Genomic DNA, 72,089 nt, shown 5'->3' on the forward strand with positions numbered 1-72,089 from the left:
ATTGTGGCGACGCTAGCTTTTCTGAAACTCGTCGAGTCTTTAGTTTCAAATACACTGCTGTAGACCATTCTTGCCTATATAAATTACCTAGGCCTTAGCAGAACCCGTCACAAAATCCGTCTTGTCCCGGCGAGCTGGTGCGGCAACTTCAAGGTGGCGTCGCCGCCTCTCTTTCCACCTTGTCTCTTTCCTCAAGAGGGACCCTTCGACAATAGCCCCTTCAAGCGTTCTTTCAGAGTGGCTTTGTTCCTGTACGCTGCCATATCCATCGCGTCCCGCGTACGTCGGGCTAACACGAAGTTTGCAAATTTCGAAAATCCGACTCCCTACATTCGAAAATGGAGTGCTCGGACGGTATGCGGTTCGAATAAGCAACGATTATTTGATCTAGCGCCGTACTTGTGTAACGATTCTTTTCGTTCCAATTCTACTGACTTCTTATCATCCGTCCCACTGAGTGGCCGATCTCGGCGATAGTTGCGGACAAAAAAAAAACTGAATTAAAAAATTGAAATAGTCCTTAGTAAATGTGGGTCATGCCATTCAATATGTTCGACATCTTCGTGCTCCTAGTGCAGCGTTATTAACCTCTTATTACTTTCCCGACGTAGTGTCGGAAACCGGTGAAGATGCCGATATCGATTTCGGAGGAGGAGTTGGCGGCGGAGGAGGAGGCGGCGGAGGTGGAGGTGGTGGCGGAGGAAGTGGAGGTGGAGGCAGTGGCGGCGGAACAAGCGGAGGGGGACCTAGCGGAGGGGCGCCAAGTGGAAGTGGACCAAGCGGCAGTGGACCAAGTGGAAAAGCGCCGAGCAGAGGAGGCGGTACCGGTGGAGGCGGTACCGGTGGACGCGGTACCGGTGGTACAGGAACCGGCGGAGGCGGCTCTCCTCCTCGACCCCCCGGCCGTGTTCCCCCTCCCGCTCCCGCCCCTGGTCCCATTCTCGCTCCTCCTCCGATCTCCGTCGTTATGATGACGCCGAGAGCGAAGTGTGAGTCATGTCCACAGTTTCGTATTCCGTCCATAGCGCTTGTGCTGATTACTATTGACGACGTGCTTTTTTTACCGCACTGCAGTGAGAATACGCGAAACTACTGCCTACCAGCTGTGTTTAACTAGCTCGATGGTAACTAGCGTTATATTGAGGGAAAATATTACTCAGATTCAATGCGCTGGGGAAATCGGTATACGTGAAACTTTCATGAGCCAGCAAGGCGAAGTGGCGCATTACGACAAGAGAGACACTGCAGGTTTTAATGGTGAACGCGTCTCTCAACCACCATGGATGGACCTTGTAGAAGAATCGGAATTTTTATTCAGTGCTAAAACGTGTTGGTTCACACGACACGACGTGCTCGACCTTGTAGAAAGGCGGCATAGTGCTACAGTACGGTGAAAGACGCGCAGCGACTTTCAGCGGCCAACGCGTTCCCATATTTTCCATCTTCATTGTCAGCTATACAAGATACACGCGCTCACTTGTACAGGAACACTGAAGGCAAATATCAGGTCAAGCTAAAGGGATAGATTAATACTCGAGAACGTGTAAGTTGTCGATATTGTTGCAAACAGAGCTTTAGTAATCGAGAAATTGAGGTAAATGTAGGATGCGATTTGAGACTCACCTGGGACATTCAAGTACTAGCCCGGTGACGTAAGCACTCTTCATTATAATTCTGTCACTAGTACTCCAACCACACGTAATGAAAAGATCATTGCATTGCATTATAAGATGGCAGAAAATTCCACTTGACCACTTCGATTCAATTCAAAGGAAAAAGAACTCATTTCAGGTCGAGTCCAGTGACTTCATTATTTGAAGCTTTTAAAACGAGCGTAGAATTTCCATAACACAAACATTTATCTTTACAGAAATCAATTTCACGAGCTTAACAAACACATTTCGCTCATGTCTAGGGAAATCTAGGAAACCTTTTCATCGTAGTTAAGGGTAAACTGGATTCCGAGGTTTGCAGCACTGCTATCACGTTTCAGTTGTTTCGTTATCACGTAGCGCATCGCTGGTGTTGATGGCTCGCGAAATTCGCACAAACTGCTAGTAGCAGGAATTGCCACGTCCATGTGATGTCACGGGATGCCCGAACGGTCCACGCCACTTAACCAAGAGCAGATGCAGCGGCGTATCCAACACTCTGTCTTGGCTCGTTTCTCCATGGCCGTCTTTAGGGCGCCGTTTCACTCACCGATGACACTAAAGGGTGTTCCAGAAATGCCTGGGCGTTCCAGTTACTTTCTTAATAAAACGTCCTTTTATACATTGAAGCAAAAAAAGTAACTGGAACGCCAATGCATTTTTCTGCAAAGTTCGGGAATTAGTTAGAAACTTAATTAGTGAATTTTTGTTAATTTCTTCAATATGCATTTCATTTTTTTGGTGCAAGCATCGTCCGCCTCTTCGTGCAGACCAGCTCATGAACTAGAATTGGCTATCTACCACAGGCAACCTTTAAAAATTTTTGAACGTGTTCGCTGAAACTTGTACCAACGCTGGTAGTGAGGTCTCGTGTTGCCTTAAACCACAACACGCTAGAAAAGATTTTTGCGCTTCACGGGTCTTCATTCTGAAGGGGAAAAAAGCCATGTTGATGATTATGTCGCTGTCAGATGCTTTACGCTGACATTTAAGCCTTTCCGTGTCACGACGTATACCCGGACGTTCTCCACTCCCTAGTGAGGACCATACTAAGAGTGGATTTGCCAGTACGTTCTTCATCGTTTTTCTTTCGAATAACCGAAAATAAACCGTTGTGTTTGTTTTATAATATCTGAGAAAGAAACCCAACACTGAGGGAGCGTCCGCTTCTAAAACACCCGACACCGGAAGGGTTAAGTCGACAATATCGTTCATCGCTGTAATAACAGCTCTGTGCCCGCTATAGTTTAAACTCTGCGCCATAAGAGTGCGCCACCAACGCTGCTGCTCACGTCATCGTCACCGATAACTCGCTATTCTGTGACGCGCAATAGGACAAATTGAAACTCTGTAATGTTTTGCGCGTCTGAAAAATTTGCCTGAAAGTCCGAATCGCACTGTGAAGCCCCGTTTGATTTCTTGGTTTATTCGGCTTAAACTAAGCAAACACACACATTCATACCGTACGTTGCGCGCAAAACACGCGGATAGATCGGAGGGAACGGGCGACATGACCGCAAACTGGCAACGGGTGTGTTTATCGAAGGAACGGTAATTTATACGAGAAAACAACTCTTCCGAGGACCACCGGGTTGCGAAAGCAACAAGACAACAAGCAAAGAATTACCTAAACTATATGCGAACTGGGAAGTAGCGCTTGCCCATCTGAGTCAGGAATTATCAAACTCAAAGTGGTGCCAATCAGTAGTTGTAAGGCAATTTAACGCTTGTTCGGATATGGCATCCCGTCGTTCGACACGTACGAGGGGCGTTCAATGAAGATTTCCCTTGACCCACTTCCTGCGAACAGAGAGCAACCTAACTTTGCAGATTCATTAGTCCTTCTCTACATAGGTGCCACCCAGGGACACACACTTCTCCAACATTTTTATGCAACTAAACACCTCGCTTGTAGAAGTCGACAGGTTGCTCGAAAAGCCATGTTGTGCCCTTCAAATATGACTTCATTGTTGGAAAGAGGTGGAAGTCCGATGATGCGAGGTCTGGGTGAATAAGGGGGATGCGGTAGAACTTGAAAGCCGCAGCAGCGTGCTTCCATCTGGGCAACATGTGTGTTTTGAACTGGGGCATTGTCTTGCAGAAGGCGGACACCTTTGGTGAGCGTGCCACGTCTCTTGCTTTTGATGGCCTCCCGCAATTTCCGCAGCAGAGAAGCATAGTATACCCCAGTAATCGTGGCACCCTTTGCTAGGAAATCCATCAAGACTACTCCGTGCTGGTCCTAAAAGACTGTGAGCATGACCTTGCCCGCCGAGGGCTGGGCGCGTGCCTTCTTTGGAGGCGGCGAGTCCAAGGCCTTCCATTGCATCGACCGGACTTTATTTAGTCTCCGGATCATAGCGATGGACCCAGCTTTCGTCCTGTGTAATCAGTCTGTCGAAAAAGTCCTCCTGGTTTCCATGGCACATGGTCAAAATAGTCTGGGAGCATTCGACTCGTTCCTGCTTTTGGAAAGATGTGAGCAGCGGGGGAACCCAGCGAGCGGATACCTTACGCATATGAAGATGGTCCTGAATGATTTTTTTCCACAGACGCCACACTAATCTTGACATTTTGGGCTAGGTCTCGAACCGTTACGCGGCGATTTTCCAAAATGGCGGCCTCCACTTGCTGGATGGTGTGTTCATCGATAGCGGAGTGTGGTCGCCCTGCAATCGGAGCCGTTTCCACCGGAAGTCCGACCGCATTTTAATTGACGATGCCAGTTCTTCACTAAATCATACGATGGGGAATCCTCCTCATAAACCTCTTTTATCTCATCGAACGTCTCCCTTGGAGTGCGGCCTTTCAAGTACAGGAACTTGATGACTGCCCTGTATTCCACTGCATCCATTATCACACCTCACACCACTTCAGCACTTGTAAAAGAAATAGCGTTATTAGTTCAGAGTTGCACATTGGCATGTGACCTATAGTGACTTATGTCATTACACATGCGCAGTTTCAGCATCCTGCAATAAATAGAAGTGAGTCAGGGGAAATCTTATCGAACGCCCTTCGGTGTGATCCAGAAATGGCGAGAAGAGACTCGAGCACCGAGAGAGCGAGGGATATCTAACGCCATTGGCCACGGTGGAACGTGTGCGTCTCCATAAGGGAGGGCAAATGCAGGTGCCGCAACCATATATGAGTGCGGTGGGCTCGAACGGCACAGAGCCATCTTGGGCGCCACCAGTAGGGAGGTGATTTCTTTACATCATCATCAGCCTGTACTTATGTCGCGGCGGCTCAATAAAAACAAAAAACAAAGGTGCGGCCTGCCGCGTGCATCGAAAACGGTGTCATCCGCCGCGGCGCACCAGCCGGGGACACAAAAAAGAAGCATAAAAAAGCCGGGAATCGGCACAGAAAATTCGTCAGGAACGCGCTCGGACCGCCGTCGCGCATGGAAGCTCACGCGTCCCAACCCCGTCAGCTAGCGCCGTTCGGCAAAGCCAAGCGGCCGAGTATTCAACTACGGCCGAGACATTCTATCCCATTGGAGCTTTTCGACCATAGTACTGACGCCATTGCAGCCCACTGACGCGGCAGGCCAAACTTTTTTTTTTCTTTTATCGAGCGGCCGAGCTTATGTCCACTGCAGGACGAAGGCCTCTCCCTGCGATCTCCAATTACCCCTGTCTTGCGCTAGCTGATTCCAACTTGCGCCTGCAAGTTTTCCAACTTCATCAGCTGACCTAGTTTCTTTACACTAGCGTTCAAACACCCTTTGCAACACAAACGGGCCGACTACGAATTGGGAGCAAGCACGATTGCAAAATTGGACATTCCGTCAGACATGTAAGCTTTCTAATGCGTGAATAAATGAATGCTCATAGAATAAATAATGTGCTCATAGACCGTCTGCTGCATGCGGCTACGTTTTTCTTTTCTTTCCTTTTTTTCTTTTTTTGTGTGTGACACGCCTCTATGATCTCCGAATTGGGAGCGTTCCGAGTTAGACTGGTACATATCGTGTTCGCTTTGGCCGATGTACAACTTGCCGCAGGTCTAGGTCACCTGGTACACTACAGCGGTTTTGTAGGAAGTGTAGCGCTCCCTGTGTTTTCTTAGACAACCACCCTGCTGCGCATAACAAAGGCTCGATGTGAATGCCAACCCAGCTTTCAGTTCTTCGAAAACACACGCACACATGCAACGCACACAATTGGATGCGTGTGTTTTTTTTTTAAATTAATTTAAAGGAATTCTGAAGGAAAAGGCCCGCAATACCACAAAGGCCAACGCATCATTTTGGATGCGCCGAAGCTGATGCCTACAGAAACTGATTTAAGCACTGGATACCCAATGTAAAGCCCATACCAGTGTTTTTGATATGCTGGATGGAGTTTCCAGTTGTGGATAGTTCAGCAAATCAAATATCAGTTAATTTATTACCGTACTCCCTAGCTTTAGTTAAATTATTTCACTGTTTTCTTCGTACGAATATACTCTCCGGGGCCAGTCAAACAAGTTGTTTCATTCGGGCGTTGTGGTGTTCTCGCGTGCACTTATATATAACTGCCAGCAAGGTGAGCGTGCCGCGTGTTTTCTGCATTCCATCGGCCGCCACGCTGCAGCTCGACCCGCCGAGTTGATCTGCACGGTGGGCAGCTTCGCGGTCTTCGACAACATGTACCCGCCGGACGATCTCTGCAACTTGGTGTTCTACACCGACGTCGTGGTGATCAACGGCTCGCTGTCGGGCCTCCAGGTGGACGCCAGTTGGCTGCAGTTCAAGAAGCACATGAGCAGCTACTCCGTGACGGAAGGCGGGATTAGCTTCGACGCCCGGTCAGTGAACATTAGTTTGCCCCGTTCTACTCCCGATTCCCTCTATGCTTATCAGTAACTGTTCTTCGTGTATAAAAGGGGGTACGCGCTGACGTCATGACAGTTGCCGTATTGCGGCTAGAGCCAGCATGGTGGAAAGCTGCGCGTTACTTAGATCCGCTTATCTCCAGCAGCTACGGTAAAAGCTGTGAATAGGACTACAAGATGGCGTACGTGACGTCATGTGGATACGCTTTATATATGGTACAATGAAGTTTGCTTCCGGTCGGTTCCATTCCGTTCTTATCACCCAGCGTTCACAACCTGCCTGTGATAAAGGATAGGTGGAGCACAACTCGAATTATTGACGAACCGCTAACAGTGACAGCCTTGCAATTAATATTTACATTAACCCTGCCCTTTATGATGAACATAGAAGTGTAGCAGTAATTGCTTGGGGATAGATGTCACTGAAGTCCATTTTCTTGCCACTGTTGGTAGGCAGAGGACTTCAGCAAGGGTTGCTTGTAGAATGTCTAAACTATATTTTATAAGATCATGATAGCAATGGCTCAATACAGACTCTTATGGTGCTGTAGAGTTTATTCTCGTCGCGTATCGCTTTTTATTTTCAGCGGGTATTTTCATTCTCTGCGTTTCATGATTTATTGCGATTATAACATAACAATACTTTTAATACTATTATTATAGTTAATAGCACCTTTCACGTTAATCATCAGGATTCTAGTGTCAGGCAATAGGCTAACACTTTTAGTTATCGTTAAAATGGCCAGCTTCGTGACCTGACGGTCGTCATGCCGTCAGTGTCAAGCCTTCTGCGTCGACCCAGGGACCCAAGTTATCCCAAATTCGACCCACTAGGTAGGCGCTTGTGGGCGGGATGCCGTCGTAGCCGTTTCTTCGTCGTCATTCCAGTTTCGTTATCCGACCCTCGTCACGCCATCGTCATCACATCATCGACGACATACAGTCGTCCGACTGTCGCTGTCATGCATCCGTTCGTACCATCGTCGTATAACGCAGTTGTCGTGATATACACTTGTGGTCATCCCATTGTCCTCACGCTGTCGTAGTCCCCCCCCCCTGACGTCATCAGTTAAGAATTGTCATTTGATTGTCGTCGCGTCATGGTCGTCATACCGCCGTCGTTCCAACTGACGTCATTCGTTCTTCGTCTTTCTATCGTCGTCATTTGCGTCGCCGTCGAATGGCCGTCGCCATGCCGTCATGCTCATGCGCGGCCTTGGCACGCGAGTGCCATAGCAAAGCGGGTCGATACTGGAGACAGTGTTCGTCAAGTGTAGTTCAGGTAACGGAAGTGTCAGAATGTCCAATACAGATTTTAAGCAATACATTGTGTTGCTATACATAGCCTAAATGCCAATCGGATTGTTGTAGACAGTCATCATTGGATGGGTTCTGCCGTAACATTTGTTTGTTTGTTTGTTTGTTTGTTTGTTTGTTTGTTTGTTTGTTTGTTTGTTTGTTTGTTTGTTTCTCTCTTTCTTTGTATGTTTGCTTGAAATTATCCCGCAGCAATTGTCTGTCTACGTTTTAGTAGGCTCTTTCCATCTAGAAAGGTTTATTCTGGCCTATTAAAATCTCTATACACTAATTTAGTACAGATGCATTATTCTCTTAATGTCGGCCTGGTCTGAACCCATTCGGAAATTATTTTTCTCCACCTACTTCGACAGCTCTAATATTATGGCTTGCATTGCCATTCTATTTACGACCGACGTTACGATAACTGATTTATTCAAACTCGTTTTATCCTTATCACTTTTGCCCTTTAGATAAGGTTAATCTCGGAGTCACGCCACCCATTCCGAACCTTCTGTGTTTTAAGCGTTTGCTCGGTGGCGTTAGCCAGCTGTGCCTTGCTCTTTGTGCCCATTTGTTTGATTACCTGCATTGGGATTTCATCGGGTCCTGCTGCCCTGTTGTTATGAACATAGTGTTACGAGGCATTGCGCATGAGCCTGCCCTTAAAGGACCGCTGTGCTACGCGAAGAGGAAGAAGACTGGACATGCCTCGTGAGATGCTGTCAGCCATTATCTGGTAGCAGCAGCCTGTAAATATTGTCTCTCCCGTGTACTTGTGAGTCCCCGTGACAATATTTTTTTTTTCTAGAAAAATGTTCTGTCTTGAATTTGAGTTTACACGCTTCACTATTACTAGATCTGAATTAGTCTGGACTGCGCATTCTATCTTGCCGGAGTTATCACTAATAACTCCACTCATCTACGTCGTCTCCTTCGGAGATGTTAGTCTTTATCTCTTATACACATTTACAAAATTTATTTGGTGCTTAGTGCTCTTACACGGGTTCAGTACTTCGAGGGGGGGGGGGGGGGGGGGGGGGCACTACAGACTAAGAGACAGGAAGAAAGCGGTGTGGACCAGAGAGCAAACGGCCGGACAGCCAATATTCTAGTGGCCATGTAATGCGTAGGGCGGATAACCGGTGGACCATTAGAGTTACAGAATGGATACCAAGAGAAGGCAAGCGCAGTCGAGGACGGCAGAAAACTAGGTGGGGTGATGAAGTTAGGCACGTGCAAGTTGGAATACGCTAGCGCAAGACAGGGGTAATTGGCGATCGCATGTAGAGGCTTTCGTCCTGCAGTGGACATAAATATAGGCTGATAATGATGATGATGACGATGGTGATACTCGTGTTTCCATCCAGATATTTGGACCCGCCGCTGATTGACAACCAGGGTCTGCAACAGGAACTCACCAATCTGGCACTCGCCAATATAAAGCACTACGGCGCGCTCAAAATATTGGGACGAGTTAACGCGCTGGATACATACACGAGTAACGTCATAGTTGCGTTTCACGTGAGTATATATCCACTGTTAAATAATTTACATAAGGGTGCATATCGGTCAATAACTCCCGCCCTTACGCCCTCTTTGGGCATAGGGGTGTCAGTTATAGACCAATTTTACACACGCTTTTTCGCTTTTTCATGGTGCTAATTATTTTACAGAGTACCGGTCATGTTAAGGTCACGTTCGTCTCCAACTGTCCATGTATGCTCCGCAGAGTTGTGCTAACAGAAGCAGTAGTGGGCGTGGAATTGTACTCTGCTCCAGTTCTGAAATGTAAAAAAAGTTTAATGAGTAACAGTCTTTGGTAATGCACTTAGTGCCTCCGTAAGGAAGCCTGCTTACATTAAGATCTCTACCAGCCGCGGTCACGCGTCAACCAGTTTTATAGTCAGGTGGACCAAGTACAGCTGTGACGCAACACTCACACGCCGAGAAAAGGAGTTAGCTAATCGTACGTGCGCGTTTCATTGTCGACTGTTATACGTGTTACGAATATCTCATAACATACGTTTTACCTTAACATATTACATATTTTATGAGAATGTCACCCGCCTGATACCGATATGCGAGTTACATGTTACAAACACGTATTAAATGCAACTATTCTGCGCGCTTAGTTTGTCGATCAGTACGGCATGCAGAATTGATTGTGGGAACAAGTAGTACAGAAGTATAGCACAGCAACGCAATGCACTCGCGCAACAATTAAGATCTGAACGTAATTAGCATTCGGGATGAAACTTTCTTTTCAGTGTCAGCTCTTTCCCGTACTGGAGCGTCCAGATTTCAATTTAGTGGAGTGTGTGCATTTTTTTATTCGAATCGAATGCATTTGTGGAAAATATCTTTTTCTTATAATGCTGTCTCAATTCAGGAGAATCTGAGCAGTCGCGATATGGAAAACCGAAAATTCCGCAAATTGTTTTTGAAAGCCCTCTTGCGCTTTCCCGTATTTTTTTAATTCCTAAATTTGATGGAATGCAGCGTGATTTGCTTAATTTATTTGTTTTAATTTTCTGTATTATTACCTAAGGGGGGGGGGGGGGGCAGACTGGGACATTGCATGAATTGTGGGCGTTTTGACGTCTGATTATGATTGTGATGATTTCTGTGGGTCGGCAAAAAGATATGTGAAAAAATAAAGTTCTGTTAAAGTGGCGATGGAACCGGGAAGAACATTATAGTTTCGCGCACTATGCAGAATAAACAAAAAAAGATAGCTGGTATGCGTAATGGTACGGGCCCATGGTGGGTAGACCATGTTCATGTGGCTGGTTGTGACGGTGCGGCGGGTTGGGATTTTAAAGCCGAAACATTGGTGGTGAACGAGTAACCAAAGACTGTAAATCGTGTGGCTCGGCTGTGGATTGATATCGGGGGCGTACGTTAAGCTATACTGATGAGGGTCGAACACAGAACATGCGTGTTCCAGCTTAGGTCGCACAAGGGTTTCGTAAGCGAGAAATCTTAGATCACGCAGTGATGAGTCTTTGTGTCACGTCGAAAAAGAAAAAAAAACAAGAACACGATTAACGGAATTCACGACGTTAATTATTAGGACAGACCAAGTTAGATCAGGAGAAATGTGTAGACCTAAATAATTAACTGCACGAGTCGGGGAAACTGCCGTATATCGTTAAGAACGTGAGTATTTGGATATATGGTCACGTCGACGGTGAAACGAGATTACTATCATTTTGTTTACGTCAGGTGACATCAGCCGTTGACTGCACCATTCTTGGATTAGCACAAGGTCATGCAGAAAAAATAGAGGCATCATTTGATGTGGTAACGGGGCAGTAAATTACACAGCCGTCGACAAAAAGGCGTGTTTTAGAAAAGGGATTACGGGGAAAGTCATTAATGTGTATTAGGATGAGGAAGGGACCTAATACATTACATTGAGACATACGAGAACGTATACGTAAGAAAAACCGGAAGAGTAAGAGATAGGATAAACGAATCGCTGCTGATTTGTTGTGAACCACTGAATGCAGTGTCGGACCGTCGGATGGAGATATGGTTGTGACTGACACGAAATTGAGCCCCTTGATTGCCCTCATCTCCTCGACCGGAATTATTGAGATTTAATATTTTTTTCTTTGCTTTTTCACTACGTGCTTGCAGAAATTAAAAGGGACTCAGGGCACCGACGGCAGCAGAAGGTTCATAATGGCAGTCGGCTTGTACGATTACGCCGAGCCGAACGCATGGGATCGCTACCGCTCCAAGTTTACCCAACTCATCGAGTAAGTATGTAGCGTCGCTCACGCCGCAGTCAGTATTCCCCTTGTGGCCCATTCTCATTTGATGCCGCAAAAAAAAATTACGCAGATACAGCGCGCGTCTTGGAATCTATGGGAGGCGGAGCTTCCGTTATGGGGTTATTCAAATATTACACCCCAACACGCCACGGGAAGAGATTAAATTTCAAACCAAACGACCGTTAGCCCATCTCCTCGCGGGCGCCGCGCTCCCAGCCGGAAAGCGGGCGTCGATCGCACAAGTGCGCCTACGTACATGGCAGTGATGTGACGTCACTCGCAGTAACACGCGACTTCTAGAAATATTCAAGGCAGCGGCAGTTATTTGTGTAATCTGTTGCTTCAGTAGACGAATTGAAGTTCAGAGAATAATAAAACGTACAAACCGAATGTCTGCGTGTTTTTGCTTTAAGTCGTACCGTAGAAAGAGATATGTACACTTCCGTTTCATCTGCTGGTTCCCACGTCGTGCAGTCGCACGCGCGGAGAACGAAACTATCCCATTTGCTGCCGTGTTTCTGAGCCGCCATCATGCTCTTTCACCCTCTCACGCCTGCCTCAGTGCTCGTGATTGTGGCACTTACTTATACCGCTAATCGGGGATCCTCGTGCAGAGCGCGCAAAATCGTCCGTAGCGTCAAACGAGACGAACGCAGCAGCTCGCCCGCGAGACCGTCACCGGAAATGCGTCACTCAGCAAAAACGCGAGAGAAAGGAATGAAAGAAGGCGGATTCTGTGACGTATTCGTCACGCGATCCTCCTGTTCCGGTATGGGAGAACGCAGGGAAGGAATTTCACTTGCTGAGGCTAGACGGGGCAAGTATAGAGAGATTTTCTATGTCGGCGATGACGCTCGCCTCCTGAAATCATGGGTTCGCGGCACTTCAAATATTTCTATCTGTGCTATTAACGAACTAAATTGAAAATTATTGCGCTAGAACGCTCCAGTAACAACTTCCAGCGTATAACCAAAATTTGCTGTGTGACCTATAAAGTGAAGCTCTCTTCACCTCTTAGACTTTACCGCTGCTGCTGCTGCTGCTGTCTTGCACGTAGTGTCATTGCGTGTATAAAAATGGAAGGGTCGTGTCTGAGAGCAAAGGTGACGCGAGAAACTTTTTTGGACCTTTCCATCGCGCCGCATGTGCACAATGCCTTTTGGAGCTCCCTAGCCGCCCCCACAATACTGTCTTGACAACTGTAATTGTCCGTGACCCCCGCAAGAGCAGTGCAGAAACTGCTGCGCTTGCCTTTCTACTAACGTGCAACAGTCTAGGGGAAAGTAGACGAAATGGTAGAAGGAGGTAGAGAGAGGGGCCAGAGAATGGGTAGAACCAACGCAGCCTTGTCACTCTTCGCTCGCAGTTCGCATACATGGGGGCAGGGCGGGAGAGGGAAAAGGCGACTTGAGGAGGCGTGGAAACGCTACTACTATAGACATGACAGTTGTAGAGGACAAACTGGATAAATTTAATTTAAAGGAACGGTACGGCACGTTTCTGTTATTTCTTAATAAATGAACACCGTGCAAATTTGTCAAGCGGACAACTTAACGCACGGCGTGCTGACGCAAAGCCGAATTAAAGCACCGTGGCGTCTAGGCGACACTACAGAAGCGGTCGCACCTCAAATGGTCACTTTTGTGCCCCGCCGTGGTAGCTTTTGCGGCTGTTGTATTGCTCGAAGTCGTTGGTTCGACCCCGACCATGGCGGCCGCATTTCGATGGGAGCGAAATACATAAACTCACGTATATATTTAGACGCACTTTAAAGAACCCACCCGAGGGGGCCAAAATTAATCCGCAGTCCACCACTACGGCGTGCCTCAAAATCCGATTGTGGTTTTGGCACGTAGAGCCCCATAATTCAATTGAAGTTGAACACTTCCATCACGATGCGATGTGCCATGTGTGGCAATGAAAATGCTAACCTTCTCGGAGGTGATGAACAATGGCGCACAACAACACGTCTCCCATGTTTTCTGTGTACTACGCAGAAAAACAGCAGCTTTGCACACAAGGTAACGTTTAGCATGAGCTTCCCGCTCTCGTATTGCACTAAACGCTGAAGGAATTAAACATTTGCCGTCAAAGTCACCGCTAATTACCGTCAATCAAAGCAAACCGCACAAAAAAGCTTCGCTTACATCGATTCCGCATAACTATTTATTGCTATAGCAATTATACAGACACTCCAAGTGCATTTCTGCCGTAGGCGTCGCCGTCATCGTCGCCGTGAGGTTCCGTATAAAGTCCACCGACGATAAAATCGTCGCCGCGCGCCGTACGACGTGTGTGCGAGTGAAAGCGTACGAGGGTGAACCGGCAATCGCGGCTCAATGTAGCGAACGCGAGGGAGGAAGGCAGGCCGGATGCACGCGGTATTCTTTAGCGCGCGAGGCACGGGGGCGAGGCGACGGAGAGGGAGGGGGGTGCGTTTTGCCCCCGCGGTTGCTGCTCATGGAGCGGCCACGCGGGCGCCATATCTTGAAAGCGACCTGCGATGTGGGCGAAGTGAGCGCCCGTGCCGGCCTCATCTTCAAAGCTATCTGCGATGAGGACAAAGTGCATGCGCTGAGTGCCGGTAACTTCGTGTGCGCTGTCGTCTCGCTTAGCGTGAAGGTCAATCTGTCCACTGCTGCTGGCGCGATTTCTCACTCCGGCGTTTTCACAGCGAGTTTCCGGGTCATCGAGTGAGATGTGTTCATGTTTACCTGTGCGCGCGTGACACCATGCTTGTCTATTTAGTTAGTAAGCGAATGTTTGCAACTTTATACGGCGCATTAAACGACTATCCTTGCTTCGTATAGTTCTCTACTAATTTGCTATCGCAATGGATGATTCACCTTTCGGGCGAAACTGCGACCTTTTGAAGTAATCGCTATTCGTCAGGACAGCAGCACCCAGCAGCCGCGGTCGATCAAGAAATTCCGGGAAGATTCGCAATGACAGCTTCGCTTTAAAGTGCTAGCAACGTAAACAGGGAAAGCATTCGCAAATAGATGGATGTTTTAATCGGTCAAACGTTTCCGAACATATCAAAAGCCTTATCACTAAGCCCCATTTTTCCGCAGGAAAAGCTGAGGAATACAAATCTTCAACGCTGACGAAGAGATGCTCATTGGTCAAAGCGTTGGCTACGGATTGAAGCTTCCCTCGTTCGTCCACTTTTTATCCGCAGTGCATTAACCGAGTTCGTTCTCTCTACGAGGCTTTTCAATCAAGAGCACACAATTCCTGTATTTCCTTGCCGGTTGAAAAGAACAGCCGGCAAATATAGAAGTGAGATAAATTTTGAATGAGTAGGGGTAAAGTGCCGCGCACAGGCTCGCCGACGCTTCGGTAGGTAGATCCATCTGACTTGCGAAACTCTATGCACATACTGTGCATAGTGCTGCTTTGGGTGCCTTTTGCGCCCCTCTGTCGAAGCCCATGTCCTGCACCGGCCCCTCTCTCGTTGGCTGTTTTCAGCGCTGACCGACTGACCCAGCTTCTAAGGTCACAGACGCGAGCTATGTACACCTGTCGGTTTTGTGAAGTTCTCCTAGTCGGTCCGTCCCATATTTTTTTTTCTGTCTGGCTTAACGAGATGCCTGTTGTATCGTGCCTGTCATAAAGTTCTTTATGTACGAGGGTTAGCCACCGTGAAGGAGTTCTATAATTGCAGGCACAATCACGGAAGAATAGCTATTTGCGGCACTGTGATTCTCCTGTATCGACACATGCTTGTTCCTCAATAAACCACGGGTGGGACGCCGGCTAATAGCTTTAAGCATTTTATGTCGTTGCACCTTGAGTGCATTCTCGTACATAGTGTATGCCGTATTAGCTTTAAGGAGTCTCTCGCCATGTTTAGACGTGTGGATACAGACAAACGAGGCGTGTACATAGCGTAGTAACGATCCTGCCTGCAAATTATACTGCACCAATTGCATACGCCACGCAAGCGGCTAAAGAAAATTGCACAAAAGCCCGCATTCCTTTCACTATAAAGGAGTGTCCTTGCCTGCCCGGGAAATTAGGTGAAATCAGGATTGGCAACATTTTTAAGGTGTGCAAAAAGTCACCCGGCGGCGGCTCGGAGAACTGCTTTCAGCAAAAAGTGGCTAAGTGACAGTGATGAAGGTAGCTTGTGTTACGTTTACATCAGCCATTACGAAAGTACAGACAAGTTTCAGATATATATATATATATATATATAGAACGACGTTTATTGGCTCATGCTTATGGGCTCATGGCTCGGGCGAAAAGGGTTGCCGCTAGCAAGCAGCGCTCGGCTTCTAACCGTTTGCGGCACATGTGCACTTCAATGATGCGCTATAAGATACAACTCGCTCGGAAGTTTAAGTGTTTCAATTGTTCCTAGAAGTATTGTTCGAAACTATGTAGTTTCAAGTCACCTACTGCAGGGGCAAGTGAATGGTCAAAATATGGAAAGGCAAAAGAGCCCGCTATTTCCTAAAACTTTACGAGATTTCAAGAATTTGATTTGCTTAGAAAAGCTGATTTGATGAACCCAGATGGCTCACGTAATAAGCACTTTGATATGGCCTTAGAAGTAGTGACAAATGAAGCTGCTTGTAAACATCGGATGAAATTTAGGGCGAAACCCACCGTGGTTGCTTAGTGGTTATGGTGTTGGGCTGCTGAGCACAAGGTCGTGTGATCGAATCCCGGCCACGGCAGCCGCACTTAGACGGGGGTGAAATGCAGAAAGCACCCGCGTACTTAGACTTAGGTGCCCGTTAAAAAACCCAAGTGGTGCAAACTAATCCCCCACTACGGCGTGCCTCATAATCAGTTGGTGGTTTTGGCACGTAAAACCCCATAATTTTTATTTTAACATTAGGGCGAGACGTCGGACTTCGCCATTGTCCTCTGTGTGACGTAGCGTGACACGACCTTTAATACGCCGCGAAGAAGCGGCGGACCGATCACACTCAAGGCACAGATCAGTCTCAAGATGACTCCCCACAAGCGATGAAGACGAAGAAGCCGATATGATGATGAACATGTGCAGCCAACGAAGAAGTGACTGAGAAATGCCCACATTTGAGAAATCATAGCAGGCAATTTACTGGCTATTTAAGTCTCTAACAAAGTCACTAACCAGGTCACCAGTACTCCGAAAAGGCAAAGTTGTCGTTGAATAAGAACTCGTCTAAATTTAGCGACTGCCTCGCTACGGTTACCAACAGTGTGTCAGACCTGAGCCGCTGTTTCAGAGCACGAGTAATCGGCATCAACAAGAACATCTCATTCTAATGAAAGGCATACCGCATACGATAGCCTCTGGAAGTTTGAAGCAGCATTCTTAACTTACGAATCCGTAACTGTCTTTCTTTCGTTTTCTTCTTTTTTTTTTCTTTTTTTTTTTTTGAGAGGCGGAGGCGGGTAGACGTGGTGCACTTTTTTTTGTGTGGCAGAAGTGCGAAAAGAAGAAAAAGTTGACTTAAGTGGCTACAACCTCATTGGACATCCTCGAATTAGACTTAACAAGTCTACCTGAAACCGAGAGATGATTGTGAAACAGAGCCCATGCGGTCAGCTCACAGTCCGGACACAGTGAATGGCTAGAAATGTGGGTGGTTGCTCCAATTATTGCGTCACCTATTAACCAGAACAGTAATTATAAAACGTCACTTTTCCGAACGTCCCAAAGGAAAAAGAAGTAAACTCAGCGCCTGCTTTAAAACGGGATTCGCCATTTGGAACAGTTCATATGTGGCGTCCCAGTGAGGTCACGTTTTCTACTGACCCTCAGTGGTGGCGCGTCAGACGATAGGCTTCCGCGGGTTAAACAACGGAAATTCAAAGCCAGGTTTCGAAACTGGTACGATTCAAGAACACACTTACTCCGCAAAACAGCCCATCAGCTTAGACATTGACTGAACTGAGCGACGAACTTCACCACGAGCGAATTTTTATATGCACTTGCTCAGTGATGAGCATACGCAGGACGTAACCGCAGCGTTAGGTGCATACACACGCATCTCTTGCTTACGTGCGGGCTTCGCTATCATTTTCGGAGCTCTGTCGCGTCTTCCAGTTGCGAGCGAAAGAATCTGAGCGTTTGCGAGGTGGCAAGTGTTAGGGTCGGCGATGCGAACGGGGCGGAAGATGGCTTTGAAGAACACGCTATACCAAAGCAAACCAATTTCTTGAGCGTCCTCCGCTTTAGAGCGCATAGACTTACTCTGACAACAAACTGATTACTTGCACACGAGCGCCGTAGCATCGTATGTACACGCAGCAGATGCGGGCGCTAAGCTAAAACTGTATACGCATGTACTAATTGCATTTGTGCAATGTAGGCCCGTAAATATAGCCTCGTAGCACGGGTGCAGAAAGATGCTCTAATGGCGTTGTCCGCTCTTTGTCAGATAAAACTTAGGTGAATCGCATCGCCATTTTCTCGACCCAGAAACACGGTGGCTGACACGGTCATCGCGATCAGTTCCACGGGCTGGATCGAGAGCGAAGCGACGTGCGCCGCCGCTCCGACCTCGGTGTTGGACAGCAAGAGGCTCAACGATCCGCAGAGGACGACCGCAATGTCTTACCCCGACCTCGTGAGTGCCGCCTCGGTGTATAGCGCAGCTGTGCTGTCGCCCGGGCTGTCGGCGTGTAAGGTTATCTCTTGTGGTCGTAGTCACGCGCCAGAACACGTTCAAAACAAGTGCATAATTGATCAAAACCGGTTCTGAATAAGCTAACACGATTCAGAATAATCTAAAAGACTGGAATAATCAAGCATTAGGCGCATTAATTGGCAGAAAGTCGTGAAAACCTTGTAATGTGATCTCATGTCGTCGTGGTCACGCGCGAAAACAAGTTCTCGAAACAGGGTCCAAACAAATGCAGAATTGATCAAAGCCGGTTCAAAATAAACTAACATGATTCGAAATAATTTACAAGATAGGAATAATCAAGTACTTAAGCGCATTAATTTGCAGAAACTCGTGAAAATCATTTCCAATACGCCAGTCTGGTACCAGCGCAGCTTAAGAGAGGGCGCCACCACCCCACAAGCGCTCGTGACAGCACCCCACAACAGCAAGTAATACCCGTAGTAAAGCAATATAAGTACCTCGGCGTACACATAAATGAAGGAAAGAATTACTCAAGCAACCACCAAGATAATCTGAAAATAAAGGGGAAGCGGAATGCAGCAATAATGAAACACAGAGCACTGTGGGGCCACAATAAGTATGAGGTGGTGCGTGGAATCTGGAAAGGAATAATGGTGCCAGCGCTAACATTCGCAAATGCCATTATATGCTTAAAATCGGATATCTTGTCGGGTTTGGAAGTTAACCAAAGATGAGTAGGCCGGTTGGCTTTGGGAGCCCACGGTAATACCACAAATGAGGCAGTGCAGGGTGACATGGGTTGGGCCTCTTTTGAAGTCAGGGAAGCACAGAGCAAAATTAGTTTTGAAGAAAGGCTCAGGAACATTAATGAAAATAAATGGGCGGCTAAAGTGGACAAGTATCTCTACATGAAAAGCGTGGACACAGAATGGAGGAAGAGGTCAAGGAAGTTGGCAACCAAGTACAGGATAATCGAAACTGTAAATAGACAACCAGGAATCATCAGAAAGAAAGTGAGAGAAATAGAGACGGTGAATTGGATGCAAAGGATGGAAACAAAAAGGACAATGGAGATTTACAAGAATGAGAAGAAAGAAATTAGAAGGGAAATTTTGTACGATAATACAAAGGGCAGTGCCTTGCTATTTAAGGCTAGAGCCGGATGCCTAAGGACCAAAACATACCGGAACAAATATTCGGAACTAGATGAGGCATGCGTATGCTGCAGTAAAGATACAGAGACCACTCAGCACATCATAATGGAATGCGACGGGATCCATCCAGCGAGAACCGTAGGTAACGTGCAACTCCCAGAAGCGCTTGGGTTTAAAGTGGAAGGAAACATCAACAGATCAGCCGTAGAGATAAGCAAGAGACGATTAGAGTACTGGTGGAAAAAAAGCAGGGAGAAGATGGATACGACCTGATCTCTTAAAATCATAGGTAGCGGTACAAGGTAAATTTTTGAAAAATAAAAATAATGAGAGGTATACAAAAATGCTAGATAAAAAACATGTATAGTATACCTGATTAAATCAAGCAGGCTAGGTGACTATTTGTCGCCGCCCCGTTTCAAAGGGGATGCCAATAAATCATCATCATCATCATCGCTCAATTCCTCCTCACTCCACCACTACTCCAGCACCAAATCAGAGCGCGCCGTGTCGCAAGAGAGAAGGTCTTTATAAGCAGTTCGCGTGCTCTGGAACTTCCTACGCCGAGCTGCAAGCGCTCAACGCGCGACAACGCTGACGCATCACTGCTTCGCATTTCCCCAGGTTTGACCTTAGTGGAGCTGCATTAGCGCTGGATTTGAACTACTCAAGCGCAGGATTTTTTTAAGTTTTAGATAATTTTTTAACGATAACGGGTGTGACAATGCCAAGAATGCTAATCGGTTGTTCCTTTTTTCAACTTGCAGCACACCCACGCGGCTCTGGTCATCGCCAAGTACACCAGGAACACCACCAGGCTGGGCCTCTCTCTGGAGATGGGCACGCTGCTGTACGTGCTGAATGAAACCACGACGGATATCAACAAAAAGGCATACCTAAAGTGCAAGCAATTCTACCTCACACAATCAGACACAGTGGTGAGTACTTACTTTTCTTTATTTGCATTCATTTTTCTCGGCACAATTTCCGCCATAGCAATGCTCACAACGCGGTATATAATATACCTATAAACTATTTCTTTTCGCCTCCTTGTGTGGGTGTGTTTGTGTTTTAAAAAATAAAATTCTGGGGTTTTACGTAATGACTATGAGGCATGCCGTAGTGCGAGACTCCGGATAAATTTTGCCCACCTGGGGTTCTTTAACGTGCGCCCAAAGCATGGTTAGGTTAGGTTAAATACGTAACATATCTTTCTTTTTAATTCGCCTGAACAGAATCAGCGCAGCATACTTGGAAATGTATTGCAAGCAGGAGTTATGACCTTGCAATGGGAGGATCAATGCAAATACAAACTACATGTTTCGAATTAGGAAATCGCGCGCTGAGACCGTTCACATGCATGCGACATGTTTGGCGGCATGTTTGAAGCGAGTAATAGACACGCTCTTAGGGTACTTCCCGGGCAGGTAGGTCTCTGGAAGGCTGTCGAATGCGCGATGATGATACCCTGTCACAACCAGCGGCGACGTCAGTCAATTGCACGGACCATAATTTTGAGATGCGCTCAACCGGCTGACGGCCGTGCATTCTATTATATTATGTTTGTATGGAATAAGACAATGGTGGTCGTATAATCACCATCGCTTGCCTCTCGTAATAGCCAAGACTGCAGGCGCGTTTTGAAGAGCCCGAGTGTAGACGACGTCTATATAGTGGCATGGGTCTATTTGGTGGTCTTCAGAATTAAACATGTGATGCGGGGAATATATACAATAAGCTTGCTGTCCATCTTCTCTGTGGTGTCCATTCCGCACAGAACATGTTTACTACTCTGTGAACGCTAGTGAATCGGGCCGAAGGAACAACGGCGTGTTTTGGAGAGCGTATAGCCTAAAGTGTTTGGTTGGTTCTCGGAATCCAATGAACCTGAACGCGGTCGTGTCAGCTGGATTTGTTAATCGACCCACCTAAGTCGAGTAGGTGTCAGCGATGCTAATGACTTCCTTCGAACAAGCGATGGAACAGCGCTCGAAAGTTTGCATTCTGTGTGATGTCGCGCTGTGTTCCGTCAAACCTGAGTTATTCTTGCGGAAAGTAGGAGCGCACCGTCGAGTGGATTCGTCGACTGTGCTCCAGGAGCATGATTTAAGATCACCAAGGCCTTGTACGTTGAAAAGATCGTGTTCCTCCGAGCCCGATTAATTCTGTCCCGCCAAGAAGCGGGAAACCGCGCCATGCAAATGAACAGGGCCAGAAGGAAATAATTGCTTCAAAATGTGCTCCTTCTTAAAGCCGTGAGTGGCAATTGCAACGCCTATATTTTCCTTGTGGTTCACCGCAGGACTGTCAAGGTCTGACAACCACCAGCTTGCTGCCAGGCGGCATGAAATTCGGCTCCCCGGTAACTCACGAAAGCGTGGTGCTTAGTTGGGAGGATGAAGAGTCTTTAACAGAGAAGGTAAGCTCTGGTACATCTAGTACTTTCACTTTTATGATTCGGTACCATTTACTGCCCACCCGAGCCTTACCCCCCGCATTCTCAAACCATCCTTGACTAGGAAGTTCTTCCTCCATTCAATGATGATGATGATGATTTATTGCCATCCCCTTCGAAACGGCGCGGTGACCAATAGTCACCTAGCTTGCTTAATTTAATCAGGTATAATGTGCGTGTTTTTCATTACAGCATTTTTGTATACTTCTTAATCTTTTTTTTTAATCTCAAAACGTCTTTATCTGCCTTGTGCCGCTTCCTGTGCCTGTAACGGATTCGATGGTGTCATTCTCTTCCGAGATTTTTTTTTTTCACCAATACTCTTAACGTCGCTTATCTAGACTGCTGACCCGTTGTTGCTTCCGCCCACTTTAAATGCAAGCGCTTCTGGAAAGGCGTACGCTACCTATGGGTCTCACGGGGTCTCTGCCACCGAGTTGAGTACAGCTCCACCCCTCGACTGAAGAAGGCGCTTCTGTCGAGGGGCGGCGCTGACATCGATTTTCTCGAGGTCGAGGTTGAGCAACGTGGAGGGACGTTCTAGAATATGGAGGTTAGAATACTACTGACAAACCTTAGGAGTAACACGAGCAACAGTTCTAAAGGGCTTCCCATTGGGCAGACACAACTCTGAACTGCTCCGCCGTGTCTGTGTAAGCGTGAGAGAGCACTCAGTGATGCTCTATAACGAAGCTTTTAGCGAGAGAACCGGCACACCTACAACTACAACTGCTCGCAAAGTGCCGTTACAGGCGCTGGCCACCGTAAAAGCACTTTTCACGCGGTTTTCTGTGCTTCTCGTGTTCGTTCACTCCAAAACACCATAGGACCCGTTACACGTCTCGGATGCATTCCCCAATCCTCGACCGCGAACCTTCACGTGACCAACGTTGGAGGAGTGCCAGGCGCCCTTTTTTGCACACTGCATAGGCGCATGAGAATCTGCATGCGCTCTTAGCTTTAGCACATCGGCCACAACGGCGCCAAAGTGCATTTGAGTGGGCGAAGCTCTTGCGTTGCATACAACCAACCAGTTTTAGGGGCGAAGCACCTTAGGGCCGAGCCTTGTCCCTCGTCGTCATCCGTAGCTCTGGTTTGCATGGAGACCGCAAGGGGCGCTGCGGTGCACAAGGGCTATACCTAGGGTATACCTTAAATAATAATGAGAGGTATACAAAAATGCTAGATAAAGAACATGTATAGTATACCTGATTAAATCAAGCAGGCTAGGTGACTATTTGTCGCCGCCCAGTTTCAAAGGGGATGCCAATAAATCATCATCATCATCGCTATATAAGCGCTGTATATACTGTACACATGTACAATATATATATATATATATATATATATATATATATATATATATATATATCCCAGGGTTACTTCTAGTTGTAAAACATAAATACCCCAGAAAGCGGATGGGAAAACGGCTCCACGGTAGCTCAATGGTGAGAGCATCGCACGCGGAATGCGAAGACGTACGTGGGTTCTATCCCCACCTGCGGAGAGCTGTTTTTTCATCCGTTTTCATTTCCATTAATTTATCATTTCTTTAATTAAATTAGTAAGTACAAGTAATTTCCCCTATGTTGTTCTTGGTGCCATTGTTTGTTGGCTTCTTATGTTAGGATTATATATATATATATATATATACGGGGGATTCAAGGTTACCCGAATGATCCCCCGGTGCTTCGCCCACTCATCATCATTCACTTCGTGGATATGCGGTGTTTTTTTTTTTTCTTCTGTCTTTCTTTCTTCCTTTGTTTCTTTCTCTCCTCTTTCTTTTTTGACACGAGTGGACTGGTTCGGTCCGAGGTACAACCAGCGTCAGAACTTTATGACCGCGCACTATCTGACAAAATGTGGACCTTCTGAGCAGTTCGTGACCCTACAGTCAAAAAAAAGCGTACGACGTTATACGTTATTCGCAGATACTGATGCAGGCTGGAAATCCGAATACCAGTCTACGTGCCGGATATACAATCCAGTGCTTTCTCAGATGCCGTGGCTCGCACACTTCTGATGCCGACTGTGTATGTCCGCGTTTGCACATACGCACACTTAGCACACACGTGACTGAACGAGGCAGCGCGGACGCTCTCGAGAATAGAGCATTCGTAATTTTTTTTTCTCGACAAAATTATAGCAGCATTGGGTCACCATCGAAGGTTCTATAATAGCCAATAGCTAGGTTCGCTAATTCGTTAATATTATTGTTTCTTGAAATACGTGAGTGCTCGAGTCGAGGTTGCAAAATTATTATAGCTCAGTGCTGAAGTTATGCGCATTTTGTGTGAATTCCGAGACTTGAAATACGCGCTCGCAGACCTGCGGGGAAGCGCACCAGCATTCGATGTAGCAATTTCCCACAACGCCTTTCACATGCAGTGTGAAACGAAACTACGTGGAGCACTACATATACTAGTATTATCCTGTACCAGTAGTGTTCTAACCCAGTAATTTTGGGTTATAATGTCTCAGGTGGGGTTGATAGTCTCGGGGTTCCTAAGTGGTCATGTCTTGAGAAGTGACGTCCTTTTATTACCGAAAAATATATTGATTATGGTGTTTTAGTTACAAAACTGGGATATGATTATTACTCACGGTGTAGTGGAAGACGCCGAATTGATTGTGACAGCCGGGGGGTTCTTTAACTTACTCATAAATCTAAGTACCAGAGCGTGTTTGCATTTCGCCATCCATTCGAAATGCGGCGGGCAAGGCTTGGGATCGAACTTGTGACCTCGAGCCCGGCAGCGCAACGCCGTGGCCTCTAAACTACCATGGCTGGTGTTAAGTTGGCCAATTGTAGTGTTTGTGTTAGACATGGTGATCGGCTGTCGTGCTATTTTAAGCCAACCAACGCTTCGCATATTCGTGAGAGAGAAAAAAACGCGTGGACATATATATCAACTTTATCGTTAACATCGACCACGCGCTGCCCTCACCTTCTGCGCAGCTGGACGGCCTCAAGTCATCCGCCAACCTTCCCCCAGGCATGTCGTGGCTTCTTTACGACGTTCACCTCGGAGACCTCTCCTTCAGATGCTTGTCGGACCCGTTCGAGCGGGTCCATTTCCTCAAGGACCGTCTTATAACATAGGGCGACGAGAAGTTGGGGAAATATGAGGAAAGGGGTGCGGAGTCATCGAAGATTGGTGGTTCGGGTTTTTTTTGGAGGGGGTGGATGGTTTCCATCTGGTCGCTTGTGGAATAATAGAGACCATACCAGTGAAAGAAGCTTTGAGTCGCCTGTTATGTGCTACATACATGTCGTTGAAACGAACCGCTTTTTTTTTACTTTCTTTCTAAGTGATAATAGCCACCAGCTCACCCAGGAGACAATAGCAAAGTGCAGCCAAATTCGTGACGCTGTTAGCCTCGGCACTCACGGTCGCAGCGATGTATCTGACCTTTGCTCTATATGGGAAACAAGCGGACACTTGGCAGTCCTCTGGTCGCCCACGTGTTTATGGCGAGATGTAGTCGCATCTGGTGTCGTCCGGCTTCGTCAGGCGTATTGGTGAATTGCGGCGCAGATAAAGACAACGACAGAAAAGACGAGACGACAGACGTGCGCTACAAGTCCAAACAGCCACATTTCGTAAGGCAGCTCGCGATTCAAGCCTTATACTTGCCTGTCTAACATGGTCGTCAGATAAGGTCATGCATTTGACTTTGGCCAACAGCTGCTGGCGCGAGTCCCTTTGCAATCCTGATGTGACTATAGGCTGGCGAATGCTTCTTCTGTCATCGACCAGAAAGACACACATGCCGAGAAACCGCGAACGTCGTTAGTCGCGGACGCGTACATGAAAATGCGTCCGTAATGCAAACTTCTAATACCACTGGTTCGACACTTAGCTGCCAGTATACTATGACACGAAATAAAAGGCTTTTTTCTCCTGAAACAATAAAACGATATGTGCTGTCAGTTTAAGATGAAGCATGTCTCACCACACTCCTCTGCCTGTAGAGGCTAAGTTCCGTCTGGGACACATTATCAAGTTAACCCTAATCGCAGTAAGGCCCAAGGTAAGGTCTACTGTCGTTCGACTTCACAGACGCAGTTTAAACTACCAGTGTGGGTGCATTTTTATTGTGGGATTAACTGAATGCGCAGCACGGATGCCATTTTCGTAAGTAGCAGCATGTCGAAGGCGAATTCGTGTGATACGTGCTCGTTGCTACAACTGGATCGGTATAACGTAAAACTATCCCAATCTGTTTCTACTCGAAAGCGCCCATTAGCCCTCCGTGATAGGTCAAAACGGCTCCAGCTCTGCCCATATGAGCGGCGGCCACGCCCATATGGGCTGAGCTGGAGCCGTTTTGACCAATCACGGAGGGCTAATGGCCCGTTTTTGAATAAAAACAGATTGGAATAGTCTTAAGTTATAACGGCCCATGCTCCTGTTATGTTGAGTAGCGGTAATTTTGTGACCTTTAGCATTTTGGTGGCCACTGGTAACATGTTCTGCTGGCATGTTGAGATGGACGCCACTCGAGAATCGTTCCGACAGTATCTACGATGAATCAACAGCGTGATGTCGTGTAGGCATCCCGAAGCCTTTGTTACTGTATGGCGACGCGCAGATGGCGCAGAGTCCTGTACACCTGCCATGATGGACCTTCGTGAGTGCTGCTGCGTGACCAGCTACACGGACACATTATCCGGTCCGTGGTGCCGAACGTCGTTTAGTGCGCGAGCTCCACTTTATTTAGAGCCTTCGTTTCGCACTACGCGTCCGCGCACCTTACGGCCCGCCTTACTGTGTTACAAACTTAACGTGAGCTGGTGCCTCAGAAGACGCTACAGAGAATATGCGACAGGGCATACAAAATTCTAGCGTTTTAGGTGCCAAAACCACGATTCGATTATCAGGCACGCCGCAGTGGGCGACTCCGGGTTATATTTCAATCACCTGGGGTTCTTTAACGTGCACCCAATGCACGGAAGTTTTGGCATTTCACCCCCATCGAAATGCGGCTGCCGCGGCTGGGATTCGACCCCGCGTCCTCGGACTCAGTAGCGTGACGTCATAGCCACTACGCCACCACGGCGGGTGTATGCAACAGAACTCCGCTGAAGTAAAATATTTCATACGATTTTCCCTAATTGCTCTCAAAACAGAAGATCAAAGGGCAGTGTTTACGCAACCTTTTTTCCTCGTTCTTAGAGAGAGACAAGGGTAGGGGGCACCAATTAACAAATAAATCAACTGTGTATAAATTATATTGCATCTTCGTTTGTGCCCCACATCCTCGGCAGCTGTTACATAATGAGTTTTCCTCCCCTTTATTTGAAACACTAGCCAATTGTGCCGATATAATACACGACAAGAGCACTGAGGAGGAGGAGGAAACAACTTTATAAAAAAAAATTTTTCACGGCGTTGTAGGTGGCCGCTTGTCTGCGGCGACCTCTTCCGCCCAGGCAACGATTCCTTTTTGTAGCTTTTCTTCAGGAGACCGTATTAGGGTCTCCCATGTCGTTTCAGAGGGAGCTGGCAGAAGCTCTCTGGGTGGGGGAAGACCCTCGCATTCCCAGAGGATGTGTCTTTGGTTTGCGATGGCATTTTTGTCGCAGTTTTGGCATATTGGGTCAACCTCCCCATCTGTGAAGATCGCTAAGCGATGAGGAGTGATAAGGCTGTTAGTTTGAATTCGGCGGAGGACAGTGGCCTGCGCTCTTGTAAGGTTGCTGTGTGGTATTGGGTATATTCTCCTGTTCTCTTTGTATAGGTTGGTGAGTTCGTTGTAGGAAGTCACTACCTCTCCCATCGGGGGGTCCGGTTCCAAGGAGAGCGCGACCCGGTTTGTTAACCCTCGGGCCACTCTATGCGCTTCCTCGTTACCGGGATTTCCCGAGTGAGCGGGGACCCAGACAAGATTGATTTTTGTTCTGTCGTCCTGATTAAAGTTTTTCAAGATCTTGGCTGTATTTAGTCCCACACTGCCCCTCATAAAGCTGAGAATAGCGCTCTTAGAGTCGCTCAGGACAGTATGGGTAGTTGGGTTCATGATGGCCAGCGCTATGGCCACTTCTTCGGCCTCTTTGATTGATGCGGCTCTAGTTGAGGCCACATTTACAATTCTAGATTTTCCGTCCACGGCACTCAGGGTGTATGTGTTGTATCCCTGGTTGGCGGCATCGACAAAGACCGCGGTTTGGTCTTGCGTGTGCTTTTCGCGTAGTTTGTCTGCCCTGGCTTTTCTCCTGCCATCGTGCCTGCCTGCCAGGGTGTTTTTGGGTAATGGCTTGATTATTAGGTAATGTCTGATTGCGGGAGGTAGTGGTGCTCTGCCTCCCGTGGTGTATATGGGTTTAATGTTCAGTCTACTCAGGATGTGTAGTCCCGTCATCGTGTCTGATAGGCGTATTATTTGTGCTGTTTTGTGTGCTTCGATCAGCTCCTCTAGGGTGTTGTGCATTCCAAGTTGGAGGAGCTTCTCGGTGTTGGTATAACCAGGCAAACCTAGTGCCCATTTGTACGCTTGTCTAATTATAACTTCTATTTTAGCTTTGTCTGATTTCCTGAGATGATAATAGGGGAAGGAGTAGACTATGCGGCTGATTAGGAATGCCTGAATCAACCTACACAAGTCCATCTCCTTCATTCCTCTGTGTCTGTTGGCCACTCGCCTGAGCAGTCCACAAATTTGTTTGGCGGTGTTCTGCAGTTTTGTGAGGGCCGCGGTATTCTGCGTGTTGTGCTGAATAAGCATACCCAGCACTCTAATGGTCAGAACCGGAGGAACCGGGCCGCTTTCCAAGACAATTTTGATCGGTGCCTGTTGTTGGGTGTCAGTGTCTGGCGTCTTCTTGGCTTTATTTCTAATGATTAGGAGTTCGGATTTCGTGGGGGAGCATGTTAGCCCGTTGTGTCTGACATACTCTTGCACAACATTTGCTGCCTCCTGTAACGCGTCATTTATCGCACCATCCGAGCCGCTGTTTGTCCAGATGGTAACATCGTCCGCGTATATGGCATGTTTGATGTGTGGTATCCTGTTTAGTTGTTGTGGTAGGTTCATCATGGTGATATTGAAGAGTAGGGGTGAGAGGACGGCACCTTGCGGGGTGCCTCTTGTCCCTAGAGTAAGCTTTTGACCACGCACTTCACCCAGTTGGATGGTTGCCGTTCTTTCTTTAAGAAAGTCGGAAATGTAGGCGAAAGTTCTTTCGCCTACATTCAGCTGGGATAGGCCATTTAAGATGGCCTGATGGGCTACATTATCAAATGCTTTACAGACGTCCAGGCCCAGTATGGTACGAGTGGCTCTTATTGGGCGTGGATCTAGAATGTCTTGTTGCAGTTGAAGCATAATGTCTTGTGTTGACAGACACGCTCTGAAACCGATTAGCGTGTCAGGTAGTAGGTGTTCTGTCTCAATGTAATAGTTTATCCTGTTTAATATTACATGCTCCATGACCTTGCCTAAGCAGGAGGTGAGAGAAATTGGTCTAAGGTTTCCCAGTTCTAACCTCTTGCCTGGTTTCGGTATGAATATGACCTTGGCATGTTTCCAGCTAGGTGGAACTTTTCCTTCGGTCCAGTGGGTGTTAAAGAGTTTAGTGATTTCGCTGATCGAGCGATCATCTAAATTTCGGAGCATTTTGTTTGTTATGCTGTCTTCCCCGGCAGCGGCAGTGGTTTTAATCTGGCTGAGGACGGCTCTAACTTCTGCTACGTCTATATCCCTATCTAAAGCTGGATTGCTTTCTCCTTCATATTTAGCTGGAGTGGGTATGTCCTTGCTGGTGTTGAAGTATTTGCGCTGCAGTTCCTGTATTAGGTCATGCTCCTCCCCAGGATAAGAATGAATGAGTTTCTGCATGTTCTTACTTGTGATTGATTTGGTTTGTTCGGGGTCAATTAGATGTCTGAGTAGAAACCAAGAGTTCTTGTTAGCTAATTGACCATTGAGCCGGTCACACATTTGGTGCCAGTGTTCTCTGCTCAATGTTTGCGTGTGTTTCTCGATTTCTTTGTCGATTTGAGCTATCTTCCTACGTAAGGTCTTGTTGTTTTTTTGTGACATCCATCTCTTCTGGATACTTTCCCTAGCCTCCCACAAGTGTATAAGCCGTGAGTCAGGGGATGGGTGATCCTCCTCGATCTCGGCTTCGGTGGTGGCCTTGTTCGCGTCCTCAATTAGGTTGGATGTCCACTCTTCCAAGTTTGTGATTACGATGTGTTCCCTCTCGTTTCTAATGTCTCTAAAGGTTTCCCATTTAGTATGTTTCACTTTGAATTTTCCTTTCTTGATTTTACTGAGCGGAAATGTGGTGGCTATGATGTAATGATCGCTGCCTGCATTAGTTTCTGTGTTTTCCCATTTGGCGAATTCTATGTTTTTGATGAATGTTAGGTCGGGCGATGTGTTTCGACAGACGCTGTTACCTACTCGGGTGGGGCGTTCTGGGTCTGTGAGGAGAGTTAAACCAAGCTCCAGAGAGGTTGTCCATAGGCTGGTCCCTTTCTTGTCACAAGACTGATAGCCCCATGCCGAGTGGTGAGCATTGAAGTCGCCTACTATAATTAGTGGCGAGCTTCTGGCATGTTTCTGCGCCTTTACAATAAGTCTGGAGGCAACTGTGCCCCTGTTCTTTGGGGGGTGATAGGCGTTTAGAATGTATAAGGTTGGGTAAGTTTTCTTTCTGGGGAGTATTTCTACGAAGTTGTAGGATATATCCTCGATCCCGAGTTCTATCGTGTTTGCGGTGAGGTTTCTATGTATCATGAGTGCCGTGGACGGATTACTCCCCTCCGTCACTTTCGCATTGAAGGTTGTGTAGCCAACAAGTTTGGCGTTTACGCCAGTTTCTTGAAGCGCAATAATATCAGGTTTGAGTGTAGAGTGATTGATCCTATATTCGAGATCGCGTCTTTTTGCACGGAACCCTCTGCAGTTCCATTGCCAGATCATAATTTGGTCGCTGGCCATCATGAATGCGTAGGGGTTTCCACACGTGGTCCGTGTGTTCTGATTGGGCCCCCTGCTGGGGGTCTTTGATCTAAGCTAGTATTATTGGGCACATCACCTCTAACTAGGAGTTGCGATTGTGCAAGAGGGCTTTGTTGTTGTTGCTGTGTCAGTGTGCCTATGTTAGTTATCTTGAGCTGATTAATGCCGGACAGCATGTTTTGCATCGCGGCTTCGATTCTGGTGAGGCGATCCTCAGTAGCTGCTTGAAACTCAGCCTGTTTGGCTTCTAGCTCCTTAAATCGCGCGTTGATTGCGGTTTCTAGCTTGGCTATTCTGAGTGTCGAGTTTTTGACTTTTTCTCTTTTTTCCTCTGTGGCAGTTTCTGGCGCTGGGCTCGAAGCTTTGCGCTTTTCTCCTCTAATTCTGTCAGTTTCCATGTCAGTTACCTCACTCTGAGCACAGGCCACCTGTTCCTCGGGTGCGGGTGGGGTAGTGGTCGAATTGTAATTGTTTTCCAATTGCCTAATGTGCTCGTTGGCTGAAGCCAACTGTTGTTGTAACGATTTAACCAGCTCTGCTAGTTCCCTCACCTGAATGTCTTGAGGCCTGGCCGGCGTTGTGTTGTGTGCGGGTTGAGTAGTTGCTTCCTTGCGGGTTTGCCCTGAAACGTCGGTGGTCCAGGCCACGTTTTTGGGGGGTCCGTTGCTCCAGGCGTTCTTGTTGTTCATTGCTGGCTTAGCAGTTGATCTCTCCCGACTGCGGCTGCGGCTCTTCAGCTCAGGGAAGGGGTCTTGCCTGTTCCTGCTCTGGCTTCTTCCTCTCGATCTCGATCTTGATTGCCTGTTCCTGCTCTGGCTTCTTCCTCTCGATCGTGATCTTGATTGGCCTGGTGACTTTGATCTCCCGCGCTTGTTGGTGCTGTAAGAGAGCGATGTCTTCTTGTTGTTTACAGGTTTTACCGGCGCGAAGCGTAGCTTGCAACTCCGGCTGCCAGTGGGATGTTCGCCGTGGCATACTACACACTGTGGTGTACATGTCGGCTTTTCTCCTAATGGCGGTGGTGGATGTTCTCCTCCGCATCTTCGGCATTTTGGTGTTCCAGGGTCGGGCAGCGGACATACGTCTGTGCGGTGGCCAAGCCTCCTGCAGTTGAAACAGGCCTCAGGTCTCTCTCTGAATGGGTGTACTTCTAGGGTGAAACACCTGAAGCGGATCGTGGCAGGAAGCTTTTTTCCCGCCAGGGTGATGACCAGGTGTCTTGATGAACCCAGTCTCCTGGCATTTACTATGGGGATGTCGGGGTTTTTCTTCATGAGTTCAGCTTGAAAATCATGGTCTGTTTCATCCGTGTAGGCCTTGTAGACTACGCCACGGATGGAGTCGTCCGGCGCTGGTACGTAGGTAGCCACTGGTAAATTCATATTGTACCTCAGGCTCTTCAGGACTTCCAGCGAGCGGTAGGCTTCTGCCCTGGTTCTGTCGGGTGTACTGACTGTAATGGTATTTTTAATAGGGTGGATTCTTATTTGGTCTTCTTCTTCTGCTCGGGCCGGGTCGACTTTGGCCGTGCTTTGGATGGCTTCCAGTATTGCAGCGAGGCCTATGTTCGCCAGGTTGATTGGGTGTCTGGGTCTAATTACAATTTTGTAATGTTCGCTTGGCAGCCTCGGCATGGGTCTCCGACGTGGCAGCTTCGGCGGGCGCGTAGCTTGCACGTGAAGCGCTGAAGTGCTGGCGTGTTCAGGCCTGGCCTCTGCGGGCTTGGACGCGGCCTTGCTGTACTTGTGTTGTAGATCTAAGGGGTCTAAGCTGCCCTGCGTCGGTTTTGGTGTGACCCAGGTGCCGTCTTCAAGCTCCTCTGGGTCTATTTCCTCGCCTTCTACGGTGTACGGCATAGTCTCTTGCTGTTCACGGTGGGCGAGCGTAAGTGATTCAAAAACGCTCACCGTTGGCACTTGTGGTTTCCGAATATGATTTCGGTCTTGAATTCATCGGCACAGGGCTCAGGGTGTTGCTCCTCGTCGCTGCAAGCTGCCGCTCACCCGCCTCGTCGCCGCTACGCCGCCGATGGCACTGAAGCCGGTCAACTTTCGGTGATTTCTCGGAAGTGGAGCGGTCCACCCCCGAAAACTTGGTGTCTTCGGGTTCCTCTTCCCCTTAGGAAGACGGTAGGCACATTCTCGGGTGGTTCCACCCGAAAGTTACGCACAGAGACACCCAAAACGCAGGAGCTCGATGTCGGCAGTGACTGCGATGCTCACTTCTTCACAAGAGCACTGAGTTTGGCGACTTGGTTGAGCAATATTCAGGGGAAAAAAACGCTACCTAGAGGACAACAAAAAGACGAAACCCTCAATAAAGTTAAATTTCACTCACTCACTCACTCACTCACCCTCAACGAACTCGCAGAAGCCCTTCACGTTTATCTATCTGCATGAAATCGCGGAAAGTTATTACGGAGATAGCCAAGGTCACATTTGCGTGTCATCAAGGAACCTGGTTACCTAGTGAGGAAATAGCGCAAACATCATGGGACGACGGGTATAGCCACAGGGCACAGCGCTGACAACTGATGATTTAGTGGGGTGGGCCCCGATATATAAAACCTGCCGACAGTATTTCAGTATGCGCTGGCAGCCTTAACTGCCACCGCGATCTGAAATGACACCTGGTGTTGCTGCAATCAAGAACTCAGTCTTCACGTAGCCCTGCGTGTAGATTATATAAGATTAGGAGCTCTTGCCTGACTCCCCTTACACGTCCACCATGCAGTGTTGGGCAGCAAGCGTGATGTTTTTCTTCCGGTGAACTTTCCTGCCTTTCCAACATGGTGTAGCAGACACTGGCGGCTCCATCTCACGCGCGAGGGAGGAAAGCGGGGAGGAAGCACGCCGTCTTCCGTCGCACGCAAGGCACCAGGGGGAGGGACGGAGGGGGGCATTCTACTCTTGCGGCTGCTGCGTATGGCGCGGCCGCGCGGACTCGTTATCTTGAAAGCGATCCGCGACAGGGACAAAGTCCGCCATGCGCTGTGTTTTCGCCGTTTAGTTCGCGTTGAAGCGAGAGGTAGCACGAAATTCAATTTGCTCGCTGCTGCTGCCGCGCTGCCTTACTCCATCGTTTTGACAGCGAGTTTCCGCGGTCATCGAGTGAAATGTGTTAATGTTTGCTAGTGCGCGCGTGACACCATGCTTGTTAATTTAGTTAGTAAGCGAATGGTTACATGTTTATACAGCCGATAAAGTTACTCTTCTTACTTCGTATAGCTGTCTACTGATTTGCTATCGCCATCAATGCTTCGCCTTTTGGGCGAAACTGCGACTTTTTTTTGATCGCACACAGATATTGATCAGGTAGACAAACCCTGGCAGGGCTACTTTCTCTTATAAGCCCGTTTTAACGTTAAAGCCATTGGGGGTCGTCACGATAATCGCCTCCGTAGGTCGCTGTGCAATGAAGGCTAGCAGCTCTGAAAGATATGAAGGCATTCCGACTCCTGACAACTGCTCATGGTTTATGTTCTTGTATTATTTGCCCTAACTGCGTGTCGTCTTCTGCATTAGCAGACGAAAACGTGCCCTACTTCGATGCACGAGCCTCCTTTCAGCAACAAATGTAGACAAACTGCAGCTAAATACATCGCTAAATGTGCAACGCACGAATATAACTTCGGTATATATACAGCCTGAAACAGCCTGCACGAGTAAGATAACTTTAGCTTGCAAGATTAGCGCACCTTTCTCTGTGACACAGTCACGACAGCACTCCCCCCCCCCCCCCCTCTTTTAGCAAACTATCACTGTCGTCGCCATATATGTATACCGACTGTTGCAGACAAAATGGCGCCACGCGCTTGCAACGCCAGCCTGTTTGTCGGTCGTCTGCTACCTACAATCATCGAAACTGCGGTGTAGAAAGTGTAGTTTTACAGCGAAGCTGTATATGGCTGGTTTCCAGTGGATCGATGTCCGTAGACCAAAAATCCAGAAGATAGTGCAATACCAGGCCGACCCACGGCAGAGGTGAAGCAGGCTTCAAGCACTCCGCCAACTTGCAAAAATAAGTTTAATATCTTGGGTCCAAATACAACCCGTATCAGATATTAAGCTGATAAGAACAGATACTACACTTTGACCCACGTTGGCCATTTCGCACCACACACGTGTACGCCATCCCGCGTATTCAAACTAGTGCCTACCAATCTGTCTTATGACGTCATGCTCTACGTAGGCTCCTTTCCTCAATTCTGCTCTGACGGTGAAATGAATAGGCGTGCCTACCAAGACGCGGCGACGGAAGGAGACCACCGACGATGCTTGGCGTAAGCGTGCTGCCCGCCAGGAGCGCGAGGCGGAGAGAAATGCGAACCGTCCATGTGGCCTGATTACGCAAACTTGGAACGTTTTACCGAAGCAACAGTCAATCACCACACACAGCTTCGCTGGTCATCCACCTTCAGAGTGGAATGGCACAGAATTTTTTGTTACACTTCCCTAATAAAAAATGGCAGCTTCCCACACTAGTTACAGTCGTGTAGCGAGTGTCGGTAAAATAATCTAGCATTGTTTAGAAAGAAGTGTAAGGTAGTAGTTGAGAAAATCGTACTTTTTAGTGTGCTGTCGGAAAAAATGTGTAGAAAAATTGTCAGCCCTTCCACTGGGGTGGAGTGGAAGACAAGCGAAGCTGTACTATGGTGGGAATTAGGTATTTCCAATTATGACTATTAAGATGTGATGGTGTATTGGTTATTTGAACTATTAAATAATGAGAAATATACATGATCCGGTGGTTTTCATTTATTTAGTGACCACAGAGACCATGGCCTTATTATGGTCGCTACGGTACACCGCCATTGGGTGTACGGCAAAGGTTGGCACGGTCTTCACAAACACGTCACCAACGCCGCGCGCGTTCGGTGCGAACGCGGGCAAAACGCCGCCGCCGTCGACAACAGTTCTGCGCGTTGTTTGTGTGGCCGCACACAACCGCTGTCAAAACGCTGGCGTGAGCAAGTGCGCCAGCAGCAGCGAGCGAAAGTTCATGCGGTCTATCGCTTCAACGGAAACTGAGCGGAAAAAGCACAGCACATACAAAGGTAGGAGCCATGTTGCAGATCGCTTTCTAGATACGGTGCGCGCGACTGCCCGGCGCCGCGCAAAGTACAAGTTGCTCGCAGAGCAGAAACCGCAACCCCTCCCTCCCGCGCTGCCTTCCCACTGTCCTGCTTTCGCGTGGGAGATTGAGTCGCCAGTTCCCCTTGCACCCGGTCGCAATATATGCATTTGGTGCCGCACCTAAACGTCGCCTCCCATCCCTCCCTCCCGTACCCCCACGGCCTTTCGCACGACGGAAGAAGTCGTGTTCGCTATCCGTCGTGCGTTCGCTCCCCGTGAAAGCGCGCGTCCCTCGCGCGCTTTCACTCGCACATACAGCCTACGGTCAATGAGAGTTTTTTTTCTACATCCGGAAGCGACCATCGAAGACAGCCCTTAACAGCTTCGCTGTAAAAATCAGACTTTGGGAGGTGCCTTCGCAATATGAATCGCGCAGCTTCCCGTTGACGCAATTACGCCATCTTGGTACAGTCGCAAAAAGGAGATGACACCTTTAGATAGCCACACCACCGTATTTAAGCAGTGGCAAAAATAAAAGCATAAGCGAGTTAAAAGCGGAAAAACGAACATCACGATTCGTTACTGTTGCCACTTGTGTGCAGGAAGCGCCATAAAGTTTCTCACTGTGTTATAGTGAGAAACTCTATTCGAAGCGCTACTGCTGACTTATAGATTTGAATCACTGGCACGTTTTGCGCACATTTTGACGTCGAGCTGCGCATGTCGTGGTCCCGGCAACGTATGGTGACCGCACGAATTCTATCCTTAATGCGTCAAAAATGCTAGATTTTTTCAATGAGCAATTTAAAATAGCGGAATGGTCCTACAAAAAATAATGTCACGTAGTAGTGACGCTGAAGTAAACAGTCGTAAAACTGTGTATGACGAAACTGATTCTTTATTGGGCGAACCTGTGCCCACAAAAGCAAGCTACACTCGAAGCACAACGATTGCGGCGAACACAGTCGGCGATCGTCGAAATCACGTCAGCGGCGAAACGCGTCGGCTTTTATACGTGAGTCATCGAAGGTTCCAGATTAATCCCTGGTGCCCGCGTGTCTTCCAGAAAGTCCTAGACAATTCGCGTGGCTCATGCAATCAGATTACAAGGTAGATATACCTGGTAGCGAAGCTTCCATAGAAGCCCATACGTTCAAAACATGGTTGCTTACCGGCGGTTCATGGGGCTTAGCGCCATCTGTGTGAGGAGGGAACACTTCCGGCGGAAGAAAAAATAATTTGACGTCATATCCGTCAAAAAAAGAAGTGACGTCATTTTGTTCTCATAGGCGCGAAATTTGTTTTTGGAGGCCTGCCATTAGAGCTGTATATTCAAATGCCCCGCCATTCGACTTCATGGGCGTTCTGAGTTTTCAGCGCGAAAAGCGATGCCGGAAAAGATCAGCCGTACGGATGTCGAAATCGCATCGCTGCACAGAACATACTTTCTTAGGAGGCCGACGAACACTTTGGGCGTAGATTGCGTTGAATGCTCGTCCTTTCGTCGGACGCCAAGCCCGTCGGCCAGCGCTGTTGCGCGAAAACAACTAAAGTAAACAAGTATCTGACGGTCGCTACTATTACTTTTGACTGCACAGGTTAAGAAACAATAAAACTACCCGCGTCACCTAATTCAGACAAACGTGGACATGCAACACAACACATGTGAGGGGGGCGTATTGTAACAGGTGAACTTTACGAGCGCGCCTTTCCACGCATTCCAAGAGTTGCATGGCATTGCAAGTGATAGCGGCGTCAACGCCCACCACTATCGATGGACGCTCTCACGGTGGGCCCTGAAAAAAGGTATTTATTGATAATGATCTAGTAAAATACAGTTGTATCTTTTCTCGCCATGCATATATAAAATGAATTAGGAATTTTATTTTCGTTGAATGAATCTAACTGCGTCTCTCTTTAATTTAAACACGCGTTTTTTCTTTCCAGTGTTTATTCCCCCCAAACATAGTCGCGCTTCAATCGCTGCTCCCAAAACCACCCTTGCTGATGTCGGTGACAATTGGTTCTGAACCGCTTTTCGCCCGAAGCTTCGCGACCTATGTGGATCGACCTTGAAGCGGCCACCGGTGAAAGATAAACATGTATACGTGTCAATAATCATAAAATTTACCCAGCCCCCTCCCTTGTTGCAAGATGCCCACCCCTCAAAAATTTCTAAGAGCCCAGCTGCAACCACTGCTTTTATCTATTGCGGCACTTGAAACTCTGCGGCACTCTATTGCGTCACAAAGGCAGCCGAGTTCATCGTCAAGCTCGGCTGACTCACTCGTCTCCATCTCAGAGTTAAAAGAAGAAAAAAAAACAACAAATTTTTGGAAAGAGAGATGCAAGGAGTTGCGACAAGACAATATGTTCCTGCCAGAACAAGTCAGATCGCAGCAGGTGCTACTTAATTCAAAATTTTTGAGGTGTAAGTACAATATTTATATATAGTTTTCCTTGTTAGTACATAAACTTGGAAAGTTTCATTATATGTTTATATCAATCTGTTCATTCCATATCGTGAACTTGGGGTATCTATAGAACATTTGTTAAACATTTTAACAGTCGAAGACCTGCAGCACAGCAGAGAGCCTGCTGAAACCACAGCTGTATGTCAAGCCACAAGGAGACGGCAAAGGCCAAGACCAATCTTGGTGCATATTGATTTTTGCCTTTAAATATATGGAGTGTTGTTTGTTTTAGACTATACAGAATTATCAACAATCACCTGAGGTAGATAGCGGAATTGCAGTCCTTGAGCTAGATTACTTGAAGTGGCAGCCGAGAAATCAAAATGCATAATCGATTACTTAACAATAATCACTAACGAACTTTTTAAAGTGACTTTAAAACATATTGCAATTTGCAATTAATTGCAGCCAGCGAGTTAGCAAAGCATATCTACTTCGAACGAATTCTAAGGACCACACAGGTTTCTAGATTTGCACTGTGAAACTTGCTATAAAAATGCGCAATTGTTCCGCTTCCTTTCTTAACAAATGCCATTTTACGCAATGAAAAACAAATGTAGCTGGGACATCTATGTATTTAGTTGTACACTTTGGGAATGAATATCTTGAAACTGGCGCCATCCTGAAAATTCGTTCCAAGGTCTTGCAAACTCACTGGCTGCAATTCATAAATTGCAATATGTGACATAACAGTAATTAATTAGAGAATTGTGACTTTTTCTTAATTGGCCGATTGTGCATTTCGATTATTCATGCGAGAAATTGTCCGCCTTTTTGGCTAATTCAGCTCCATTACTAGAATTGTGTTATCGGCTACAGGTAATTTTTAACAATTATTTGTTGTAAAAAAAAAGGCACCCGGTATGATATCAAGAGATAGTTTCATTGAAGATTTCCTGTGCTGACCTTTTAATATTTTTTCACAAGTTGACAAGCCTGTTTTCTAGTGCAACACTTAGAAAGCAACCTTGTCAAAGCAAATGCCTGCATAACAGCTCTGAGCTGCTCCCATCAGTTATCGGTGTGCAGCGTCTTGGCGTGCTGCCAATGACAATGGTGCAACACTGAAGAGCAAGCTAAGCTGACATGTTAGTAAATTTTTTTAATGTGCTGTAAAATAAATGCAACTATACAGTACATGTCATATGTTGTCTTGTGGAGAGTACAGGCCGCTTGCATGGGAATACAATTCTTTAGTAGCTAGACATACTACCAACGTGCCCTTGGTGTACAACTGGACTTGCAACAAGTTTAGAGATAGCTAAATTCTATATTACTAGTGCTAAGTTGCGCTCTTTAAATATACCGTCAGCCAATGGCAGTATCGTAGGGTCAAGATGTTGCTTCACTCTCTTAATTGATTTTTACAGTTTCATCTTCAGAGAGGCATCTGCTCTTCATGCAAAGAGAGGATTTTGAGCCATAAGAAGCCTACTCTAGTTGTTAAAGAAACTGCCCAAGCCATATGGTTGCAGAAAGGGCTGGCGTCACGCAGCGTAAAAGGCGGCGTAGCTCCGCGAAAGAAGAGCCTCGGTGAGCCTGCAAAACCTGCTTTGACACCTGAAAAGGTCAACATTGTTGAAGGTTGGTCTGCTGTGTATATTGAATGTAAATTGATATGACTATTCTGAGACATGCATGTAACATGCTACCTTTTCTTTTGCAGCAATTCTCTCCCATTGGGCATGGGTGAATGACCTAGATTCATCTGCCACAGCTGCAAACTTGACAAATATATTGTCAGAGAAAATCCAAGATTGCATCAAAGCCGAAAGAACAACTTTGAATGAGTAGTGAACCACAGCGCTACTTCAAGGCAGAGCAGCGAAGGCCTCGTCCAATCCGTGATATTAATAAATTAATTTCTTCTATCACATGGAATTCTTTGGAGTGGTTGAAGTGCTAGTATGATCATTATCCGCAAGCTCAAGACTATTTGAGCTAGCTGGAGTGCATGGACGTTCTGGCACATACAGGGACTGGTTTTGGAACTGGGACCAGCTGGGAACTGGTCCCAGTTGCCAATGGTCCCAGTTATTAACTGGTCCCACTCACCAACTGGGAATGTGTTCCCAACTGGTCCCAGTTACCAAGTGGGAATGTGTTCCTTAAACCAATTAAACTGGAACCAGTTGCATGCCAGTTAAATACCAGTTGAAAATTTTCACCTTGGGAGGACCTTTACGCCCTCCTCCCCAAGTCTCTCCAATAGAGTGCCACTACCTCTGAAAATCTGCACTTACGAGATATGGAAAGTTATCATGAAAACTTATGACGTACAGTTACAATAGCAGTTGGGCCGTTCAAATTTAAGCAGAAAAGCTAGCATAGAACCGGTGTCATTTTTATCCCTGCTGTCATTCTGAAGGCTTGCAACCGATGATAAATGTCCATTTAAAATGAGACACACTGCTTGCTTGATACAGAACATGCCTGCACATGCTTTCTAGAATAGACAAAGCGCAAATGATTAACAAAGGACTGCAGGGTTCACACATAGCAATCGACTCAAAATTCACGGACAATTAAAGCTTTCTAAGGATGCCAATAAACAAATTCCAAGGAGGGGGAAATAAATCTTAACCGTGCACATTCACTCGAAAAACAATTATATCTTCTCAGATGAAATTTCCTACAGCTAAGCAGCTGTCGAGTTGGACACACATTTCACACTGTTCAGGTGGATTTTCAAAGTTGAATTTCCCACTGCTATGATGTCAATCATCTTCTAGCATGATGGTTAGTAGCGTCCAGCTTCAGCCAAAGATACTCGTCGATCTAAAGCCAAATGGCTGAAACTTCACTTTCCACCACACATTTCTAGAAACTGGGGCTCAGAAATGAAGCCAGGATAGCTGCGGTGTGAACCAGATCAGAAAAGAAAAAAGATAGCTGTATGGCTTAGTTGCTTGATCTGGCTTTTTATCTAGCTCCACGATGACAATGCTAGTTTAAACAAACCTGCCGTTGGTGGCTGTGGACACGCAACATTGCTTCACCACTCAGTTTACTCGTGTCTATTTTGGACCGATTAAAGTTGTTTCACTCACTCACTCCAAGAACAAAATAATCTAGGATTGTTTCCCGATATTACACATTGTCCATGGCATAGCCCCAATGCGGAGCCTGTTACTTTGAATGCTCAAAAGTCACTCCCAAACCCAATTTTCCAGTAATTCAAGGAGAACATTTATTTTCAAGGAGTTTTAGGAGCCCTTGAATCCAAATTTAAGGATTTTCAAGGAGATGTATGAGCCCTAAAGCAATGAATGACAAGACAATCACGCAATGAGCGAAACTTGACAAACATGTTTTAATGATAATTTACAAGATCACTGCTTTCCTCTAGAGCAGGGGTTATCAAATTGGGTTCAGTGAGAAGAAATCTTATATTACATTTCGGATTTAATGAAGCTATCGCACTCCACAAGCACACTTCAGCAGTCTTTGAGACATGCACACGACAGCGGCACACAGGACTTCTGAGTGCAAGATTCGTGGGCCCATTGTGTCCATGCCTTTAATTCGTGTTTGTGAGGCGAGCTTGTACCACGTGAGCAGGAATCAACTTGGATTTTCTGCAAGCTGCACTTGTGTAGACACCTTCCAAATTTAGCAGTGTCTGCCTGGTCGAATTTCGTTGCAGACGAATGACAATATTGCTTGTTTAAACACAACATCGTAATGAACACGCAGGGCGCATTCCCGCATAATTTGTGGTTGAATCGCGTTGGTGTTAGAATGGCGCTATTTCGATGCAAGCTGGTTCGCTACCGCACTGCGCCAGTTTTTGCCTTATCCAGAATAAAACCATGTGGAAAGCATTGCAATGTGCACAGGGACACCGCTACCTGTCGGGCTTCACAACACTTACGCTTAGTGTTGTGATGGGTACATTGAATACCGTATACACTCAGCTAAGGGCGGCGCTCGTGTAAAGGCCACTCCCCAACTTGGCAATCCAAATTTTGAAAAAAAAATCTCACCAGCAAATGGCCGTCGTCGCGTCTCGCGTACGACACATTTCGCGGGAGCCACCAGATGTCAATAGCTGCTCTGCGGCTTCGTCACGCGGCGCTACCTGGGAGATCTTGTCGCTTTTCTCACCGGCGCCATTGATCCTTTGTGCCGCCATTCATTTTGACAACTGTCTATAGCACAACCGCTTGCGATGGAAAAGAAAAAACGCTTAACCACGTACGATGCTGCATGCAACATTCAAAGTTGTCGCATACGCCGAACAGAATGGAAAACGTGCAGCCAGCCGCAATTCCGACGTCAACGGCAAGTGCGTGCGTCGGTGGTGCGACCAAAAGGAAGAGCTGGCCGCAAAAAACAAGACTAGGAAAGCATTCTGCGGCAAGCCTTGCAAATTTCCAACACTCGAGAAGGAGCTCATGAAATACGTCATGGACATCGCGAAAGACGGCTACACGTTGTCAACCAAGATGCTTCGTGTCAAGGCCCTTGCAATCGCACGCCACATGAACATTTCACCTATGGATTTCAAGGCAAGCGAGGGATGGCTTTGGAGATTTATGAAGCGACAACTCAGCATCCGCCACCGGACGACACTCTGCCAAAGACTTCCACGCAAGTACGATGACAAAGTGATCAAGTTTCACCGCTTTGTTAACGCGCTGCGAGCGGAGCACGAGTACCACCTAGACCAGATAGGAAACGCGGACCAAACGCCTGTTTGGTTCTATGCTCCTCAGAACACGACGGTCAACCAAAGCGGCGCGAAGAGCGTCCTTGTGCGCATGTCCAGTGCCAAGCATTAGCGTTGCACTGTAATGCTATCTGTCACAGCGGACGGAAGGAACCTCCCCCCGTACGTAGTGTTTTAAGCGAAAGACGCTGCCCAAGGAGAGCTTCCCGAATGGAATAATCATCAGAGTGCAAGAAAAGCACTGGATGTCCGATGAACTAGTGGAGGACTGGGTGAAAAGGGTGTGGGCTAACCGGCCGGGAGGCCTGCTGCAACGGAAGGCCCTGTTCGTATTGGACAGCTTTCATGGCCACCTCAGAGCGCGTGAAGGCTCGTCTTGCAGAAGCTCGTAGCCTATGGCGGTCATCCCCGGCGGTTTAACAAGCATGCTGCAACCACTGGATGTGTCTATTAATAGGCGGTTCAAAGGCAGAATTCAGACGCCAGTACTCTGAATGGATGGCATCACGAGAAAACACTGACCGGACGACTAAGGAGGGCGTCACTTCAGCTGGTCTGCTCTTGGATTTTAAACGCTTGGCGTGCGTGTCCACGGACATTATTGTAAAGAGTTTTAAGGTCACCGGGATTTCCAATGCCATGGACGGCACCGAGGACGATTGGATAAATGAACGTGCACTAAGACATCGCTGGAAAGGGGAGGGAGCCATACCGATGAAGACATCTAGCAAGGAGGATGTCCACAGCTAGACGCCAGATATCCCTTCGTTAGGTATATATGGCACGATTAAACAGGTTTTTCCATACGTGGATCGGAAATTTAACAAAAATTTCACACTTCCATGGACGGGCCACACCCCATCAAAATCACTGAAAAAAAGGGCGGCCCTTACACAAGTGTATACGGTACATTCCACAGCAAGAATGACTTGCGACATTTGTTTGCAAAATATAAATATCTGTTCATCCGACACTTCGTTTGCGTGTAGGCGTCATTTACACCGCAAAGTGGCAAGAGCGGTAACTGTATGGTCGGCACATGCTGCATTGCGTTGTGGGGAGTGGCAAAGGAAAAAAAAGATTGCTTGTCCATGTATCATAAGTCCCTCCCCAAGAGAGATGGCTGTCAAGATTAAAGACAACATGCCTGACTGAAAATGACGGACAGCACGCACAGATGTGGCAGCGGTGCTATTTTGGCTAGTGTCTCGCTAACGCACTGGCAGACCCCCCTCTGCTTCTTGGAAGGGGACAGGGCCTCCCCCTGCATGACTGCATGTGGCAGTAAACTAGGCAAAGCGGGAATACTCCCAAACTACCGTGGTGGCAGCCACCATAAAACAAATAATTTGGTTTGCTGGAAGCCAAGGGGCGGCTACACATTCAAGAAATTTTTCTAGAAGTCACCGGAGTTTGCAGCACCTCTTTACGATGCCAGGCGGCGCTCATTTCGAAAAGGTAGGTTTTTTTGTTCTATTCAAGCGTTTGGTCACTGCCGTATGTGTACAGTGGTGACCCATTTGGGATTTGTTTAAAAGCGTTATCAAGCCCTTTTAGTGAGTGTTCACTAAGACATCGCTGGAAAGGGGAGGAGTTCCACGGCACTCTGGGAAAGCTGGCAGGGTTCCGCAAGGCCACAACGTTCGAGAACCCCTACTCTAGAGCGACAGTCGCACACACAAGCAATCAAACATTACCACAGTCCAGACACTCGTGAGTTTGACTTTGGACTGCAATGGGGTTCACGCGGGTTGGAAACAAGATGGTAGATGAAAGTATACACGAAACACGCTGAATGCACTGCCCAAGTGTAAATTACAAAGTCGCTGCAGGGTCCCACAGGCAATGACTCCACTCTGGCAGAGCCCTTTCACAAGAGCTCGTTAACTTGGTCTCTGATTGAGCTGAGCACTCCAATCTGGCAGTCCGCATTGCCCACTTCCCGACACACTTCCTGCAGCAAGTGGCCAACAAGTTTCAGCGTGCTCTGCTTACGCAGCTGCCAGTTGTCATTTCGCGCACTGTCGTCGAGCTTCTCGACCCTCTGCAGGAGACCCTGCAATGTCTCGACACTGTCAACCTTATAGGGAACCGGTGTGCCGCACGGCAGCAGGCTCAGGCGCGCATTCTCGACGGCCACCATCACGGACATGTCAGGCGAGACCGTCACTGATCGGGTGATGCACGGCATGGGTCGGTGCACGATGTGGACAAAGTTCACCATCCTGTTGCTTAAGGTCTTCAGCCAGAAGCTGGATGTGTCCACTTCCATGATGTCCTTGAATGTGAGTGGGGGTGATGCCTTCTTCCTCTTCTTTTCAATGATAGGAGGCGATGCCTTGCTTAAAATTCGCTTTACGGCGGCGCCTCTTGTCCCAGTGGATTTGTTGGACGTTTCGCTGGAACATCTACCCCTGCCTCTGCCTCTGCCTCTGGTGGCTGTGTTCTCCGGAAGCAATGATACCATTTTCCAGCCACTGCGGTCAGAGGGGACCGACTGTTCTCCTGGTGTCCTCTCATCGCTCTCCAACGTGATCTGCATAAAAGAGCGCACCGTCATGCTTGTGCACGTCACAAATAGTACTAGTGGGTCATCAATGACCACAAAAGCTGCTGAGAGCATCAGACTTGTGTACCTTGCTCACATAGGTGAAAACCCAACATAAATGTAAGCGTATCTCTGTATGAAGACAGAGCACGCATTTGGCAAAGTGACATTAAATGCGGAGACAAGTTACGCAGACATCTGCAAGTTTTGTGAAATAGAAAGTTTACGTACACCTGAACTGAGTTGTCGGTCAATTCACCCCCACCCTACCATTTACTAGTTTTGTGGTTAGCTTTAGTTGGTAGAGCGACTGTCCCAGAATGGAAAGGTGTTGACGCTGGTTTTGAATCATCGAACACGTTATCATCATCAACCCATTTAACATCCCCTACAGAACAAAGGTTGGGTAAAAAATTACCCAACGCCTCGTGTCAGTCAATTTCCATGCTTCCAAATGTTTTAAATTTCACCAGACCATCAATATCCTTATGAGACTCCTCAAACAATATTATTGCACATTGCCTTCAGTCTTTTTTAAAGATAACTAGGAAACAATTTTGTAAAGTATTAACCTTGAATATAAGGTCAGATGCCCGTGGAAGTGCATGGATGTGGCAGAACCATATCCTTGCCACCAGCTTTCAAGAAAATTGACATTACTCCTTCCGTGCGACGCTATTATCGCAAATTCTGACCAAAGATGGACAAATTATTTTTTAAAGACCCCATTTCAGTAACATGTTTTACTTCCTCAGAAATAATAAATTCGTTATGCTTGCGCTGTCCCATGGATTGTGTGCTGCCATCTAGAACCAATATTACAACTAAGCATCGAGACAAAACTAGGCTCGTCCATGGCCATTGCTAGAAAATGCAAAATACGATTGACGAGCTGAGCTTACCGTTGCCAGTTTTTACCAAGAAAGCTTGGATGAACCTACTTGCCAAGGCATGGAAGCGGTTAATTTAATCTATCGATAAAAAGTGCCAGTGAAGTCCATTCCAAATAAAATTTTTCTAAGGAAAAATACAGGATGCAGCATCAACATGGCCTCCCACAGCCCAAGATGGCATTCGGGAATCTGGCGGCCCCATGCTGCCAACCTTCTGAAACTCCCGTAGTTGCCAAGCAGCAGGCTGGAAGTGCGCTTGTACCTATTTTACAGGTAGGTAACCAGTGGCAGCACTCGTCTGCCTCCCCCAGTAGCAGCAAATGTTCAACTAGAGTTAAACCTCGACATAATGCACTTCAATATAACAAAGCACTTAACTTTTATAACTTCTTGTCCACAGAACACCGTTATATCGAGGTTCTAAATAGAACCTCGATATAATGAAGTGTATGTACACGCAATTTCAATATAACAAAATTTCACTGCTGCCACGAAGGAATACGGAGACAATAATTCGAAACTTCTGATGGTCAAATGGTTGAATTAGAAGCACACTGCTTACGAACACGCCTCTCAAATAGTGCGCCGTGTGACCTAGAGCGACCCTTGAAGCGGAGCGGCGTCATGTTTCGTATAAAGTCCAAGTGCAATAAGATTCTATCGCGCCCCACGCGCTGTATGCTTGGGGCGCGAGCTCGCGCCGATACGATCAAGCGCACGCAAGGGGAGCGGACAGGTTGCCGCACGTCTCCGCCTCTAACGCAGCCGTGGCTTTGCATGGCTACCAGAGCAGCTCAATGCTTAAGCAGCTCACCTGCCCCATCTTGGATATAATCTGCCGCGTGTGCAAAGAGTGGGCATGCCGAGGAGGAGTGGCGTCATGTGCGCTTATCTTCTCGCGCGTTCAGTACTGGAGGATGTGTAATCTCGAGTTTTGAAGATGCGTTGATGCGAGTTATTCCGGAGTATTTATCTGTGGCTGCGTAGTGCAGCTCGGCAAGGGACAAACTGAGCAAACCACATCTTTCCTCCGCAATACTTGGGCACACTCCCCCAGGGTCCAGACCCTCGACAAAATGGAAATATGCTCTATGCCTGACACTAGGCTGCTACTAATTCCACGAACGTGGTTTTGGTTTCGTAATCGATAGTAACACGCAGGCAATTTCCAGACCCATCTTTTCTGAAAAATGGTGCGCGTTAGATTCATACAAATACGGTAATCCAGAGCTGCAGTCAACAATACCAAACTGCACCCTTATAAAAAGCATATTTGTAAAGTTTCAATGCAAGCCAATTAGATGTGTTTGTTCCTTGTGACACAAATGGGTAAACTTCCGTTCTAGTGAAATTGCGGATATTATAAATATATATATTTTTTTTCCGCGCTTATCTACTACTACTAGGGTGTTTTCTTTAAACGTTACGTTAACAGAATTTTAAAAAATAGAATGTTGCATTAGCACAAATCTACTTATTGAGCTCAAATACTCGAAGAGTTATACATTTACAATGGAAATCGATAGGAATAATTGGCTACTTAAAAACACCGTCAGATCCCACGCCCCGTGAGAATCGACGTTACGCGCAGCAGTGTGAGCCTACCAAGTTAACGAAACGACCTTAAGAGCACCAAGATGTAGGCGGCTATGGATGTCATGACCTATCATTTATGTTCGTTATACACTCTTGTCATACTATGCCAATTTTGGTACCCTACCAAGATAACGAAATGAACATGAGAGAACCAAGACGTAGGCGGCTGTTTCATGACCTACATGACACGTATGTCATGACCTATCACTTATGTTCGTCATACTCTCTTGTCACACTATGCCAATTTTGGTACATACCAAGTTAACGAAATGAACATGAGAGCCCCAAGACGTAGGCGGCTAGATAGATGGATACTGTCAAAGTGGCAAATGTTCGCCAAGACATGCTTCACATTTAAAATGTTTCGCTCATTAGCTTTTCAACTAATTACTCCAGCGCACATATTGCAATACCCGATTAAAGCCAGTGATTTGACGAGCCCCGTCCACTTGGAATGAAATTTGAAATTAGCACCAGTTTTAAAATAAGTGCAATACAACTTGCCGTAAAAATGCACTGTCGTTCCACTTACCTTTTTTACAGAACGCCTTTTTATGCATTGAAGATCGAAAGTTACTGGAACACCAATGCATTTCATCACAAATTTTGGGAATGCATGTCTCGAAACTGGCATCATCCTCAGAATTCGTTTGAAGTGGATGACTGATTTAAATGTTACAGGCTACAATTAAACATGTGGCAGTAAGTATTTAGAGTAAAAGATAATTTAAAAAATTTGTTACTTAGTCAAGTATTCCATTTCATTTCTGGTGCAAATAATGTCTGCCTCTGAGAGCAACCTAGCTCAAGAATAGAATTACACTATATGTCATAGGTACGTTTTAAAAATTATGTTAACGATAAAATAAAGCACCCCATATATTAAGCTTCTACTCATATATAAGCCATGTACACTGGGGTCAATTGTTTAAGAAAACATATATGTACCCTATTTATTCGATTATACAGCGAGGGTGCCAGTTGGAGGACCCAGGAGAAGAAAAATATATTGCCTTATAGTGTGGCTTCACGACAGCGTGGCGTGCATTGCCGTAAAGCCATATTATAAGGCGAAATTCGCGCTACTGTGAAGCCACACCTGAATGCAAAATTCTCGTATATGGCAGGGGGTGACTTCGAGGCTAAAGATGCTGGGAAAAAAGCTCGCCTTATATTTGAATAAATACGGTAGTTAGTATTCAATCATCAATTGTAGCTAAGGTGTAAGGCGAAACCCTGCAGTTAAATTTTTTTTTTTTTATTCTTTTGAAATGTGTATCTGCCTAAGGCGTCATGCCAGTCACTTTGTCGTGACGTAGTCTAAAAACTATTACAGTTATTATGCTTGAAATACCAACCAGGCGTTCTCATTAACACTGGAAAGTACTGAACATCACAGACCTGCACGATGGCAGCGTCACACTGATGCTACCGTTAGACTGAGAAAAAAAACTAAAATACCACCGCCACAAACCTCTGCAGACGTTTTGCCCTCAAAGATGCTTGGAACAGCTTTAGGTTTAGGGACTCCAGAAAGCGGGCACCCGTTGGTTAAATCAGATGGTCTGAAATGGTCAGAGCACATGACGGTCGTCTGCAATGGCAGCCAGCCTGTGCGGCCCATCGCCTCCGCCCACTGTTTCTTGAGAGCAACACTTCTTGGAAACCTGCAAGCAAGAGACAACACTGCACACCTTCATAGCATAAACAATAATTGGCACTAAGTGCCAAGTGTTTGACCACGGGAGATGCAGCAGTGCGGTGCTTAGCACTGTGCATACCTGCCAATGTGTGAACAATAAAGTTCGTAAAATCCTACAGACACAACACTGAAGAAAGGGGGAGGGGGGTACCATGCATTTTTATGCAGGGTACGCGTGTCTGCCAATGAAAGGTGCAGCTCCCAGACTTTGTACACCACTAATAATGTATCCTTTAAAAATGGAGCACTCAGAGCAAAAGAAAAGGTATGGTGACAATGCAGTGCAGCCTAATGTATTAGGTGCACTTTCCTCCTTTACCTTCTTAAATTAAATTGAAGATATTTTATTTTCGTGTAGTTGTCGCAACACCTATACAAGTCTTCCAGACTTAACGCATCAGTAATTTTGGTAAAACGAATGCTATCTACGCAAATAGTTGCTTACATTGGTGCTTTATATGCTTTTGGCAGACACAGTTTTTGCGAACATGTAGGGCCAGCAAATAAAAATGTTTTTTTTTCTTATTTTACGATTTACGGTACATAGAGATCACGTCTGTGATGGTCTTGTTTAAACGCTCCATAAGTCCATTGGACTGCAAATGATAAGCAGTCGTCTTCCGATGCCTGGTGTTGCTCAGTTGAAAAATTTCATCCATGAGCTGTGCTGTGAACGCCGTTCCTCTGTCTGATTACAGTGGATGGGGCACCATGACGCAATAAAATGTGACACATGTTTGAACAACTCCACTACCTCAGAAGTCGTGGCTCGTGGTAGCGCCTCTGTCTTGGCATAGCGGGTTAAATACAGTGGAACTTCGTTGATACGATTCTGTGTAATACGTTTTTCGGGACAATACGTTTTTTTTCTTTTCCTGATAATACGATTTAGTTGGATAATACATTGGACGATACGATTTTCTGATGATGCGCTTTATTTTTCGGTTACAATGAAGATCGTATCAACGAGATTCCACTGTAGTCAGTCGTGGCAATCACCCACTTGTTGCCCTCGGTTGACAGAGGAAAAGGCCCAAGAATGTCCAAGCTGACTTGGTCGAATGGCTTATGGGGTGGTTCAATGGGTTGCAATAACCCGGCGGGCTTCAGGGGCGGTGACTTTCACTGCTGATATTCGCGGCAGCCTTAAACATACTGTTTGACGCTTGCCGAAAGCCCGGGCCAGTAATACATTTCGAACACTCTGGCAAGCGTTCGTGAGGACCCTAGCTGGCCAGATCTGGGCTCGTCATGGCAAGCAAAAAGAATATCGTCCCACAAGTGTTTTGGAACCACCAGGAGGTAGGCTCAGTCAATATGTTTATAATAAAAACTTGAGTGATCAATTCAAAGAAAACTTCCCTTTGTTTGATTCTTCGAGAAGGCTTCCTTTACGAGATGTTCATGGGCAAATTTGACACTTAGTGGGATACTTAGTGGGATAATTTGTGGGGATGCTTGACTTTCACACATCCCCTGATATTGTTTTTCCCACATGGCTCGCGTCTCCTGTTATCCGGCTTCGCCGCGTGGCTTTGTGCCAGCGGCGGTCGGGGTGGTTGCAAGACTAGTACGACAGATGGCACGAGTGTTACACTGCTAACGCCACCTAACGGCGGGGTTACTCGGGTGCAAAAGGGAGAAGGTGGTTCCTTTTTGGCTGGTGATCAGCGAGCAATGCGGACGTACCACGCGTGATGCCAACGTACTCTGCGAGACCGCCTCACGAGGCTGGGCAGTGGGGCACCGGACTGGACGAACATGACTGTGCGAACCAACCCCGTTCTTATGACCGTACACGCGGATGGCTAGGCGTTGGTTTCCAGCATGGGGTGAACATATTCGCTCGCTATCTCGTTGCGGTGAGTCGGACTTCCTCGATTTGTCACACGCCCATCGGAATGTTCTATGGGCAGTAATTCGGCTAGCAGGCATTAGTGTATGGAAGGTGCAATAAATGCCCTCTTGATTGCTTGCACTACTTTGTTGTCGTTCTTTTGTCCCAAGAGCACCTGTGAGACCCCACAAATTTCACATTCACAGGCGGGAGTCTATACACAGACCATCCCCCTTCCCAACAGACGTAGCTTATTAAGGGGAATGTCAGCCGAGAGAGGGCAGTAGCACAGCTACAGTGAAAGCTCGTTAATTCAGCACCTCATTAATTCGAACTTTCGGGTTAATTCGAACTGATGGTCATGGTCCGGCCACAATATATAGGCGTCTATGGGTTAACCAACTCGTTAGTTCAAGCGCGCATCGGCTCCTCTATCGATAATTCGAACTGCGCGCCGCTGCGTGGTGGTATTTTATACTGCTGCCGCAAGCTTTCAAGGCTCAACGATAGATGGCGCGAGCGCAGCAGCGTCACTGTCGTCATTGCGCTCGCTCTTCGCATCGTGTGGTGGTTCGTGCCGGACGTGTCTGCGTAGTCTCCGTGTCCTTTGTGTGCCGCACATTCAGTCGCTAGGCCTCGTGTACGTCAGAGCTACGAAGTCGTTCGGTGCCGTGTCGCTACGATGTGACGCTGCTCACGGCCTTGCATATGTTGGTGCGGGCCTGGGATCAGGTCACGGCAACAACTGTTGCCAATTGCTTCCACCACAGTGGCTTTTGTGTGACCAATGAGGGCACAGCTTGCGAGCCCGACGAGCGCGAGGCCGTGGTCATTCCTGCCGGATTGCGGGATGCGCTGGAGGACGTGACCTTCGGCGACTACGTCGATGCAGATCGCTGTGCAGCGGTCTGCGGCACAATCACTAACGATGATATCATTGCGCAGGTGACTGGTGGAGAAGCGCCCGTCGTCGATGTAGGTGCGGATGATGAAGAGCATGATGCACCCACGCGGCCCTCAGCTTTGGAACTAATGGAGGCTATGCGTGTCGTGCGTCTATTCTTCAGTTTCGAGGAAGACGCAGAGGATGCTTTCTGCCACGTTCGCGCGTTGGAAAACAAGGCTATGGCGATCGCATTCAAAGAAGAGAAACAGACAGTGATCACGGATTATTTTCGCAAGTAAATATTTTGAGTGATTTTCCAACAACCAATTCCTGCTGTTTTTTCAATGAATTTCGTTAGTTCGAATTTCGGTTTAATTCGAACTCATTGGGCGTCCCTGCGAAATTCGAATTAACGAGCTTTTACTGTATTGATAAGCTCTGCCAGGCTTCTTGGCTGGCATGAAACATAACCACCTACATCACGTAGTGTGTTCAGTCTTTCTGTTCAGACTTTGACCTCTGAATGTGAAATTAGCGCAGCGAGTGTGAAACTTAATGATGAAAACAGCAGCCTTCTGATATTTCAGTAAAACGTCCGAATAATCGGGCTGCCTAAAAACATGAACTTCCGCAGCAAAATGAATTATGTTGCTTTTTACAAAGCCAGCAGTATGAAAAATTTGCTTAAATTTGCCCTGTGCTGTGCTTTGCCAACATACCATCCACTACTACAAATACCGCGGGGACGTTTCGATTTCACTCGTCACACAGCTCGATGAGCGTCGCATGCAATTGCAAAGTGCAGACGTGCGCAGCGCATGTTGTCAGATTCGGCTGTGAAGCCAAATTCAGTTTGGAGCTTTCTGACTAACTTTTTTCATGGCCACCACCCTGTCTGCAACATCGTGCACGGTTTGTTTGAAAAATCGAGCGAGACAACTAATAGCGTCCGAAACTTCAATCACTGTTTTAACATTGGTCATACAGGAGAGGAGCGGGTGGTCTGGCTCAGCATCAGCACTATCGCTGAAAACCGACGCTGCCCCAATGCTTAAGCAACCCGCATGTGGCGGGGTGGAAGGTATTGCAAATAGACAACAGCCCACGGAAGAAACAGTGGCACGATCTAGGCCTAATTGAAGGGGCTTGGCTCAGTTCACCACTGAGCTAACACAGCCACTGGTTCACGCCACGTTGCTTTGGAGGGTGCAGAGAAACCGCGCTTAAGGACTTCGTTCCACTTTTTCAAATCCCGAGCAACCCTTTCGATGCAGGGTGGGTGATGATTTCCCATATTTTGCTGAATAGCAGGATGTAGCAGGGTTTGCTTCTCAGCGCAGCGGTAGCATCACTGAACGACCATACCAATACAATATTTGCCATTATCCCCCCCCCCTCCCCCCCCCCAAAAAAACGACACTGAAAGGGTTAAGATCCAGCGGAGTTCCAGTCACATGGCAGCTGCAGAGAGCAGTGAGACCCAGCCCACGGTATCAAAGTCCTCTTTGATAGCTGCATTCGAAGCGAGGTTAAATCTCAACAGATACACTAATCGCTGCACTAATAAAAGCAAAAGTAGCTCGCTGGAAACCTTTGTCAACAAAGCCATGTATATTCAACTCCAGTCCTGCTCTGTCGAGCCATCCATTGGATTATGGGCTCACTTATGCTCAGCTTCGTTGCACCCAGGAAAGACGTGAAAGAAAACAGCCCTAGGTTCACATTTTGAAGCACAGTTCCACGGCTGATGTCATGCCAGCTGGCAGACTCACCTGTAGAATGCCAGCGGCTGATGCCTGGGCTCGTCGGAGCGGTTTGTGCAGGAAGGAACACAGCACTTCAACACAGCACCATCTGCGTCGGCAAGCACAGAACAAAAGGCCAGCAGGTCAGCCTGGAAGAAACGAAACCGCTCCTCTCTGCTATTACGTGGCCGTTTATTTTAGGTACAAAATGGCCATGAGGAAGGAGGGAGCACGAGGTCAGGCAGCTAACCTCGGCAAGGCAAGCCTCCTCAGACACCGGCTTTTCCTTCGGGGCCTATCTGCGCGTTGGGTCTTGGGAAGCGGGCCTCGAAGGCAGCTAGAGTTTTCAAGGCACTGTTTGGTTCGTGATAGCTTTTAGTGGTGCCCTCGTACTGATCAGCCCACAGTCACTCACTCTGCTCTCCCCGCACTTGGCAGTTAGAAATTACTGCTTGCCCATCAAGTGATGAGGGCCTATTCCCCCATGAGCATTTCCTTCAAACTTTTTTGTTTATGACTGCAGGCTTCAAGATTGTCATCTTTTCCCCTCCTCCGTGGACAATACTGAGCCTCCACTCTTCATCAGGAGCAGCTCGTCAAGCTTCTTGCTCTTTACGTTACGATGTAATTAAACATTTTGTTGTGTATTGCGTCGCCTCCTCTCTACCTGGGCCCTCTCCGCTGCTAGTCAAGCTCTAGACCGCTGGGTCAGCGCTACCCCTAGGAACTCGAGAGCCCCTTTAGAGCAGTGGTAATACCTACGCTCCCCTCTGTGCAGTTTTGCATGATGAGCCGATGCGCAGGACTCCCGTGCAACTGAGGTGGCTCCAAGTGGATTGAGCTAAGCCTTAAGCAGAGTTCCAGCTAGAGCAAGCAGCCTAGGATGCACATTTACTGATTATGCTACTGCGAACCTTCTTCAGGCCCAAGCAGGGTGGTTACAAATAAGATTCAAACAAATGTAAACGTAAGTGTCACTCTGCTATGCATGCAGCAATAAATTCCACTGCTAATAGTTCTTCCTCAGAAAAAAATGAATACATAAAAGTACCTGTAAGTAGGAAGCATCATGCCATTACATGTAAGTGTCGACGACGAGTATGTTGAAAGGTTGGAACACTGGATACAAAGGTATATCAAAAAGAAGCTGCACACTCTACGTGAACAGCTCCTACCGCTTCCGCTCAACCAACAGCAGTAGTCGCAGCTCCTGAAACTTTTGTGAGCCAAATGTGTGCAATACATGCGTGTGGACTTATCATGGTTTACTGCTGGCAACGTCAAGGCGGCATCAAAGTGACAATAGTTTATCACAGTTCGGCTCAGTTCAATGTTCACTGAAAGAACACAGGTCAACACCGCACAGATGTCACTGCTTGAATGATAATGGGAAATGCCATGAAGCTCTCTTCACTCCCGGTCTGCTGTCAGTCCTCTTCAGAGCCAAAAAAATTCTAGTGACACAATACCCTTTAAAATCAATTCTTAGTCTCTCATGAACCTAAACAATTACTTGCTTGATCAAGTGGCACAGGTACGTGCCCACAGTGGCACTGTCCATGAATGTGGACAGTCCAAAGAGCTCATTTCTCCAGTTTGGTCAGATAAAAGGTACCTTTTTTTTTCTTCAAAGTACTGCTACATGGATGCAGGTTTAAGATCACATGGCGGTTTGTTGCTTTGTCTTTTAAGCTGGATTGCTGCATGATCTAGCAGCGGTTTAAATGTACTTCACATTCCTTTTTCGTCGTCGATGATCATGCGGAAGTACCTTTTACACAAAGCATTCATTTTCTCAAGAGCTGGCAGCTACAAAGTGATTATACGCTTGACATATTGTGCCACCTGTCTCTAGATTTATGTTAAACCCGAATATTTAAGCTTATCGTTTCTGGCCTAATATTGAAAAGGACGAAAGTCAGCCTCCACAAGGGTGGACACAGAGTCTGAGGAGGTTAAATTTTTTTCTCTGACAAAATTTTATATAAGAAATCGCAGGGCACACAGCAAATACAAGAGGTAGCATTTTCGTGCCGAGCAGGCAAGAAGAGACAGTTCAAAATGATGCAAGGCACACAATCTTTAGCACCCTTCAGCCTAGATGCCCTTGCACCACTAAACATTATTGATCATCATCACTGCACACTTGTTAGTCACGTCACCGCTTATCGGTGACCAACATGTCTCCTGATAGCGTGCGCGGCTCCAGCTGTGCACCTTGCGGACGGTTGCAGGCAACAGCAGTGCAGTACTGGCTTTGTCTAGACGCAGCATCTCACTCACAGCTGCGATTACCCATTCATAAGGAGCTTCGCTGCGGCAGAACACATGCACATAACCCTCGCTGTCAAGCTAGGTCCACTGTAGAGGTTATGTTTGGTGACGTCTAGCAATTAATTGTGGCTGCTCTAATTACCCCAGCTGGTTTATGAAAACACAATTAGTGCATTCTACAGTTTGTCTGTAACGATCATTAAACTCTTCTGTTGCCGTGGCAGACCGAAATGCAGTGGCTGGCCAAACTGTCAATGACCTAACTGCTGTCACATCAGAAAGCACAAGAAGTCTTGTTCACCATTGCCTTACATTTATACTGAGAGCACTCTTCTTCGGATGCAGGGCTAAAATTGTGACTTCTCACGAGAAATACACATCTGCGCTGCAGAAATAAACTGATAGTAGCACGCGCTTGCAAGCGAAAGTGCCCGTGAATGCTGTTGTCAAAACACAGCTGCAATGCGCAAGGAAAACTAAATTCAATATGACTGCCTTTGATGAAAAAATTATTTTTTGCACTTTTTAGCCCTGAAGCGACCTATCGAAGCTGGAGCATAGCACATAAAACTATTATTTTCAGCTGTGGTGGATCGGGATTGAGCGGCAGACTGAAGGTCGCATTGGTGGATTACAATTGGCATACACTCGGATTACAGTTGGCACCAAGCCCTCACCGACTGCTGGAAAGTCATAAGTGATAGAACTCATCATTCAGGTGTCAGCAGGTATATTCCAAAAGAGCTTGTGCCTCTTTACAACAAGCTTAGTAAGCCAGAGCTCAATGCAAAATGTATGAGGATGTAGATACATAGATGCAAAAGAAGTGCCGCAAAGATCGAGTTTGCATCTTCGAGGTGAGGGGAGGCTGCAGCAGCCTTAGCTGTACTAGAGTCCGACGAGACTGCAGTTGTCATTGCGAGAGTCCTCGAGAAGCTGGAACTGGAATATGGAACACTGTATACTTCTTGAATCTTAAACTTGCTTCGAAGAGAGAAAGAACAGCGATTCTTGGCGTACTCCGAAAACAATAAAATAAAGCCTTGCTTTCAAACTGTGCAATGTTTAGAAAGAAAAGATGAAAAAAAAATACACAGAATGGCAAGCAACTCCCCCATATAGGCCATCCACAAGGTATCTACTGATACCTCGTGGCAGAATATATGAATATATTTTAATGAGTATCTTTGAAATTATCTTGTCTTAAACTTAGTTGTGAAATCTGTAATGACAACTTCTTTTTCTCATTCGCATTAGAATAATAAAATTTCAAATGCATCATAATGGCAGCAAGTTCAATTGTCCTGAAAAATTTCATCAAAATCTGCAAATTGGTGCGAAAGTTGACCTTTCGGGGTAGCACCCCCCCCCCCCTCCCCCTCAAATGGGCACAGCTGAAGAAGTCGGACCTGACGGCAGCTACGTGAGCACGCACCCTTCATCCCACATCTTGATAAATGGTGCCTCACCCTGCCTCTGTCCAATAAAAATAGCATTGTACCGTTTCTGCTCAAGACCAAGTGCAACGCCATGCACTGGCATGGCGTTGCGCCATGCATTTTCATCAATGAATAAAAAAATAAATCAAGACTGATACAGATAAAGTGACTTCTACCTCCTGCTTACTTGCACATTTAACAAGTTGTATTTCGCTACTTTTATGCATGAATTTGCCATACAACAAACAAAAGTAAAACGCTTACCTGAATTTGTGAGCTGCTTGTTTGCAACGCTTCGGTTCCCCACACTCACAGCAGATGGAGAACTAGTGCCTACTGGTTTGTCCTGCACGGGCGCTGAGCTTGGAGATTCTGCTGGTTGCTCAAAGTCCACAGATACAACTTCATCGGATGTCCATGTCGTTACTTGCGAGTTGAGCGCACGCTCGCGCAGCTTTGCAACGATGTCCTTGCGCTGTGTTTTACTGAAAAGTAGAGGGGGTGGGGGAGGGAGGTTTGGTTGATTTGCGAAGCAATGGCAGTGATAGCAAGGTACATCGTTGCACTTGGACTCCTTAGGTAATGTTGTAACTGTAAGTGTGTGGGACGAGGCAGAATGCTAGGCAACTCCTGCTGGGCCCAAGAACCAGCGTCCCAACAGCTACCAGGCGCATGACGATGCGTTGAAGTGGTGTTGCAAGTGCCACACCTCGACGGTGGACAAGATGAGACCAACTGAAAACCTGTCAGCACTACAGTGAGTGCCCAGTGAAATAGTACGTATTCTTTGGTTGACATTTACTTTCTGTTCTGTTCAGACCAGTGTATACTCGCAGCAGGTCGGCAGGAATGCTAGTGTGCTCAAAGCGTGTGTGTGCACGACGTTCACGGCAGCAGCGGAAGGCAGAACGCTGTCCTAGCTCCACCACCAAGCGAACTGAGCACAGCTCCGACTTCGCTTTGTCATCTTTTGCACCCTAACGCACTCCCACATCTCTGAAAATCCTCTACAACTCCACGCCTGAGCCACGCATGCACCCCAGAGTGTGCCGTATGAATGCCTTATCACAATAATAAAAACTGTCCGCGTCTCCTCGTGCTGCGGTGCAAGTGATGCCCAATCGTGGTAGTGCTACATCAGTACGCAGCACAGACATTTGTGGCAGCTTTACAGCAGTGTAGTTTGGTTTACGTCCTGCAAACAGGCCCATTGGCATCAGCAGCATGGCCTGAGTCAACATTCCTGAACACATGGCTGGAACTTTTATGACAAGGTAAATTCCTACACTTGCACACTACACAATTGAGAGTTGAACACATATGGATGCAAACACTGTTTGTGCTGCAGGGAATCCAAGGCTCCAGGAACCAGCTTATATAGCACAGCGTTTTGATCCCCTAAAGTAACACCAGTGACCACATCTCCTGTTATGCGTAATCAAGCAACCAAGGGGCTCAATTTTCATTAGTCGCAACCTCATGAAGCAAACAGACAATGAAGCCAAGGAAAGCAGAGGGGAAATTAAGTGTGGTTTTTCTTAAATAAAAATAATAACAAATGGAAAAGTGAAAGTGAACGAAAAAAAAACTTGTCCCCCAGTGGTTGGAGCTGAACGCACATCTGCATGACATGTGCAATGCTCTCCACCAATTGAGCTGCAGTGGTACCGGTCCTCCCATCCACTTTTTTAGGTACTATTCGTGCACATATGCAAGAACTGGCTATGAGTATGTTAGCCAGTGACACTCCTGGCCATAACAGTGGATGTGGGGCATCCTTTCAATCACATGCGTCACCTAATGTATGAACTTTGGAGCAGACAACTGGCCAATAAACCTTTGTGTGCTCCTATATATGGGAGGTGTACATATATGTGTGTTCAGCTTATACATATACCTAAAGCACACAGACTTTTTGTTATAAAACAGCATGATGTCAATGGTTTCATTATAGAGATAAAAGACATATGTTGTTGCAACAACTTTGGTAAGACATGCAAACAAAACAAAAAAAAAGCTTGAAAGAATACGTCACAAAAGATTTTACATAGGGGTGGGCGAATATTCCAAATTTGGAATATGGATACAATATTGCACTATTCACAATCAAAAGAACAATTCCGTACTTTTGAATATTCGAAACTAACCAAATATTGCGCAACAACCAACTCTTAAAGCCTTGTTACTGTTCTCCGTCTGCTAAACTAAGTATCACAAATACTCAGAAGTAAGAAAACGACAAATGTTTACAAAGGAATACAGAAACAAAATTGGTAATGTAAGCTTCGTTTTCAGTTCCACAGCGGAAGCCTACATGCCAACCTGTGATTTTTGTTTGTAGTCTGTCATATTCAGTGTTTCTGGGAGTCTACCTAGTCATGTTGCAGTTTTATCTTTTACACTACCACCAGAGATATTTTCCTTGCAAAGGGCCCTTTTGCATATGTCTATGGCACAGAAGTTCTTCAGCAGCTTTTCTTTTTCCCCAACCTCTGCTTGTTTTTCAGCAACCCAAAAAAATTAAAGTACAGGGTTTTACGTGCCAAAACCACGATCTGATTATGAGGCACACCGTAGTGGGGGACTCTAGAAATTTGGACCACCTGGGGTTCTTTAACGTGCACCTAATTCTAAGCACACGGGTGTTTTCGCATTTCACCCCCATCGAAATATGGCTGCCGTGATCAGCAACCATCTATTTAGCATTTTTGTAAATGCTCCATTTCATTCAGCAGTAATTAATTCTTGTAAAGCTCATTAACAGCCAGGTTCTAAAGATGTTGAGAGGCTATTTTGCGCAGTTTTTTTTTTAATGAGAATTAGTGATCTTGTGTTTAAAGTTTATTCTTTCTCTCTCATAGTTGCCTCTCTTCTTTGGACTAATCAGTACAGACCCAGTACCTAATTATCTACAGAAATAAATATTGTTACTGTACGTATGTATATGCGTCTGCGTTTGACTATTCAATTCAATGCTTAATATTTGTACTCAGTTCGTATTCGAAATATTTAATATTCGCAAACCTAAGTGTTCAGCATCTTATTACATAAATTTTACTTTCTGCATCAGAATATGATGGAAGCTTTAAGTGGGATGAACCCCCCAACTCAAGGCAACCTTGATTTTCATGGAAATGGCATCTGCACACACATCACATATTGAATAAATGTCCTTTGGCTGTACGCCTCTTAGACAACAATATTTATGTGGCTAAGAAAAAATAAATAAATAAACACACTGTGGCTCTATGTAGGTTCCCGCTAGCACCGTTTTTTTTTTTCTTTTTTCCGACATACATTTATTACATAAACCCGCATTCGCTCCAAAAGAGGGGGCGGGGGGGGGGGGGGGGGTATACACATTTGTGGATGTAAACACAAAACAGTGTCACACAAGCAAAACAAGGCCTTTATAAGCCGGCAAATACACTTGCCTGTGGCTTTGAATGCCTTCGTTGATTTAAGAACAATCAAATTCTGTGGTTTTAAGCGCCAGAACTACGATATGATTATGAGGCACGGCATAGTGGGGGATTCCAGATTAATTTTGACACTCTGGGGTTCTTTAACGTGCACCTAAATCACAGTACACGAGCGTTTTTGTGTCCCACATCCATTGGAATGCGAGTCTTCGTAGATGATTGCGAGGACCGTCACTCTAGAAGTTTTATAATGTGCTTAGTCACATTCAGATTTCATTGTTTTTGTTTTATTACTCATGCACATTAGCTGCCTGTGGCTTGGTTTTGGCCACTCAACTCACCATAGCCACTCAGTTATTTTTGTTTTATGCGTTTACCTTTCTCCCTGCTCCGTCTCTCTTGAAACTGCCTGTTGTCATCAAACTGCAGCTGCTGCATTTTGTGAGCCGGCACCAAATGTTCCAACACATGGGAAGGATGTCAGCAAATAGGCATTCCCCTACAGGCGCTTTACCAAGTTTAGGCATTGGAAACAGACAAGCGTGGTATGTATACTCCATCTCGCAAGTCGTTTGCAGCACTGCCAAAGGTACAAGGCATAGGCAGGCAATGTCCTTGCACAGCAGAATACAGTTCCAACAGCTGCCTGATTATTGGTGCGATTAGTAAGTTTTATTTTTGTTTGGTGCATGATATGTTACACTGATACAGCACATGCTAGGACCTTTGCCCATATACGTCGTATACTGCGAAATACTGTGGCTAAGAGCAGACGACGCGGCATGGATGAACACATCTCGAGGGGCATTTGGCCTTCCTATTGGCTAAGGAGTCCTGCAGCTTCCACACTGCTGCAAACGACTTGCGAGATGGAGTATAGATCACACTACACGGTGGCAATGGTGTGTGCAAAGTATCAAATGACTGCATGTGCTAAAGCAGCTGAAATTTAAAGCCCGCACGCTCTTCCTCTCGAAGGAGCCCCACTTTCAGCCAGAAAGTCAAGCTCACATGAAGAAATGTCCCTATGCAAGACGCACTGCCTGCAACGTCACCAATGGTGCGCCCCCACGTGACCTCGGTAAATCATTTAATGAAGAACGCTCAATACCATCACTGGGAGTGCGCCTCGCAGCAACAAGAGAAGAAAAAAGGCAGGGCTCGTGATGTAAACGAGACGCGGCCTATCAGCTCTGGTATGGGAGAAGGCAGGGAAGGATTTTTGCTTGAGGACGCTAGTCGAGACAAAAAAAGAGTGCCTACGTTGGCAGTGAAGCTTGCCTCCTGGCTGCGTGGAAATGCAACTTTTCCCTTCCTCCCATCTGCTCTAGTAACGAACCAATACGAAAAATATGTGCGGTAAGCTGCTCCCTACAACTTGCAGTGTATAACTAAACTTGGCAAATGGTGCCTGGTGCAGGTTCCTGCATTGCCATACATGCATTGCCATGCTGCTTCAAAAACAACAGTGGTATGCAAAAGGAAACAGGACACTCTTTCAGCAACATCCTCATTCCCTGGAACTTCGAGCAGGTCCAACATCCATGTCAAATGTTCGTGCCACGCTTGATCAGCTGGCAGAAGTGTCTGCCACTCTCTGCCTGAACACAACTTCTGCAGTGGCTGGACAACTAATTGTGTACTTTTCTCTAACAAGCAATGCATCCTCTGCTCATGTCTAGCCTGTAATCTTCAATACATGAGTAAACTATGGCAGAATTCCAGTCCTACCTGGTGCTGCCAGCTGATGTATCAGACGTTGCTGCAGCTTGCAGAAGGGGTTCCTTGCACTCCGCGCAGAGCATGAACGGGGAACATTGCCCTTGAGGATACTTTCCTACAAGCCGCTTGCGAATTTCTACAAAAATCTTAGTCAAGTCTTTCCTCTGGAAAGTGCGCTGGCAAACGTCGCACACACCTTCAGAAGCATTCTCACTAGGCTGGTGGTTGGACTCGGCGCCTGCGTCAGATATTTTGTTTGCAAGCTCCCGACGCTGCAGTTCTGGCGACTTCGTGCTAGCCGGTGTTGTTGGAGCTGTCACTGGCTGCTGGGCACTACTAGCTGGTGTCGGAGCAGTCACAGGCTGCCGAGAACTAGCCGTTGTTGTTGGAGCTGTCACAAGCTGCTGGGCTTTAGTCGGTGTCGGAACGGTCACAGGCTGCCGAGAACTAGCCGGTGTTGTTGGCGCCGTAACAAGCTGCTGAGCTTTAGTCGGTGTCGGAACGGTCACAGGTTGCCGAGAACAAGCTGGTGTCAGCCGAGGTGCCCCAAGCTGTGGCACACTAGCTGGTGTCGGAGCGGTCACAGGCTGCCGAGAACTAGCCGGTGTTGTTGGGGGTGTCATAAGTTTCTGGGCACTAGCTGGTGAGGACAGGGCTGTTACGGCTGGGTTACAGGGCTGGGCTTTAGTCGGTGACGTCGGAGCTGTCACTACCTGCTGGGCACCAGCCGGTGTTGTTGGAGCTGTCACGAGCTGTCCATCAGCTTGCTGGGCGCCCGACTGATGTGCCTCCGGCGCGGCTGCCGGTTTCTCTGCAGCTCCTGTCTGTGGCTCAGGCTCCATTACTTGCAAAGTACTTGACTCACGCTCGTCTGAAGTGGCAGTTCGCACCATCAGCACTTTCTGTTGCCGTCCGCACTCCGCAACGTCTTGGACACCTAAGTTTGGCGCGCTTTCATGCGGCAAGGTAGGTCCTGTCATCGCCAGCCCTTTTGGCTGTTCGCCCGATGTCGTTTGATGCGCAGTGGCCGCTACATCGTGATGAGAGGAGTCATTGCCACTCGTTCTGACAGGTGTCGAAGGTACATCAGCTGAGGTCGTTGGAGAGTTCAGCGCAACGACGATGAAAGTGCTCGCCTCCGCGAGCGCCGAGGACTCGGGCGCGTTTGTTTCTTCCCCGTGTGGGCTAGCTGTGTCGATCGTCTGGATGCGGCTGCTACCGGCGGGAAGCTTTCTCGGAGCGCGGCGAGCTTGAGTGACCTGCACAGACGCAGCAATCATTATGCTATCTTATATGCGCATTTTCATAATACGTAGTGCAGCAATTTACATGGCAGCAGTCAAAGAGAGCGGCAGAAGGAATCCTGACCCGATGTCTTTGCCGAAGCTTCACCCGTAAGGGGAAGACATTATGCAGACATACGTTTTTTACCCGATTCCAACACGCCTCCGAAAACGCACTGTTGAGTTCAAAGTGAAAATACTGCGCACCCAAATCTAACGCACGTACTCCCCGAATTGTGCAGTCTTAATCTAATAATGAAACCTGTAGCATTCACCACCACAGGTGGCAAATTTACTCGCACGCTTTATGGCCGTCATCTTCGCTGTCAGACTTATCGCTGTTTATCAACGGTTCCTCCGCGCGCTACATTGCGTCGCTGTCAGACTTATTGCTGTTTATCGACGGTTCCTCCGCGCGCTACATTGCGTTTGATATCCCGCATTTCTTGAACGATTACGCAACAATCGCAAACTACGTGCTCGCCCGCATGTCGACAAAACCAGTAGTTCGCCCAGCGCCGAAGCGAGCTCCAGACACCCGTGACGCGACTTTGGTGCCGCTAGCTTAGCTCAGAAAATAAGCTGAATTGTTTTCCGAATGAACTTACGTAAGGAAAGCGGCGCGTTGTAGGTTGCAGTCGCCACAAATACCGAGAAAAAATTTCGGGGCCATTTCGTGGTGACAATGGCGATGATGCTGGGGTTAGCTGTACGCGCGCACGCCCAAGCGCAGTTTCGGTTTCGTATCTCTTGTAACGCGCGATGAGACACTAAACAGAAATATTACGTATTATCAATGTATATATATTAAGTATGCATTAATAAATTAAGCCGCTTCAATAGCAAAGCGGCCTACTCACGAAATCTTGTAGAACTGAATTTTTTTTTTTTTTTTAATCCACAACAACGAATTTGGTGGTGACGGCGTCATTTTGAAGTTCTCGCGCCAAGAAAAAAAAGGACAAGAAACGAGGAAGTACATTGAAATCAACGACCTCGCACTGACGTACTGGCCCTGAGGTTCCGGCCGCGAAAATCAAGAAATAAAAGTTTGGCCATCATTTTCGTTACCAGAAATCCATCTTTCTCAACCAAATTGATAAAATAAAAAGAGTCTTGAAGAGCTGCACTACCCGTCTAAATTCAGTTAGTATTGCTTATTACAGATCCACCCCTCCCTCCTTCCCCAATTCTGGGTGCACGCACAATCGAAAGCATATGATAGAAAATCTTCAGGAAGTATGTGAGAAATCTTGAAAAAAAGGTCACCACAGTGGCACGCTCTGGATCAGTTTTGACCACCTGCAAGCTCTTTTAATTTGCACTTCAACCTATACATACACCGACATCTACCATTTCACTCCAATTGAAATTCGGCCGCGACGGCCTGAAATTGCAGTTGAAACCAATTGTGCTAAGTAGCAAAACACCATAGCCATGCACTGAGCCAACAAGGTGGGTCGTTCAGTTGACTGCCTCTACATATATATACTACATCAAGATATGCTGGCTTTCCTGCCCAGCACAGTCATTTATTAGTTAAGCCTGAACCTCATAATGAAGTGCAATACATGCATGTTATATTTTGAGCACAGATGTGAATGTACTGCACTCGAAACATAAATTGCTCTACCTTATATTGTTCAATAACCTGGCAAGGGAACAAGAATTCAGGATCGCCAGTCAGCCTCTAGAGTCTGTAAAGGAGTATACATTTACCTAGGTCAATTATACCCCAGTCACACGGGCACTTTCAAAGGCCTGAGCTTTGAATCAAAGATCCTTTACTTCAAGGGAAGACGCGCGCTCTCACATGGGCATATCAAATGAGGCCTATTTGAAGGGAGCTTTGAGTCAAGGGAGTCTGCGTTTGTCCTTTGAAATCTCAAAGGAATACTTTTGAGCCTAGAGGGCATCCGACAGAAGAAAACAAAATTCTGTATAAATACGAAAGTCCAATTTTTACCTGTTAAAAACAAGTTTAACTATATTATAGAAGTTTATAGGCACTAAAGACTTTCATGACACCCGCAGCCTCAATGATGAATGCGCCGGTACAACAGCGCCGGCACAGCCTGTCACAATCGGCAACACCGACGCAAAATGGGTCTTGGAGGGTTTACGGTAGCGCGATTAAAAGACAGAACAAAAGAAGACACACAGGCACACACACGGCGCTAACTTCTAACAGTGTTTGTTATCGAAGTCCAGTTTATGATTTTAATCGCGCTACCGTTAGCCCTCCAAGATGCGTTACCAACAAGCACACATTGCAGCCCTCGTGAGCAAAATGGGTGCCATGAGCGGTTTGGTTATCGGCTGCTACGCATCGAAGTGTCCCCATGTTTTGTTTTTTTTTTCTCGTCACTTTTGCGTTTTAGAATATGTTGCGGTTTCTGTCAAAAGCTTCAGTGGTGACCACCTGGCGACCGTGTAGCACCGATACATGTCCCTTCAACTAATGTTCCTTTGAAAGCTCTATGCTCCTTAACTTCAAAGGACCTTCGGTATGCCCGTGTTGACTGGGGTATACTCACAGGGGACCCTGATCATGAGAAGGAAATTTACAAAAGAATAAAATTGGGTTGGATCAGGTGCATATATATGGCAGGCATTACGAAATCCTGACTGGGAGCTTACCACTGTCGTTGAAAAGAAAAGTGTACAATCATTGCATTCTACTGGTGCTAACATATGGGGCAGAAACCTGGAGGTTAACAAAGAATCTCGAGAACAAATTAAGGACTGCACAAAGACCGATGGGATGAAAAATGTTAGGCCTAACGTTAAGAGGTGGGAAGAGAGCGGTATGGATCAGAGAGCAAACGGGGTTAGCCGATATTATAGTTGACATTAAAAGGAAAAAATGGAGCTGGGCAGGCCATGTGATGCGTAGGATGGATAGCCGGTGGACCATTAGAGTTACAGAATGGATACCAATTAAGAGAAGGGAAGCGCAGTCAAGGTCGGCAAAAAATTAGGTGGGGTGATGAAGTTAGGAAATTTGCAGGCACAAGTTGGAAGCAGCTATAGTGCAAGACAGGGGTAACTGGAGATCGCAGGAAGAGGCCTTCGTCCTGCAGTGGACATAAATATAGGCTGATGATGATGATGATATTTCAGAGCACGACTCTGAATATGATGCAACATATGGTTTCTCGAGCTGGTAAATAAAAAGAAGAAAAAGAACACTGGGGCATATTGTGGAAACACCACAAGTGTTTTCTTGATCTTTCTGCCCAACTTGTAGACCACCCCACATTTCCTCCACTCGCTTTCTCTCTCTCTCTCTTCTGCAACATGTACATAAGCCATAATGACGGTGAACTGGTTAGCTGCATGTTGATGGGTTCAGGTCTGTCATTCGTTAACTTAGATCACAGTGCAAGTGGCCAACCATGTGAACTCATCAAATGGTAAGTTTACCATATTTACTAGCTAGCACAATGCTCACGCTCCTCACACTGGCCATCAGAAATTTAGGCTTTTTTTATCGAGTAATCATCACACCCTCGAAAATTAATGCAGTGACAATCTGCTTGCACCGATATCAGTGTTGACACTGACTCTAAAAAGGTCCGGCCAGAGTCACTTTAGTCAATTAGTGGCCTTAGGTTCAGCCAGTGTCTGCATGCAAATAAAGGGCCTTTGCAGTTCCTGCCTGTGCGGAACAGTGTGCTCTTATTACAAAGGCAAGCGCCGTTTGTAAGAATTTCCATTCACAGTGGCTGATGTGAACCCCCGATATTCATCTTTCATTTTATTTTTCGTTTAGATATTCATTTCTCCATTTAACATCAAAACATTCTGTCTGAAAATTTTGACCACTCAATTATCACACGCCCCACCTTTGCATTCACTTTCTGCGAGAAAAAAGTGCGAGCATTATGCAAGTAAATACGGTACTACTGTCCTTCATGCCCAATCGTCAAGTTCAGTTTGGAGTCAAACAGGCCTAAAAGTTGTTGAGTCCCCTTGACACTAATTTGTATCAGAAGGAAAAAATTATGCAGATTTCAAGTGATGTGGGAATCATTGTTATGTAAAGCATTTCACAAGTAGCTGGCTAGCCAGAATCGTTTGCAATATTTTAAGTATGTGTGAAAATTTTTTAATGAAGAGGCCTAGAATAAAGTGAGATGGGAACACCTACCTACTATAAAGTGCCTTGTATGATCTGAAAAATTTTTCGTATTAATAACCAGAAAAGTATGGTTATATGGGATACATAGGTGTCTCAGCGTCCATGTGAAAGCTTGAATTGTTCAAGGAACAAAGTTGCACGAAACATCCACTTGAGTTCACTTTCGCAATATTTTTTTTTCAGCCATTATGCATAAGCAAGTAAGCAATTCCTGTTGTTCTTATGTTCAGCCTTGTTTTCCTTGGCCTACATTGTTTGGGATTCATGACATTGCCACCACAGCCAGTTCCTTTCTTTGGCAATCCTCAGCCTCGTCGGTTGGCAGGCTGCTTCATTTCCTAATATACAATCAAACCTCAATATAATGAACACAGATATAACGATACAAATCCAAAACGTTTCGCACCAATATCAACATGTAATGAATACATGCTTATAACAAACATTGGCTATAACGAAGGCATTTCCGTGTCGGATGCAGCTTTGTTGTAATGAGGCTCGACCGTAAGAATTCACTGCCTGGCCAGATGACATGCTGTCTACGTAGTATTGATTCTACATCTACACTAAACGTATGACATGACATTTTTCATAGTTTTGGGGGGGGGGGGGGGGGGGTTGAATGAAGCTCAAAACGCTCCAAACCCTAGAAAAATTGGTGGCAAACATCAGGGTGCCGTAAATAATTTACTGCAATATGCCTCTTGACAAACAAGTTTCACTTTCAATACGCCAAAGGTGTACACAACATGGCGTTAATTCTTCATTTCTGTGATTGCGACCAGTGCCATGTGTGAGTGAAGCCAAAGAAATGTGCACAGCACTCCTGGGAATGATTTTTTTTAATAAGCAACATCATCCTTCTTAGCATAATTTCCACACGACATCAGCAAATTTTGCTCTCTGTCATGACATCACGATGATGCCGATGTCATCAGGTCTGCATTTAGACACCAACTTTAGTATCAAGTTAAAATCTCTTCTATGCAAGAGCACACTGACATGGACCAGCTGGTACATATCGAAGTAGTACATATAAAGATCTGAGCAGTACAGCCGTTCTGAAGAAGTATGCAACCAAATAACACGTGGAATCTATGAAGCCTACATGATAGTGAAAAAAAAGTGTGATGTGTTAACCACACGGTCACATAATTTGTTTGACAAAGAGGTCGAATGTTTAGATGGCTGTCCATGTGCGTGGCTTGGCTGTGGTAATTGATATGAATTCCCTTGCAATGACGTAATTCCCTTTCCCTTGACTGTATTTATATTCCGTCTGCAACATGCAATAAACGTTAGTTGAGGGTAATGAATTTGTCTTTGTGTTCTTTCTTGTACCGTCCTTCGTGCTCTAGAATTTGATCTTCTAAGCGTTCCCAGTATCTCCTTCACCTTGAATAACCAAATCCCTAAACCATCGGCAATGAAAATACACTAAAGCAGAGTAGGAACAAAGTAGCTTTATTCACATTTTCACTATAATAAAAATTTCCCATATCACTGAGCAAAGGACACATCCTTGTGTTCCCAATTATTTGAAGTTCACTGGTGGGCACCTTGCATACAATGAACCGACCGCAATTAGTACCTAACTGACAGATAAATATGAGAAAGAGAGAAAAGTTTAATGATAAGAAATGCAGAGGGTCTGAAGCACATTTCTCAAGTCAACTACTCATTGCTGGGGAAAGGGAGCCAAAGCACATAATGGGCAAGTCTACTCGTAGGCTTGAGTCCAGGCCTGTATTTTAGAATTTAGAAAGTAAGTCCTGGATGGTCTGGAAACTAGACTAGTCATGCCAAGGCACCAAGATAGCATGCTGTGATAATGGTTAGCTGTTGAGATTGGCAAGCACATCAGTCAAACTCTGTTAATCTTCCACATACTACTGAGGGTAGTCACAAAGATCCATATGAGGTATAAAAAAAAACAAGAGGGGAGGGGGGGGGGGGATGTCACGGATTAACATGGCGTCTCTTCAGACCTAGTTAATTTTTCACCGGGAAAAACAGACTACACTGCTCTCTGAAAATTCCAAATACTGAACTTTGCAAGTTTCATGAACTTTTATTGTACTACAACAGCCCATACGTGAGAAAATACCTTGAAATCTATGACAATGAATTATGTACAAGAACCGAGGTTCTGATGGAAAAATGCAGAAAGCAGATGTTTGTACCCTCACTTTCTCTTGAAGTAATCAACCTCTCATTGCAAAAACATTGAATTCTTGAGTTTTATGTGCCAAAACCACAATGTGATTACGTAGTGTGGGACTCCAGGTGAATTTTGACCACCTGGGGCTTTTGAACGTGCCCCCAATGCATGGCACACAAGCTTATTTCGCATTCTGCTTCCATAAAAATGTGGCTGCTGCATCCAGGACCAAACCTGAGACCTTGTGATCTGCAGTGCAATGCCACAGCCACTAAGTTACCACAGCTCATCATAAAATTAACAAAAATCGTCTTCGAAAGAATGCTTTATCTTTCTAAACCGGTTTAGTCATCCTCTTTAGTAAACCTTTAAATCATGATGCAAGGACCTCAAGTGTCTTTCAGTGCATTCTCGAGGCTGCTATTGCAATTTTTAAGGCACCGCCACTTATACCGAAATACCACCTTACAAGAACCCCCCCCCTCTCTGTGCCAGTGAGCTCATTGGGATGAGGGTTCACTGTAAATTAATATTAAACAAGCCAGGTTGAGGAGAAGGCAAGGAGGTAGTGTTTTACGAACCACAGGAGAGCCTTTGTCCCAAAACACTGACGGGACAGCCTTTGGCTTCAGCATGCCCAGAGCTGCATGGCCGCTGACGAAGTCTTCGGGGGCGAAGTGGTCGGAGCAGACTGCCGTCCACCATTTTGATGGCCACTGCTTGCGGCCTATGACTTTCATCCACTTTGCTTTCAGCTCATGGTTCCTTGGAAACCTGGTGGTGCACAGACCATTGAATATGATTATAGCTCTCTAAAGGGACACTAAGGGCAAATATTAAGTCACACTACAGTGATAGAATAATACTTTAAAACGTCTAAGGCATCAATATTATCGAGAACAGAGAACAAAGCGAGAAATTGAGGTGTATGTAGGACACGATTTGAGACTCTACTGGGACATTCTGGTACTAGTCCGATGACATCTTAACTCTTCATTAGAATTGTGTCACTAGTACTCACCCACTGATATATTAAAAAGATCATTAACCTGCATTATAAGATGAAAGAAAATCCTACTTGTCCACTTCTATTGAATTCTTAGAAAAAAAATTTTGTTGACGTTATACTTGACAGCTATGCGCTAGGTGCTCAAAATGTTTACTTTTTGCTCAATCATGCACTACCTGCGCTCTCATATTTTAGTAGTTTCTGTATAGCATAGTGCAGCGCTTATGCTGCGCTTGTGCTGGCACGTGAAGCTCATACCAAGGAGTCAACGACATGCACGCAATATTCAAACAGCAATGACAAGCAACGCTACAGACGGACCCTGTCATGCTGTCGCATCTCGCAGGTACGACATAGCGAAAAAAAGTTGCAACAAACCTTTATTTTTATTTGAAGAAATACAATTGCACACGCGCAAAGAAATCTCAAACATGCCACATGGCCAATGTTTTAACCAGAGGGTACTAGATATAGATTT

At 46.5% G+C, this 72,089-nt stretch overlaps 2 protein-coding genes and 2 non-coding genes across 10 annotated transcripts in view; 2 read left to right on the forward strand and 2 right to left on the reverse strand.

Moving 5' to 3' along the window:
• The first annotated feature begins 20,071 nt into the window (after positions 1–20,071).
• On the forward strand, positions 20,072–24,969 carry LOC125946581 (uncharacterized). Its single transcript, XM_049670072.1, has 3 exons — positions 20,072–20,236; positions 21,601–21,717; positions 24,716–24,969. The coding sequence occupies exons 1-3, from the start codon at positions 20,135–20,137 to the stop codon at positions 24,857–24,859; spliced, it is 363 nt and encodes a 120-aa protein (XP_049526029.1). The 5' UTR covers positions 20,072–20,134; the 3' UTR covers positions 24,860–24,969.
• On the forward strand, positions 23,185–23,260 carry Trnap-cgg (transfer RNA proline (anticodon CGG)). Its single transcript has one exon. It is a non-coding gene; the product is annotated as a tRNA-Pro (tRNA).
• Positions 24,970–34,655: 9,686 nt separating the features above from the next.
• LOC119459853 (U2 spliceosomal RNA) lies at positions 34,656–34,838 on the reverse strand. The gene has a single exon (XR_005193839.1). It is a non-coding gene; the product is annotated as a U2 spliceosomal RNA (small nuclear RNA).
• A 6,721-nt stretch (positions 34,839–41,559) lies between these two features.
• LOC119458082 (mucin-5AC) overlaps positions 41,560–72,089 on the reverse strand; it is a 68,532-nt gene continuing 38,002 nt past the window's right edge. For 6 of the 7 annotated variants that reach the window (XM_049670741.1, XM_049670740.1, XM_049670738.1 and 3 more), the window contains 6 exons: positions 71,184–71,376; positions 63,024–64,273; positions 58,135–58,355; positions 54,185–54,266; positions 49,462–49,654; positions 41,560–45,486 (listed from right to left, as the gene is read on the reverse strand). In XM_049670741.1, the coding sequence (XP_049526698.1) occupies positions 44,821–45,486; positions 49,462–49,654; positions 54,185–54,266; positions 58,135–58,355; positions 63,024–64,273; positions 71,184–71,376 (2,605 nt within the window). In that variant the 3' untranslated portion in view covers positions 41,560–44,820. The remainder of the gene's footprint in view (positions 45,487–49,461; positions 49,655–54,184; positions 54,267–58,134; positions 58,356–63,023; positions 64,274–71,183; positions 71,377–72,089) is intronic. The other variant, XM_049670739.1, reaches the window with a different exon arrangement.

Source organism: Dermacentor silvarum, chromosome 7 (assembly GCF_013339745.2).
Source record: "Dermacentor silvarum isolate Dsil-2018 chromosome 7, BIME_Dsil_1.4, whole genome shotgun sequence".
Classification (NCBI taxonomy): Eukaryota; Metazoa; Arthropoda; class Arachnida; order Ixodida; family Ixodidae; genus Dermacentor; species Dermacentor silvarum.

Excerpts from the sequence above, each read along its gene's own strand:
- LOC125946581 (XM_049670072.1), top strand. The coding sequence starts at position 20,135 with ATGGGCACGCTGCTGTACGTGCTGAATGAAACCACGACGGATATCAAC. Across the intron at positions 20,237-21,600 it reads TCACACAATCAGACACAGTG|GACTGTCAAGGTCTGACAAC; the intron begins GTGAGTACTTAC and ends GGTTCACCGCAG. Across the intron at positions 21,718-24,715 it reads AAGAGTCTTTAACAGAGAAG|CTGGACGGCCTCAAGTCATC; the intron begins GTAAGCTCTGGT and ends CCTTCTGCGCAG.